This window comes from Myotis lucifugus, unplaced genomic scaffold (assembly GCF_000147115.1).
Source record: "Myotis lucifugus unplaced genomic scaffold, Myoluc2.0 scaffold_58, whole genome shotgun sequence".
Lineage (NCBI taxonomy): Eukaryota > Metazoa > Chordata > Mammalia > Chiroptera > Vespertilionidae > Myotis > Myotis lucifugus.
This window is the reverse complement of record NW_005871106.1, coordinates 4,113,289-4,185,377: the sequence shown is the minus strand read 5'-3', so window position 1 is coordinate 4,185,377 and position 72,089 is coordinate 4,113,289. Positions and strand designations below refer to the sequence as shown.

General features: G+C 43.3%; 1 protein-coding gene and 1 pseudogene across 3 annotated transcripts; one reads left to right on the top strand and one right to left on the bottom strand.

The window, feature by feature from the left end:
* Positions 1–18,319: 18,319 nt before the first annotated feature.
* RAB12 (RAB12, member RAS oncogene family) lies at positions 18,320–46,342 on the bottom strand. 3 transcript variants are annotated; one of them, XM_006089273.3, is made up of 6 exons: positions 45,841–46,342; positions 30,232–30,292; positions 22,176–22,314; positions 21,133–21,222; positions 20,388–20,492; positions 18,320–19,460 (listed from the first exon to the last, which is right to left on the bottom strand). In XM_006089273.3, the coding sequence occupies exons 1-6, from the start codon at positions 46,061–46,063 to the stop codon at positions 19,347–19,349; spliced, it is 732 nt and encodes a 243-aa protein (XP_006089335.3). In that variant the 5' UTR covers positions 46,064–46,342; the 3' UTR covers positions 18,320–19,346. The 3 variants fall into 3 exon arrangements, 2 of the variants coding, with proteins under 2 accessions (XP_006089335.3, XP_023610007.1); XR_002829415.1 differs by having other exon boundaries at positions 19,416–19,460; positions 20,388–20,590; positions 45,841–46,101; XM_023754239.1 differs by lacking the exon at positions 18,320–19,460 and adding an exon at positions 19,500–20,070 and having other exon boundaries at positions 45,841–46,101.
* A 17,655-nt stretch (positions 46,343–63,997) lies between these two features.
* LOC102437279 overlaps positions 63,998–72,089 on the top strand; it is a 45,450-nt pseudogene continuing 37,358 nt past the window's right edge.

The following is a 72,089-nucleotide window of genomic DNA, read 5'->3' as shown; positions in this document are numbered from 1 at the left end:
TAGGGCATCGGGTAGAGGTAGATCCCCTGGAGAGGGAATCTTCAGGTCTGGGAGCTCAGGACACCAGGAAATCATCACACACCTCTCCTTTTTCACACTCCAGAGAAGTGCCAACCATTTGTCAAAGGTTTTTGTTTTGTTTTGTTTTTTTCTCAGAAAAGGTGGCAAATATTGTGGATGTGTAAAGTTGTACCTTGATCTCAAGGGTCTAAACCATATTGTTAACTGTGATCCAAATGCTTGATTGTATGTGTGCACTTAATCCACCTATGTGTTATTTTGTGCCAATTTATGGGGTGGGGGGGCGTGTGGAAACACTTGTAATCCCAGCAGAGACAATGGCTTTTATGAATTAGCATGAAGGGTTTAAAGAGGCATGGCGCTGACTTCAGTCCCTGCTTGGCAGGTTCACTTCAGGGAGATGCTTTCCTTTTCTGTGCATCCCTCTGCTCCCCTCCCCTTCTTTCTTCTTCTTTTGTTTGTGAACTTAAATTTTATCAATATTTTTAGGGCTTTCTGTTAACACAAGTCATGTTTTTATTGGTAGCATTTTGACCCATCGTAACATTATAATTGGAAACATCATTGATGTTTCTATCTCTCTCAAACTCTCTTCCTCTCTGAAATCAATAAAAAAAATATTTTTAAGAAATGCAAGTACTTTGAAGTTAAAATGAATCAGGCTGCCTGTTCCCACAGAGCCTGCCCTCTGCCATGGTAAACAGACCCCTGAGGCCAGAGATAGACTGAGGACAGGAACTTTCAGGGTGTTGTCATCCCCCAACATTGCCTTACCCAAGACACGCAGTGAGGGGCTGCAAGTGCACACAGTGGGACAAGAATGTCCTGTGTGACATTTTGGTGTGGCACTGAATCCCCATGTAACATTTTGACCCATGTTACGATGGGGTGTAATGTATAGCACGGTGACTATGTATTGCATATTTTAAAGCTACTAAGAGAGTAAATCTTAAAAGTTCTCATCACGGGAAGGGAGTGGAACTGGTAGTGCCTTCAAAGTCCTAAAATTCGAGATGGTGGGTTTGGCATTTATAGATTGAATTCTGCCACTGTGGGAGCCTCTGCAGAGACCAGGAAGACAAGGAGACCCCTGGCTAGGACTATGTTGTGGGCCTGGATGATGAGGAGGACAAAGATGAGGAAGAGTATGATAGGTGCCCAGCTGGTGTGGCTCAGTGGTTGAGCATCAACCCATGAACCAAGAGGTCACCAGTTTGATTCCTGGTCAGGGCACATGGCCGGGTTGTAGGTTTAATTCCCAGTGGGGTGTGTGCAGAAGGCAGCTGATTGATGTTTCTCTCTCATGAATGTTTCTCTCTCTCTTCCCCTCTCCCTTCCTCTCTCTCTAAAAAAAATCAATAAAAACATATATTTGTTTAAAGAAGAGTATGATGAGGATGCTCAGGTAGCAGAAGACCAGGAGGATGAGGACAAGGAGGAGGAAGATGAAGAGGAGGATGTAAGTGGAGAGGAAGAGGAGGATGAAGAAGGTTATAACCTTCTTCTAGGGAAGTAGACTATGAGGAAGATGAAGGGTCAGAAGCGAAAATGAGGACCTGAAGGTGAGGAAGAAGATGATAAGATGATGACTAAGTGGAGAACCTATTTTGAAAATTCCGATTATGATTTGACTGTTTTTACCCATACTACCCCCCACCCCCAAATCCCAGCCTCTGAAACTTATTTTTTTCTGATTGTAATGTTGCTTGGGAATGAGGGGAAAAGTGTACTGGGAATTGAGAGGGCGCTAGGAGGGAGGGAGAGTAATAAAATACTATTTTTACTGCAAAAAAATTTATCACAAGAAAAAAATCTGTAACTATGATATTGGATGTTAACTAGACTGATTGTGGTGATCATTTTGCAATATATGCAAATATTGAATCATTATGTTGTCCACCTGGTACTAAGAGAATGTTATATGTCAATTATACCTCAATAAAAATTAAATTAAAAGTTTTAGAATAAAAAAATCAATAACAAGTATATGTGTGTATATATATATAATTCATATATATATATATAACTTTTAAAGCCTCTCTTTAGACAAGCAAGTGTCTTTTCACTTGTATTCCGACTGTCCACACGGGCTGGGGCTGCCCTTGGCCTTGCGCACAGTGGGGCTGTCATCAGGAGGGAACAACAGAGGACCGGGAGTGCCAGGGGCAGAGGGTGCATTTCTTCCTTCAGGTCCGCTAGACACCCTGGGACGGAGAGTTCACCCCAGCTGTGCTGCGTTAAAGCCAGACGGGCCGGTGGCAGCCGGGCTCAGGCACCTGCGGTCCAGATCCCCGCCCCCACCAACCCCCCTTCTGGGTTGAACCTGTCACCCTGGCTGCTGAGTCCAGGGCGGGGCGCTGAGGGTGGAGGAGCCAGCTGCGCCCTCCGCTGGCCACCACTGCTCTGGGTCCGGACAAACCCTGACACTTGTGCACCTGCGGGTTCCCAGGTCTACGATCAGGACACAAACAGTACCCACCCCGTAGGCTGTTGTAAGAATAAAGGGATTTCCTGCCTACGAAGAGCTTTTCTAGCTCCTGGCCTGGTAGCTAAAGGAGTTACCTGTCGTTATTAGGTAAGAGAGAGGGCGCGGGAGTCCAGGAAACTAGTGCTGGAGAAATAATGCGCTCAGCGCCCCCCCTGGGTACCCGCACTTTGCATACAGCTGGGACTCGGTTTCTCCCCAGAAGTCGCTGAGCCAACTGGTACACAATGGGGCAGAGAAAGGAGCCGCTGTTGCCAAAGGCACAGAATAAAGACTTACCCTGCTGACAAAAGCGGCGGGAACCCCATTGTCCAAGCACACTCTCGCCCCCGCCCTTTAAGAAATTAACATAGCTCACTGGGAATCCCAAGTCTTTGTCTTCATCTGGTCCAGTCTCCAGTTCCATGCTAATCTGTAGGCTCTCTGGGAATCGGTGAAAGGAAAGGTGGCCCAAGTTAGAAACCACAGGCCCTGAACAGTTACAAGCCAGAGATTGCATTATTATTACTTTTAAATCACTTTAAAAACAAACATACTTTGCAGCCTCCTCTAAACAGGAAGAAATGGGCGTGTTAAACAGTTTAAACAAGCTCCCTCTGAGGCAGGTCCCCGGCACCCTCCTTCCCCAGCCAGATCGGATTAGCTTTCCGTCCTCAGTCCTCAGGAGAGGTCACCCAGAGCCCAGCTGCAAATGCTAATTTGTAGGGAGAAAGGGCACTGTCTCCAATCTCCACCAGCCAGATGAGAACCAGTTTCCTAGGTGACAGCCGGTGCCATTTTCCTGGGTAAAATCACAGAGAGAAGGAAGTAAAAATAAAAATGAGCCTGAGTAATGAGCTAACCCTCTTAACTAGTAAAGGCTGACCTCCGGCAGTCACTGAGAACTGCAGACCGTATTCTAATCTGTTCTACCTCCCTAATCCTCCCTCCAGTCAATATCACCCATGGCAAGTTGTGTTATTCCCCACTTATTATTCAATTTGTATTAATAGGCAAAAAGAAGCACCCAACAGTGCAATTTGTGTTTTCACAACTGAGTTACATTTGCTTTTTGTGTAGCATTTAATGCTAAAGTCTCAAGTTACAATATGATAATGAAGTTTGAACGGTTGTAAAGACTTCTCTTTATCTCAGAATTATAAAGAAATAGGAATCTTCAATAACTTGTGAATTTGTGGTTTAAAGATAATCTATGTATTCTTCCATACACCTACACAGGAACACACCGGTATACACAAGCACATCGTGTGAAAGAAAAAAACCACAGATTGACAAATCACTTAAAGCCAATTAGACCTTCAAATTTACTAGTGACCTGCCCTAGCTGGTTTGGCTCAGTGGGTAGAGCGTCAGCCTGTAGACTGAAGGGTTCTGGTTTGATTCTGGTCAAGGGCACATGCCAGGGTTGCAGGCTCGCAGTAGGGTGCTTGCAGGAGGCAGGCGATCGATGATTCTTTCTCATCCTTGATGTTTCCATCTCTCTCTCCTTCTCCCTTCCTCTCTGAAATCAATAAAAATATATTTTAAAAAAATTTACTAGTAACCTGGTAGTGACTCATTTTGCAAAGGGAGGGAATTACCATCACTTTGTAATGACCCTGATTAACCAACTTTATTTGGTTTGGATTTCACGTGTGGATTTTTCTTAGCGTTCACAGGTCTCACAATATCTAAGAGAATCCTCCAGGAAGCCATATAGAATCTGCGATGCCAGAAGGCCAAGCTCAGAGGCCCACCTGAGTATATACAGTTCCCATCAGGCATTTGGTAGGAAAGTCTTTCCCTGCAGGGCTTCTCTTTCCAGAAGTCGCTCCTGACTGTCTCTGCAAGCAGGTAAAGCTCCAGGAGTGGGGAGCTCACCAGTCTCCAGAGCTGATAGAAACGAAGCCAGTCCTGCAAAAGTCCAACAGCAGGATACCTTGTGCGTCCATTTGTAGGCTATGCAAAACTGCGAAGCTGGTCTGCATTGGCAGAAGGCAGGCAGTGTCTCTGGGAGGGAAGAGCTGTGCAGAGTGGACCGAGAAAAATGCTTTCAGAGGAGCGCTAAGTACTGAAACCAGCCTTGGGGTGGGAAATAGGAAGTGAGATGAAGGAAGGAGGGAAGCATTGCAGATGTTCCTTTGAGCTGGGACTCAAAGAAACACAGGAGTCTGGGCCTTGGTCACCACAGGGGCCCTGGGCATGAGTGTCCTCCTCTGAGAAGTGGGCGGTGACACCTATCCCAAGGCTCTCCGGAGGACTCGGTGACAGGAGGGTGGCCGAGGACAGGAGGCCCTGAGAGCATTCACAGCTGTGCTCAAGGAGGCTCCAATTCCAGCTCCAGCAAAGTCACATATGGTTCCTCTCTGGCACTTCAGCATCATCTTCAAAGAGCTTCCACGTGGCCAATAATCAATCCTTGAAAGCCAAGGGCAACCCCAGTTTCTCCCTGAGGAGAGGGGGCAGCACCTGAGGAGGGAGGGGGAAGTGCTGAAGAGTCAGAAGACATGGGGTGGCAGGAAAAGGGCTTGTAGGGCAGCTGGACAGCAAGAATCAAACCTGGTTTCTGCGAGTTTGCCTGGCTCTCGGGAAATAGGCCTTTATTATTATTATTATTGTTATTATTATTATTATTATTATTATTAGGCACCAAATGAGAGAAATTTGAACACTCTAGCCAGTGTTTATCTCAGACCTTTATATATATGTTCTTATCCTCCTCAGATTCTCATTTTCTAAATGAAAGAACATTGAAGCTAAAGAAAATCCAATGAATTTTCCAAATTCACAGTAAGTAAGTCGCAGACTGAAATCTGAAATTGAAATCTGTTGGAGCTCAGGGCCTCCTCCTGGTCGCAGTCAGCAGATGTCATGGGCTGAGCTGGCTTTACGCGTCCCCAGGCAGACGAGCTGCGTCACAGCCACCCATCTCCAGTGGCTACTTCTTCCATTTGCAGCCTGTGAGGACATTGGGTTTCCATTTGAGCATGGCTATTAATATCAGCATCATTAGCAGCAAACTCACACAGGCAAAGAATAAGCCCTTTTTTACTTCATGCGTGTGAGTGCTCAGCCAACCGCCGATCAATAGGGTTTTCTCTTTAATGTCAGACTGCCGGCTGCTTCTGCAGCTGAGGTCACACGCAGGACCAGCACAGGGGTGGCAGCTCAGACAGCCAGTCTCCCCTCCCCAACCCCCGCCTCCTCCCTGCCCCTGCCTGGGGGAGTTGGCTCTCCAGGAGACTCGGCCAGAGATCTTTTGTGACAAGGTGGTTTATAAATGATTGTGGATTCCTCCATGTTGTGTTCAAGCTAGTTTATAGAGAAGCATCCAGGAGAGAAATTCCACAGGGCTGTCATAGGAACCCTTCCCTACTCATAGCTGAAGAATGGCAAGATGTTAAAAACACAATAAAAACTGCCTCTGCAAATGAGATACAAAATCTCTCCGTTTTTCCCCCCTCCAGTTTCTCAGTCCTTTTCTCTTCCCTGCTCCAAGCCACCAAGACCAAGTGGGGATGGTCATTTCGGCTTAAGACATTCATTCTTGATTTTCAGTATTGAATTTTTTAAAATTGATTTTTGGAGAGAGAGAGAGAGAGAGAGAGAGAGAGAGAGAGAGAGAGAGATCCACTGGTTGCCTCCAGCACATGTCCCGCCTGGGGATAGAACCCTCAATCTGTGTATGTGCCTGACCAGGAATTGAACTGGCCACTTTCTGCTGCTATACGGGTTGACATTCCAACCAGCTGAACCACACTGGCCAGGGTCATTCTTGTTTTTCAAATAAACCTATTCTGAGAACAGAATGAGGACTGATTTCCTTGCAGAGAAAATATTTAATTTTCTGTGGACCCTCAGCAGCCACAAACTTCCTAAGTTACTGCCAAGACAGGTGACAACAGAGAGCTAGGTGGTCAGTAACTGTTGGGACTCGGAGGGTACCTTAGAGTTGTTTCTGTAATGCTGAGGGAGGGTCTGCTGGCTGGGGCAGAGCCCAGCCCATAGCAAGCATACCCTGCACTAGCTAACTCAACAGGTTGCTAGTTGCCATGGCAACAGGACAGTTCCCTCCCCCCCTGTGGAGTTCTAAGAGATGGAAGGCCAGGGGCAGCTGTTAAACTTGCTTGTAGGGCCTTGGTGGGTTCATCAATTTGGGAAAGAGCTTCAAGTATATGTAAGACTTATAGCATTCCCCCAAACCCCTCCCCCACAATAAATGAAAAAAATCATAAAATGGTGATGATGAAAAAAATGGCATAGTTGCAAATTGGAAAATTGTGGAAAAGGAAAGATAACAGTAAAGACCTGAAAGGGACCTGTTGCTGGACATTAAAGATTAAGGTGTGGGCTAGTGAGAAAACCGTATCATGGTGGAGTTGAAAACCCTGTGCAGGGAGAAAAGGCCAAGGGGAAAGGAACAACCTGAACCTTTTGTGCCAAGAGAGAAACGACATGAGAGTATGAGGTCCTCCCTCAGCCTGCAGCCTGGGACAGTGAGTGACCAGGGAGGGGCAGGGAATGACCTTGGCAATGACAAAGCCAGGCTTTTGTTGGACATGCAATTGCTGCAGCCGCCCTCAGCATCCAGGAGCAAACCAACAGTTTTATTTCAGGGCTGGTTATGGCTAGAGGTTTTGCACAGCCGTGAATTTAAAGTATTTCTTCCTATAAAATCACACATTTCTTGTAAGATGAAACTGGATTTAATTTAAGTGGCAATTTCATCCACTTAAATTATGCCAGGCAAAAAAAAAAATGTCAGGCTTGTTTTGAGCAGGCATGATTTATGGTTAGTTAGGCCAAAGCAGCAGGTGTTCACAGTTCTTATCAAATCTGTTCTCCAAGTGACCACCCTTATCCATCTGGTGAGAGATAAGATACCCCAGTGGGCCAGTCTGGCTCTTACTCGGCTCTTCCTGTTGAAGTAGGAGGACTCCTGGAACATCCCGCCAGGACTTGCTGATACAGGCATTATAACCTGTCCCCAGCCTTCCTATTGAAGGTGCGGATGAAACGGTGAGGCCTGCATGGAGGGCCTTCCAAACTCAAAGACAAAAAGCAACCACATAGGATGGCCAGAACATAAAAATTCCTACGTAAAAGTGAGTCATGGCAGGTAGTCACGTCCTGGGCCAGACTAGACAAAGGTCATCTTTACCTAAGTGAGCCTGTCTATTGTCTTTTGCATCTAAGACAGCGGTTCTCAACCTCTGGGTCACAAACAATGAAAATACATCCTGCATATCAGATATTTACATTACGATTCATAACAGTAGCAAAATTACAGTTATGAAGTAGCAACGAAAATAATTTTATGGTTGGGGGGTCACCACAACATGAGGAACTGTATTAAAGGGTCGCGGCATTAGGAAGGTTGAGAACCACTGACTAAGATAACATACCTTTTAAATGTCAGAGGAATCTTCTTTTCCAGAGCCCTCCTGGCACACCTACTGTACCAGAGCACAAAACCACAGAACCACTCATTGTTATATTGTTCCCTGAATTCACCTCTGTGTGCCATTAATGTTAATTATTATCTTAAAAAAATACATAGGATACAGTAAGAATGCCAAGGGCAGGCATGGGGAGGGTAGGTGAACACAAAGGTTAGGCATGGGGAGGGAAATATCCTCTTTTTTTTTTTTTTAAGAATAGTTTATAGATGTTTAGAGAGAGAGGAGGGAGAAAGAGAGAGATAGATGACCAGCTGTCTCCTATACACCCCCTATCAGGGATTGAGCTCGAAACCTGGACATGTGCTCTGACCCGGAATTGAACCAGCAACCTTTCTGGGCACAGGATGACCCCAACCAACCAACTGAGCCACACTGACCAGGGCCATTTTTTTTTTCATCTTGAAAAAACCATTTACTTTATTCCAAATAGTATTCCAAATATGTGTTTTACAAACAATGTAAAATAAATATGTATCTTGTTTTACTTTTTATCCAATCCCAGGTATTTCCCTACTTTTCTTTCTCCCAAATCCTTAATCTACCACTGTTAGAAGTAAGGCGAGCCCCCAAAATCAGGGGTCCTGGTAGAACACAAAGCATACTCGGGAGCCAGACAGCAAGGCAACTGTCTTTACTCCTGCAGAAGGGTGCATACCAACAGAGTCTGGCAGCGCGTCACTGAGCGGGCAGTCTGCTCAGGGTTTTATGCCTGACCAATGCCATCTGTCCCTCACTCTTGATTGGTCAGAGCTTAGGCTCACACTCTTGTGCAATTGGCTAATTTAAAGGAAAAAGGGAGGGGTTGACCTTTGCCCTTTCAAAATGGTGGCGTCCAGGGGAGCTGCAAGTCACGTGAGCCAAAATGGCAGTTTGTCTAAACTTCCTTTTTTGACAGAAAAGAGTACTGGTTTATTGTCACACCACCAATGGATTTCATGTAATGTTCCCTATGTCTCCTCCTTTTAAGCTAATGTGTAAACCAAGGTGCAAAACTGCCGTCCTCTGGAGCGTTTTCTCAATCTGTTGAGATTTTGCTTCCTGGAAATGGTTATCAGTTTGGCTCAAATAAACTCATAAAACTTCTTTACAGGTTTTCCCTAGTCGGTGTGGCTCGGTTGGTTGGGCGTCATCCCATGCACCATAAGGCTGCCGGTTTGATCCCGGTCAGGGCCCGTGCCCCAGTGTCAGGCTCCATCCCCAATGGGAGGCGTGCAGGAGGCAGCCATTGCTGTTTCACTCCACATCGACGTTTCCCTCTCTCTCCCTCTCCCTTCCCCTCTCTCTCAAATTCAATTAAAAATATTTTTAGAAATTCTCTACAGGTTTGGATAATTCTTATGTTGACAAAGGGGCATGGAGTTTGCGTCTTTGGGATTTTGGTTACTTTAGACTGGCTAATTTTATGAAAGGTCAGACTTGGGAGCAGCTCTGAAAAACCAGTAGAAGCCACAATTTCTAGAGAACATTTACATTTGTAAGGGAATCTCCATTGTGAGAATGCCTCCCTATGTACCAGGCCTGCCTTTACAGCAACAGAGAAGGCGGGGTCTTAGGTCTGCATAACAATCTTACCCTTGTTTGCTGTGCTTCTCCTGGGAGCCTCTAGTACCTGACTCTCCACCCTCAGCATCTCTTTTGTCTTCAGCTGAAAGTGGTATTTAAGAGGATGTCTTGATGTCTTCTAACATGTTGGCAAGTCACTCAATGTTCCAGGAGGCATACATGTTATTAAACTTTAATTTGTTTTCTTCTGCTAATCTGTCTCCTGTTATTATTGGTTATTGGTTCTTCCAGCTAGAAGAACCTTGATGGGTAGGTAAAATTTTTTTCCTCCCGGACACTATCTCTCAGAGACTAACCTGAAAAGAAAGCCCTAACCCTGAGTGACAATGGCCAATGCATAATTTATAAATTCATCTGAATTTATAAATCACGGAATTTACAAAGTTATTAGCCACATATAGACCTTTCTTGCTCTGCCAATAAATCATGGAGACCACAATTTGAATGAATGCCTCATTCCAGAACTTGCTCTCAAATACTTTGTGACTTTCTAAAAAAAAAAAGATGAGGCAAAAAAGTTGTCCAGTAAAACACAAACTCATATATTCTCTGGTTTCTTTTTTCCTTTTTTGCAAATGCTTTGTAAACCACAAAGCTCTTCATAAATAACAGGTTTTATTATTGAAAGATAAAAGCAACAATCCCGCTAATATACCTGTTAGAACTTTTTATACTGTGACAGAGAACCTAATTCAAATTGGCTTAAACAACAGGGGGACGGTTTGACTTAGAGAATTGAAAAGAGCTATTATTGCCCTGGCCCCTATGGCACAGTGGGTTGGAGTGTTGTCCTGTGTACCGAAAGGTTGCAGGTTTGGCAACAGATTGATGTTCTCACACATTGATGTTTCTCTCTTCTCTCTCTCTTCTCTCTCTCTCTCTCCCCATTGATGTTTCTCTCTTCTCTCTCTCTTCTCTCTCTCTCTCTCCCCCCATTCCCTCCCTCCCTTCCTCCCTCCCTTCCTCCCTCTTTCTAAAATCAGTAAAAACATATCCTTCAGTGAGGATGAAAAATAAACAACTATTATTGCACTCTGTTTACTTCTTTCACTTCTTTATGCTTAAAAGTCTTCAGCCTTCTGTTTAGAAAAATTCCGAGTTCAAACTGAATTCATTAGGTCTGTTCAAATTACTGTTAAAATGTAGGGCATAATTTTAAAGATTTATATTACTCTTCTAAATTATACCATATGTAGATATCGAACGATACATTTGAATTATATATGCCTTTTATGCATAATAGAAAGCATAGAAATTGCACAATTTGTAAATACGTTAACCTGCAGTTTTTATCATTAGTGCTCTGGCTCCTCCTAATGGGCAGTTTGAATTATTGCAGAAGCACTTTGGCGATTATTCCAGGACCACTAAAATATTTCATTGTACTGTAGTCAGATAATTTCTCAAAGGAATTGAGTAAAAAATAAATAAGTAGGAATTTAGGCTTACAATTTAAGCCCTTACTAAAGGTAATAATGGATTCCACAAGAGTTTTCCTAAGGTCGTTCTGTGTTAGTTGAAGGCATGACATCAAAGTACTGTGAAAACAATTCCAAGAAGTCAAGACCATGGGTTTCTTTTTTCTTTTTTTAAAAAACATATTTTCATTGACTTTAGAGAGGAAAGGAGAGGGAGAGATAGAAACATCAATGATGAGAGAGAATCATTGATCAGCTGCCTCCTGCACACCCCACACTGGGGATTGAGCCTGGCATGTGCCCTCAACTGTAATGAACACAGGACCCTTCAGTCCGCAGGCCGAGCTCTACCTACTGAGCCAAACCAACTGGGGCAAGACCATGGGTTTCTTTCTCCAGCTCTCCTATGAGCTATCCTGACCTGGGGAACAATACTAAAGAAAGGAACAGAGTGTGACTTTTGAACTCCGCACCCCAGAATTTTTGATAAAGTTGAGCAGCAGATATTTGAAGCTTGTGTTCAATTTAACAGCTTGGAGTGTGGGTAATTTGTGTAGTGGATTAAGAACAACCCATATGTTTTACAAGTGCCAAGCAGATGGTTGGGCTGCCTTCATTTTTGTGAAAAATAAAAAGGTTATGAAAACGTTAGACTGAATGAATGGTCACCCAGGCTGTTCCATCCAGCATCATTCTTGGTATTCAGTTTATGCACAATCACTTAACACTCCTATTGGCTTTCTAATGGGGTAAGTTAATTTGGGATTAGTCATGGGGAAGATGGAGAAGAGAAGTGACAAAGGAACCAATATTTAAAGAGCCAAGGGTCAGGTCATCCAGTTTCTCATTAAGTTTGACCATGTGAGAAACGACTGCTGCGCAGAAGTGGAAGACAGCCACACAACCATCGGCCGGCCTCCTGGGAAGAGATGCTGCACCGAGAAGAAAAACAGCAGCGACATGTTCCTATCAGTGGTGATGAATGAGGGAGGGGTTGTTACATGCAGAGTAAGAAGTAAGTGCTGTGAAGTTTCCTACAAATGAAACCAATACATTAAAAAAACAAATCACCTCAAATAAACTTGAAGGTAATCTTGAAGAAGAAAATAAAGACTGTGGCCACAGGCTCATCCCCAATCAGCAGCAAATGGATGCAATTATCACGGCGGGTGTATCCACCCATGGTCGCAGAGGCGCAGCCTGTCATGAAGCACATGGCCATTCCCTACCTCATAAAACTGAAAGAAGCGAGGAGATGAATGGGATAGAAGCCAAGAGGTCTGCCCCTGCCCGGGGAGCATAACACCTAAAAGACAAGCAGAGGAAGAGATGCTTACAAATATTCTGAGGACACTGACATTAGGGGCCACAGAAGCCGAAAGGAAGGAGAGATTCAAGAAAGAGAAAGTGATTGTTATTAATTTATTATTTTAATTTCATTTTATTTATTTATTTTTTAGGGTGGGGGTAAGGGGGAGAGATGAACCAAAGGACTTGTATGCATGCATATAAGCCTAACCAATGGACACAGACACCAGGGGAGTGAGGGCATGAGTGGGGGTTGGTGGGCAATGGGGGGATAAAGACACATATGTAATACCTTAATCAATTACATCTATATCTATATCTATATCTAGATATAGATATGAAGTTGATTTCAGAGAGGAAGGGAGAGGGAGAGAGAGAGAAACATTAATGAGAGTCATTGATCGGCTGCCTCCTGCACGCCCCCTATTTGGGGATCAAGCCTGCAACCTGGGCATGTGCCCTTGACTGGAATTGAACCCAGGACCCTTCAGTCCGCAGGCCAACACTCTATCCACTGAGCCAAACTGGCTAGGGCTTATTTTATTTTTTTAAGTTACAGTTTATATTCAATATTATCTTGTATTAATTTCAGGTGTACAGCATGGTGGTTAGACAATCATATAAAGTATTTTACAAAGTGTTCTCCTGGTATTTCCAATACCCACCAGGCACCACACATTGTTATTACAGTATTATTGACTATATTCCCTATGCTGTACTTTAGATCACCATGACTATTTTGTAACTACCAATCTGTACTTCTCAATCCCTTCAGTCCCCCAGCCCCCCACCCCTCTGGTAACTAAGAACATAATCATTAAGAAAAAAAATTAACTGGTGAAATTAGAATAAGGTCTACACCTTAGTTAATAGTGTTGTACTAATGTCAATTTCCTGATTTTGATAATTTTACTATAGTTATATAAGATGGTATCATTAGGGAAACTAGGGAAAGAGTACATGGTGATGACTAATTTTGCAATTTCCTGTCAATCTAAAATTAATTAAAAATATAATGTTTAAAAATTTACCACAGTAATACTTAATTACTGAGTACTAGCTATGTGCCAGAATTGTTACAGGAAGTATACAGATACTCCTGTAATCCTCACAGCAACCCTATGAAGAAGTTACCATCCAGTATTATCCCCACTTCTCAAATAAAGACACCTACCAAGTGAGCACAGAGCTGGGAAACGGTCAGGCCAGGATTTGAAGTGGTACAACTTGGCTTTAAGGACCACATTCCTGACCACTACTGAGACAATCCGTACTGTTGCCCATGAGACAGTCTCATTTTTAAGGGCCAGCTAAACACTGAGGGTTATTTCAGGGGTCCCTGGGCCCCAAAGGCTCTCTGGGTGCTCGGCGCTGTGGAGACATCAAGCATGCTGATGCTCACCCATCCACTGGGCTTTAGCACAATGGGCTGTTGGTGACTGGAGAGCAGAGTCCTTGCGGAGCTGTGGTTGGGAGCCAGGCGGCAGTGAACTGGGAAGTCAGCCTGAGGGGTGCGAGCGGAGATAGCAAGTGTGAAAGGATCCTTCAAAAAGAGGAGCTGCAGAGGAGAGGGTGGGCTCCAGCGGGGGTCAGAGGAGAGCTTTCCCAACATGTGGAAATCCGAGCTGACTTAGGTCCAGGGAACAGGCGAGTCTAAGCTAAGGGGCCAGCTTGAATATATAGGAGAGGAAGGAATTGGGTGGATCATGTCTGGGGTGACAAGCAGGGACTTCCATCCAGGGCACACTTAGGGCAGACATCCCCCTGGGTGCCTGATGCTGTGTGTGGCGGAGGCGGCATCTGAGTGAGGAGCAGCAGCTGGACCTTGAGGAGACGGCCTGTTGTGTGAGTGTCTCATAGTTCTGTCCCAGCCTGGCGGAAGACAGACAGATCCAAATGGAGGTTGGCCCAGTTAGCTTTGGCTTCATTTTCCTTCTAAACCATTTTCCTACCTTATTTTCATGATTGCCCTTCAGGTACCCAATGCCCTCCTCCTCCCAGCTCTCTCCTGCTCTATCCAAGACAAGACCTAACACCCAGTTATTTGTGAATGACTGATTATAAATTGATGGGAACCCAAACTAACAAGTTACTTATACTGAAACCTGTTGCTTTGAATTATGGAATGAAAAGCTGTTTTCTGAGTTAAATTTTAACAAGTTGGTTGGAGATCATTATTGGGCTGCGGAGCCCCTGAGGTAACCATGGGCTTAACTAGCTGACCCTAAAGGGTAAAGCTGATGACCTCTAAGGACAGACAGGTCTGAGGCGCAGAGACCATAATCTTCCTCAGAGCCTCAGAACTAGAGTCGGCTGAGGGGTAGCATTCTTTGTCTTTAAAAAAACCTACGTTCTTTAATATAATGGAATGCACCCTAGTTTAATCACAAGCATTTGTTGAACTGTATTTGGAGTGGCATCATAAAGGTCTACAATTTTTTTTTTTTTTAAAGAAAGAGATCTGGTAAAATTAGGGTTTTTATTGTTAAGCCCATGGAACAGAGCTAACTGGTTCATAAGTAGACCACTCATCTGTTCACCCTTGCTAAAAATACAAAGGCAGGTTTCTAGACCCCTTTTCAGTGATAATGCATTGAAATGAGACATGTTTTAGGTTTGTGTGTGTGTGCAGGCAATTCAACATTTCCAGTAATTGCCTGTCACTATCAGACATTTACAAGAGGCAGCCAAGGGTTTAGGAAGCCATAACCGATTGGGGCAGCTGGCAATGCATGCTTCACTATGTACAGTCCCCGCCTATCAGACGGTCCCTTTTGGCTTTTGGATACACTGTTCCTCAGGTCTGCCTTGCCACTAGTGAACAGCCTACTCATTCCTGGAGGCCAAGGAAGAAGATGCCTCCACTTTCCAGCTTCCCCAACTGGCCTTGGCTCTACCTCATCTGCTCCTCAGGAGTGAGCATCATCCGTTCTTTCATGACAGAAGCTGTCTCATTCTCTTGGGCCTGTTTATGGCACCTGTTGAACTTCTTTAAAAATATATATATTTTTTTATTCATTTCAGAGAGGAAGGGAGAGGGAAAGATAGAAACATCAATGATGAGAGAGAATAATTGATCAGCTGCCTCCTGCATACCCCACATTGGGGATTGAGCCTGCAACCTGGGCATGTGCCCTTGACCGGAAAATCATACCTAGGACCCTTCAGTCCGCAGGCCAATGCTCTATCCACTGAGCCAAACCGGCTAGGGCTTGATGAACTTCTTAAGGGCAGTGACGGAAGTATTTATCTTGGTTGTATCCCCTATAGCACCTAAGCACAGAGCCTTGAATAGAGCAACCATGCAATACATTTCATGGTTCCTGCTGACTACAGTATTGGAACCTAAAGAACAGGCTGAATGTCATGTCCTGTCCGAATGTATTTGCAGTCTGTGGGCCTAGTTGTAACTTCCAGGCAATAAATAATCTATCTGACAAGCATTTTTTCTCTCCCTGGTAATGTAAGTCACTCATGAAGAAACAAAAAAAAACACAACCAACTAATTTTAGGCAGTTTGCTTTATAGCTAGAAACAAACAAGACTAATTTCTTTGCTTTGCTGTCATCAACTAATATTCACTCAATTTCAAAATGCAAAACCTCAAAACCATTAAACTGCCTACCAACTTGAAATAGTACTTTAAGATCCAGAAGGTGAAAAAGAGAAGGGAGATTTGTACATACAGAATAACCCTGTTATATCCCTACTATATTCAAAGTCATTGAATCCACTATTAATTCTCCATGAAGGTGAATTTCAACTAAGTTTATTATCAAGTTCACAGACCGAAAATATGATTTTTAGCTATAACAAAATCTACAGAACTTGGAGTCTTCAGGGGTTTTTATTTGTACTTTCTTGGATTTTGTTCCTCTCCTTCTACATGGATAATCAACATTCATTTTACACCTATATCTACTCATCTCGGTTTTTTGAGAATCAGATGAAACACTAAGACAATGAGCTATAAAAACATAATGTATATTTACAACTGTTTAATAGAGTTCCCTTTAAAACTCAAGAGAGAAGAAATTGAGTTTCAGCTTATCACACAATGGCTATTTAGGGTCATGATATAGGCAAGACAGGCCACCAGTCATGAGAAGCATACACAAAATGGATATTGAATAACCAGCCCCTAAAAAATTGTAGAGGACAATAGTATAGAAACTAAAAGTCCTAATCCTATTGTCACAAAATCCTAACTAGAGAAAAAACATACAACTATACTGGAAAGCCAGAGAACAAAAATGTAATCAAACTCAAGAACCATATAAACCACACTAATACTTCTTGCAAAGTCCTACCTTTAATCCCAAGATCACTCTACTGAACAAGATGGTACTTTTGTTAACACCACAGCTGACAGGCACAAATGCAGGAGCTAAGATTGAGTCTAAATATGAACCAGACCACAGATTACTGAACTAGCCATAAATGCCCATGGCAAACATTTTTCTTTTTAAACTCATCTTTGAGGATGTTTCCTGAGACCACTCTTGATAGCAAGTACTCTAGCAGTCAGGAAAAGGCATCATTAAACAGAGGGATTTGATACAGAGAACTAGCCACAGAGTTGTTAAAATGCTAAACCGACAAAGAAAATACTGAGGTAACTCAGTGATCAACAACTAAAGGAAGCAACTGATACTCCCGGGGCTGGGGGACAAACAGGGAGGAGTGTTGCCAAAACGTAGGAGCTAAGGAGGATCCTGCAGGCTGGCCTAAGCTCTGAGGAGGGGTGTGGCATGGCAGGTGCTCAGATCTTGAGCAGGAGCAGGACCTGGAAGGGACATGGACTGAAATGAGCTAACAGGTGCTGGCATGGCCCGGATATGTGGCAGATAACACGCTGACTAGCCCCATTGCTCTGGTATGTCCAGTGGGGTGCAGTGACGCTGAAGCTAGGGGGTCTGTAGGAAGCTAGAGCCAGCTGTAGGGTGTTACCACAGGGGCTGATGGGAAGGAAAAATGGCAAGCAAATCCCTTCTTTTTCTCCTCCCCAGTCCTTGGTTTCTCCAATCAGGTCTTACAGGAAGAGCAGGAGGGCCTGGAAAATCTGAGTCCCAGCTCTGAAAGCAGACAGCAGAGCTTAGCAGTGGTTCTCAACCTTCCTAATGCCGAGACCCTTTAATACAGTTCCTCATGTTGTGGTGACCCCCAATTTCATTGTTACAAATTGAACATAATTAAAGCATAGTGATTAATCACAAAAACAATATGTAATTATATATGTGTTTTCCGATGGTCTTAGGCGCGACCCCTGTGAAAGGGTCGCGACCCACAGGTTGAGAACCGCTGGCCTAGAGGGTAGGCATGGAGGTGAGATAACAGGTAAACAATCAGCACAACCCATGGCTAACTGTTAGATGATGAAAGGTACATACATTAGAAATTCTGTGCTCACTTTGGTGGCATATACACTAAAAAAATTTTTTTTCTTGAGGACATTATATATGTTTGACCATTTAAAAATGTACAATTCAGTGTCATTAAGTACATTCACATTATTGTGCAACCATCACCATCATCCAGCTCCAGAAGTTTTTAATCTTTTTAAAAATTTTTTTATTATTACATATGTGTCCTTATCCCCACGTTACCCCCTATCCCACCACTCATGCCCTCACCCCCGTTGTCCGTGTCCATTGGTTAGGCCTATATGCTTGCATAGAAGTCCTTTGGTTGATCTCTCCCCCTTATCCCCACCCTCCCGTCTTCCCAAACGAAATCTATCCCAATTAATCACTAATCCCTCACCACCTTTTAGCTATTATGAATAATGCTGTTATGAACACAGGTGTATAAGTATGTTTGTGTTACTGCTTTCAATTTTGGGGGGGAATATACCCAGAAGCAGAATTGCTGGGTCATACTCTATCCTGTTAAGTATTTTGAGAAACTACCAAATAATTTTTTTCACAGTGAAGGACACTGTATTTGTCTTATCTAAAATACTCAAATGATTAAGAAGTGGAGTATATGCAGAATATTATCAGATATTCAAATTTCAATTACACACACACACACACACACACACACACAGTAATAATTACACAATAAATGTGGCAACTCAACCGTCATTCATAAATACAAAATTTTATTAGTGTAGAAAGACCACAATGCTTTTCATATCACAACACTCAAGACACGCCAAGTTATTCAAATACATAATTACTTATCTTGACTAAACAAAACAGTGCAGTTTAATAAAAGATATACCAAAGATAGAGTTCACAAATTCATTATCAGACTGAAAAAAAAAAAAAAGAACACAGTCTAGGATTAACAGGAATAAGCTTCATCATAAGGGGGAGAAGTTTCATCATTATAAAGGTATAGAATGTTTAGGCAAATACAAGTACGTTCTTTGATATAGTAAAATGTATCTCTTTAAAATTCCTTTAAACAGGATTTGTTTAGGACAGTAGCGTTTTCTTTCTATTGAATCTTCGTAGTTCTTAAAAGCATAAGGGATATCAATTCAGAAACTATGAGAGCGACTCTGCGGCCTCAGAGTCAAATCCTACCCTCTAACTAGTAATATTCTACCATTATATCACATTAATAAATAACCTTCAATGACGGCTATGAATGGAACTTTGCTTTGTGCTAGAAACACTCCCAATACTTCAAAAATGCTACAGCTAGGGAAATGTCCTGTAAATAAAGAAAAAGCACGTAAGATAGCTTTTTTTTTTCTTCAAAAAATCTCTGGTTTTACAAATTTTCTTTAAATCAGTAAGCAAAGCACCATGTTCTTTCTTCTTATCAGAGTATCTTCTGTCCCCATAATATAATTAACAAGGACAATCAAGAAACACTATAACTTTCATTTCTCCCATTCTTCATATTAGAAGTACTACATTTCCCAGTGTATACGCACTAGACACTGGGATAATGAATGAAATATAATAATTTGGAGGGATATATGTAATTTATAACCAAAACTTATCCAGGATTGCATATTTGCATATTTACAAGTTAGTGTATAGCTCTGACTTGAATTACAAAGTGCGAAAGGAAATTTTCAGAATGATTGTAGTGCAGAATAGAACGTTTTCCCCTTTCTAGGAATCATTCCCACTTTGTCTCCAAAGTAGCAAATCAACAGCATCTGATGTGTGGTCTTGGTGGAGGCAATTCTGGTGGAATCTCAGGTTCTGGTTGTAAGGAGAGGATACTATTGGACAGCTCATTCCTTAAAATATCCAGAGGCATCTTCAGGATAAACAGAAGACAAAAACACACTTTAACTACACAACGTATAAGGTAAGTGCTCTGCAAATCGTACAATTATATAAGAGCAAAGTGTTTTTATATAAAACTCTCTAATCCTCAAAGTTTAACTAGACATTCAAATACTAAGACAAAAAACAAAACAGGTTCAGGATGCATCATGTCCCTTTATACCCGAGGAAGAAGAGACAAGATGGACCTCATAAACATGTCTTTTTCATGGCCCAGTATAATGGGAACTCAGTGCATTAATACATAAAAAAGCGGTTCTGCATTCTCAGGGGGTACAGCATTACTGAAGAAAGAAATAACCTTTCTAATAAAGCAGCCATTTTATTAGATGCTTCTGAATTATGTTTGAACTGAGCAGATAACACGTAATAATAACGAAATTCTTACTAAAAAATCTTTGAATGTAAGCCTAAAGATGCCTGAAGAAATTGCTGCTGCTCAGTGAAGCTGCCTAGCAATTCTCCTGGCGCTCAGCATCACCAAAAGGCTTTGATGATAGAATAGGGGAGGCAAGGACCAGGGCCTCTCAGCTCAGATCCCTGCACATTTGCTGTCTCCTCCATCTGTATGTAACTTAGTCCTTGTGGGAAAACAGGAACAGAAGAAAAGCAAATGTCAGACAAACAGGCACACTGTCGTGCCAGCGCCAGTCACTCCACCAAACTGTATTTGAGGCTAAGCAAATACACCGGACATTAATACCAAGGATACTGAAAACCACCAGATGGAAGGGCTGCTGCTATAGCAGGCTGGATGCCTCTGGCCGAGTTAACAACTTCACCTGCTCCTTAAGACTGAGAAAAACTACTGTACTTTCCTTTCGAAATAATAAATCCTCAACCAAAAAATAATAAACAGTATGTTTCAGATGAAAAACATTCATGCAGATTTTTTTACCTTTTTCAGAATGTCATCAACAAGTTTCAGAAATATTTCATCCACATTGAAGTTATCCTTGGCACTTGCTTCACAGAACCGCATCCCGGTTATCTGCTGTGCGAACTAAGGAAACAAGTTATTTTTCCTCTCTGTGGGGTGCAATGTTGTCTAATGTATGAATATGAGGCCAACGATGGGGAATCATACCTTCTGGGCTTCCGCTATATGGGAGGGGTGGACTAAAGGTTTGTTAAGGCCAGTGTATGCTTAACTTAAAGTTCCTCAGTGCAGAAAATTCTTACATAAGTAAATAACAAAGCAAAACCCAGTGATAAAATGACCTTCAAGTCAAATTATGTAACCAAATTTCTAAAATTGTAATGTATCTGACATTTAAAATGTGAATACCACTGATTCTCCAAGGAAGATTAACATATACTAGTATTAGAGTGAGAGACAATCATGAAAGCAATTTTATGCTTTAAAAAAATATTTCTCTGTATATAGTGTCAGGTTAGATAATAATGCAGCATATACTAATGTGGGTTTTTTCCTTCAATTTCAAAATGAATTTAAGGCAGCAAGATTGCTAAAAAAAAAAAAAAAAAAGCAAACATATGAGAAGGATGTGACTGAGTGATACTGTATAACTATTTCATAATTTAAAAAAATAAGTACTTTGTTAAAAGGTAAAGCGTATCAACTGCTAACATACAAAGTGTGGGAACTGACTTCTCTCTCCTGCCCCCCAGGTTTCTCTCACCTTTTCACCCTGCTGTCTGGTGATTTCTCTGTCAGTTTCACAGTCCAACTTATTTCCAACTAAGAGAAGTTCTGCATCTTCGGAAGCATACTGTGGAATTTTAAAAGAAGCTGCATTTCAAAAATGGGCATTGTCATATACTGACAGGAAATGTAAAACAATTCAGTATTTTTCACTCATTTGTTCATTCACTCTATAAATCTTTGAGCATCTTCTCTGTCCCAGGCAGACCTGGTTACTGTGGAAGACAGCTCACAGCGTTTTAGAAAGAAACGTGGTTCTAGGTATATGAACCACAATGTTCTTAGCCTCTGACCAGTAATTCCTTAGAATCTATCCTAAGGAAATGATTCAAAATAAAGGCAAGGCTTTGTACTTAAAAATGATCATCAATAAAAAAATGTAAAAATCCAACAAAATAGACCGAGAATGAAATAAGGTAAGGTATACAAAAGAATGCAGCCATTAAAAACAATAATACATGGCCCAACCAGTGTGGCTCAATGGTTGAGCGTCGACCTATGAACTAGGAGGCCAAAGTTTGATTCCTGGTCAGGGCACATGCCTGGGCTTTGGCTTGATCCCTGATAGGGGGCGTGCAGGAGGCAGCCGATCAATGATCCTCATCATTGGTGTTTCTATCTCTCTTTCCCTCTTCCTTCTTCTCTGAAATCAATAATATATATACATATATATATATATATATATATTTTTTTTTTTTTAAACATGCTTTGGAAGAACAGTTAATGACATAGGAAGGCCATTAGTGAAATAAGCAGGCTTTAACACTGAATAAAGTATAAATCCAATTTGGTTTTTCAGGATGGCAGAACTATAGATTTGGGCTTTGAGTTCAAACAGCCCAGGATACCAGAATAAAAATCCCGGTTTTATTACTTATAATAATAAAACTTTGATTATTGCAATATGGATTAAAGACCTTTATAATGTAAAAGCATGCTTCATAAATATGTTTTCTTTTATAAGGATTAACACCCATGAGCAAAGAGTTCATATCTGGAAAAAAAAAATGCAACACTTACCTTATCAATCATCTTCATCCATTTTGGCAAATCATCAAATGTCTCCTTCTTAGTAATATCATATACTAATATGATCCCCTTGGCACTTCTGTAATAAGCTGAGGTAATGCTGTTGAATCTCTCTTGACCTGCTGTGTCCCTAAGAAATAGCAGCAAAAAAATCAGTTCCCAAACCAGAACCATAGTAAGCAACTCCACATTCCAATGCACACAGGGAGAGTGGTGGCCCCACCGGGCTGGTTCCTTCTAGTCACCAGGCCACTCCTCATGTGCACACTCACTATTAGTGGGGATAGCTTTTCTGAGCTAGTTTCATTCAAACAAAAACATAAAGGAGTCCCAATTTCCTTCAAACCAAGCTTTTGAAAATAGAAAAAAAAAAAAAGAGAGCATTTTTATGGCAAAAGTCATAATAAAAAGAGGGAGAGAGAAGGCAGATCCCACATAATTTAACTAAAGATACTAAAATCCTATACATAGCAAAATCTTAATTATAAAAAACTTTCCAATGTGAAAGCTCATGCAAAAATAGCATCCTATACAATAAAAGGCTAATATGCAAATAGACTGAACTGTGGAACAACCGAACAACCGGTTGCTATGATGTGCACTGACTACCAGGGGACGCGTGCAGAACATGGTGGACGTTGGCCAAGGCGGATGGTGGAGCAGGTGAGCGGGTGCACTAGACCAAGGCGGGGCACCGGTCACTGTCATCAAGGCAAGCCTCTAATGGTTACTGAAAATTCTTTGCTCTTGTGCGCTGTGGTCCCACCTGGCGCTCACACCCACTGCGGTGCCCGGCAGCTGCCAGCCCCGATCGCCCCTCAGGGCTTCTCCACCTCGCCCTGCTCCTGAGGGGCAATCAGGGCCAGCAGCCACCTCTTGCACCCGCTGCCAGCGACAGCCTCACTTGCATATGCTGCTGGTACTAGAGCTGCCACTCACACCCATTGCTGGCGCCAGCCCCAATCACACCACAGCTGGTGCCGGAGTCACCGCCCAGCGCCGGTCCCAATAACTCAGCACCGTCAGTGGGTGCAAGTGGTGGCTGCCAGCCCCAATTGCCCCTGAGGGCTTCTCCACCTATCCCTGCTCCTGAGAGGCAATCAGGGCAGCAGCCGCCACTCACACCTGCTGTCGGCGCCTGCCCCAACTGCCCTGCGCCGTCAGCGGTGTGAGCGGGGCCGGTGCCGTCAGTGTGTGGGAGTGGCAGTGGTGGGAACAAGGCTACTGGCAGACAGGGGACCAGGGGCCATGGCAGGAGGGGCTGGGCAGGGGTGCAGAGGATGGGCCGAGACCTGCCCCTGTGCCCACCGCACCCTTGTGGCCCACATTTCCTTTCAAGGTACACGAATTAGTGTACTGGGCCCCTAGTTAAATATAAAAGTCTTTTCTGATTTCTTAACTCATACTCAAGTGACTCATTTAAGCTAACATTAGCTTCGGAATGAATTTTTTGACATTCATGAATAAAATTATGAAATCATGAGGTAACTTAATACTACAAATTACATAAGTACACTTGACCACACTTTTCTCCCCCACAAAGTCATAAACTTTGCTCTAGAAGGTTCTAAATTTTTAATCGACTACACTGTGAGGAAAATTGTTGTGGAGGGAATAAGAGAAATAGCAAAAATGAACAAGGAGTTAGGTGGTGGGCGATATTCAACTTTTATTTTGTAGTCATAAAGTATTATGGTCAAGTCAGCTTTTCTAGGTATTTTACCTCTATCAATTGGTGTATTAACAGGTATAAATGCTGTTATTCCCCCAATTTCCTCAAAGTCTGTCTAGGGTGGATAGGAGCTGTTCTGGAAAGCTCTGCTCCAGCAGGCAGGCCCCGGGCAGTCACTGTGGGTGCCAGGTACCTGGGCTCCAGTCTTGCTTCTTTAGAGAACTCAGCCTTTCTGAAATGAGCTCAGTAGTTTTTCTAACATGTAAAATGGTAGGAAGATAACACCCTCTAGGGAAGGCAGTCATCAACAAGGAGAAATGAGGGATAATTTAAACTATTTAAGTCTACAACCCTCCTTTAACCAATCTCAATGGCTAATATCTGATTTTGTTGATAAGAATCATCCACTAATGAAAAATGCTACAGAATCCTTTTAAACAGAGTAAGTGGTCAAAGGGAAAGAGAGGGGAGTTACCAAATAGGTTTACAATTACAGTAACGTTCATTATTCTCTGACTGCTACTTTGAAACCTAAGAACTATTTATTCTCCTGAAGTTTGGCACTTCAACGTGAGGAAGGACATAAGCACGCTAGTAGTGTATAGAAGCTGGCTGTGAGATAGTTTTTCCATCTAAGAAGCCAAGAAACTGCTTGAGACAAATGTGGCTCAGCAGAGCAGGGCTTCTGATCGGGGAAACAATGTCTCTAAAGATGATCTATAATTTAGCTTTCCCCAAAGCCTAACTGCTGGCATACGCCCAGGGGCCACAGGGGAGTAAGCTGGGCAATAGAGTAACAATAAGGTTCCTCACTGTAAAGCTATTCAAAGCTTGTAGCATGACAGTGCGTGTCTTAGTGGGAGAGTGTGTGCAACGTTTTCCTGGTCGAGGTGAAACTTGTGGGGACTGTGTCCCTAAAACACCCCTTGGCAATGTCTATAATTTAGGGCTTCATTCAGATTGAACTCACCACAGATTAGTTCACATTTCTGATGTTGTGCCAAGCAAAGAAAACTCGCTGGCAAATTCATTTCACATAAAAAACAAAGCCATGTGCTTTGTTCCAGAGGACAAAAGAATCCCATGCTGTCCTTGACTGAAGGCCCACGAGGGGTAGGGCTGGTCTGTTTCTGTCCACCAGGGTCCAGTAGGGTGCTTGACCCAGAGCGGCTGTCAATAAACATGTGCTGACCAAAACATTACATGTTTAAAATGTAGAAAGTTTAATTCAGTTCAAGTATTTAAGTACCTACTATGTACCAGCAACAAAAAAACCTACACAAGTCTCCCTTTTCAAAAATTAGATAAGATAACCAATCTGATCATGCTTTTATCTTTCTATAAAGATGCAGAATCCTAGTATTTCCCCCTCTTTATCACCATGAACCCGAATTTTTGCTGTAATGACAAAGAACTGATTAGTAGAGATTTGCAAATTATTAATGCCAGCCAAATCATCATTTACTATAGTTAGCACGTGATCTTACTATTATTTCTCTCTCTGCTTTTGGTGTAAATTAAAAAAATTCCTAAATTCTGTTTCCCCAAATTGGTAATACAATGATGTTTTAAAAATTCAAAAATTCTCATCTGTAATATTTAATATATCCAGTAAAATGACACAATTACTAATTTGAAAAGCAGGAACCAATTTCAGTATGTGAAATGCTCTTCCTCTTCCAAGCACAGAACGAAAGGAAAGGAGTTTGGCGTTAATAGAAGAACGCTGGTGAGCACCAAACTCCCCAACAGTGGAGACTGGCACAAATGAGGGGCCCCTACACAAAGCATTTTAATTCTGTGTTTGCCTAAAGTAGGAGACAAATACCATGATCAAGTCCATTTCAACACAATGACTCTAAGTCACCATGTTTAACTTCCAGGATAGCATTTGGATGTAAATGCATGAAACTATACTCTAGCAGAAACATTTTCATTTTAGTTATACTTTAAGCTCCTATCTATCTATCTATCTATCTATCAATCAATCAATCAATCATCTATCTATCTAAAAGCCCAGCGACCGTTACGGTGGAGTGATCAGAACTGCCGGAACGACCAGTGACTATGATGTGCACTGTGGCAGCCAACCAGCCTGATCCTTCAGGCCCCAATCGGACATGCCCCGTCCTGGCTGGCCCGGCCCCTGATCAGCCCCGAACATCTTTGCTGTGAGCCTTTTTGTGAGCCAAATTAATAAATTCCCACTGATTTGATTAGTTAGTCAACATTCAGGTTGAGTCACCTACTGACTCAGTAAACTTGGCCGAGTAAGTGGGGAAGGAGGAAGGTGATGGAAGGAGGAAGGGACAGGGGAAGGAGGCAGTAACCAACACAGCAGCTCAAAAACAGGAGCCCTAAACATCTGAGTGAGGTTACCACGCCCAAATCAAAAGCACACAAATGAAGTCAAGAAGTGATGGGAAAACCCAGGTTCAGTCTCAGAAAGTAGAGGTCAAATTAAGAGAATCACACCAACCACAGAGGGAGCTGCCCTCCCTCCAGCTAGCCCCAACCCTAATCGGACCCCCCACCCTGATCGGGGGTGGGCCATCCGGCCAACCTCCCATGGCTCCCCCCCACCATCCTGGCCTGATGGGCCCCCATCAAGACAGGCCAGCCGGACTCCACCTGTGCACGAATTCGTGCACCAGGTCTCGTGTGTGTGTGTGTGTGTGTGTGTGTGTGTGTGTGTGTGTGTGTGGCTAATATGCTAAGTGTCCGACCATCTGACTGGTCGCTATGATGTGCACTGACCACCAGGGAACAGACGCTCAATACAGGAACTGCCAAGGTGCAGTGACTTGGCAGCGGTGGTTCTCAGGTTATGCACCCTGAAACCAGAGAGGAGGGAGCCAATTCCTCGCAGGGCCATGCGAGTCCACCTTCGGCCATGGGTTATGTTGTTGCTGGTTTACTGCACACTTGTGTTTGCGTTCCACACCCTGTACGACAGCAACTTTACAGAGTGCCCTCTCACACTCCGTGACCCCTCGGGGGATGTCTAAGAGCCGGAGGGACTCCGCTCACTCCGCAGATGCCAAGGAGGGACTGCGGGAGGTTGGCTCCAGGGCATGTCTGGCCCATTTCACCTAGTCCCGCCCCACTGGCCACCTTCTAATTAACTTCCTTTCAATGTGCACGAATCCGTGCACCGGGTCACTAGTATACATATATGTAGAAACACTAAGTACAGAGATGTGAAAAACAGTTTGTTGATTTTCTAACCCTAGATAAATCAAGGAACTGAAAAATGTGACCTAAAAATGTAACAATGACATCTGTAGCTTTGGGTACTTTAAACCTTCAAGAATCTACAGTAAATAACATTTTCTTAGATGGACTATATCCAGACATCATCAAGAAAAAAATGCACTTCTTCTGACAACACCTCTCTGTGAAGGCCGACTGGCAGTGCTTGCAGGGACTGACAGTGTACAAAATTGGAGCAGGGCTATTATTAGCAGCCTCTCTGAAGAGCTCCTTCCAACCATACCAGATCCTCCTATGCCCACAACCTGTGACAGTAAAGTGACGACAACATGTCCTTGACAAAGCAGATTACAGCAGCAACAGCACAAGGACTGCTGCCGACACCAAAATAAGCCACATGTTCCTTTAAGTAATGAACCAGGACTCCATTGCTTCCTTTCTACCTACTGGATAACAATAATGTCTCTTCCTTCAGGAAAAGATAAGTCCTACTTCCTAACTGAATTACTGGGGTATTCCCCATAGAAAACTTGCAATCATCCTTTCAATAGATTCAGTGAATCTTGCTTTTCCTCTGTTACATTCTTCACCAATGTGATACAGTTCTGAAAATTTTGAGAACTAAGTCTGAGGAGTGAAGAGCGAAGGAGAAGCAGAGGAGTTATTTGGGGAAATGCTTTTACACCCAAGAGAGAAGTGCTTTTGGGGTGCCCTGTGCATTTCTTGGAACTGTACTATCACACCTTTCCCCATGGACTGGGACTCATAAGGCAGGGCCCACCTACATTAGGTACAAAGCCACTGGAGTGAGATCCAGAAGTATCCAATGTCACCAGCACAGGCTCAGTGAGCAGAGCTCCAGGGGGCACAGGGCATTTGGACACACTCCAAAACAGATTACTACTCGACTATGCCAGAGTTAGGTTCCTTCTCAAACCCTACTCGCTACACTAACTTTTGGGAACTTAGTCCAAGTTCTACCTTTATCCTCTGCTCACTAGTTACAGGTGTTGGGTCTGAGCCCCTCCGCCTAGCGACTAGACCAGCCGTGGGCAAACTACGGCCCGTTTGAAATGAATAAAACAAACAAAAAAAAAAGACCGTACCCTTTTATGTAATGATGTTTACTTTGAATTTATATTAGTTCACACAAACACTCCATCCATGCTTTTGTTCCGGCCCTCCGGTCCAGTTTAAGAACCCATTGTGGCCCTCGAGTCAAAAAGTTTGCCCACCCCTGGATTAGACCTTCTTGGACGCCGGGTCTTAGATGGAGAAGCCATGAGAAATTGTGGGTATATAAGGAGGAGTTGTTATTGCAGAAGTCAGTGGCCACATAGCCTTCAGACAAAACAGTTCTTTAAGCAGTCCATAAAACAGGCGGCCGTACATACACCTAGATACATCTTCCCACACATCAGCAGTATTAGCCTGTGTCTGCAGCAGCTTCCGAGCAACCGCAAGCTGCCTCTAGACCTATAGCTTTACATAGCAATAGTACCCGAGCTCCCTGCCTCAGCAGCTTCTCCCAGCCACCCTGGTCTCTCCCCTCTCTCCAGCACACTCCTCTGCCCAGCACACTGGCTGGTTAACATGGGAGCTATATCTGAGGTCTCTATAAGCTCTTAGCCTTACATTGTAGCAGTACCAGCTCTCAGCTCCGTCTCTCCCTTTCCTCTCTCCAGCTCACATAATATAACATGTATATTACTCCAGAGACAAAGAAGTATTTTAATATATATTACTTCATGCCAATAGTTACACCAATCATATTTTGGCTACAGAAGGGCATGCATGTGCAGTATACCGTGGGATTATTGTGTGTGTGTCCTTGCACCTGCTTATGGTATCTTAGCCTAGGCACAGAGTGGCCTTGGACAATCCGTGTACTGACAACAAGACCTCTGTGCTTTCACTGGCCTTGACTATCAGGCGTCTCTGGCATGGTTCCCATAGGTGGACATATTCCAAATACTTTCAAAGATGGTCTTTACCTTAAAGAGCTTATAAAATTAAAAATAGCAGCTCATGTGAAAGATATTTTGTTGCCATTTCCACAGTTCAAAAAAATAGGCAACAAGACACAAAACAGTTTGCTGCCTTTCTGATCATGGGCCAATCTAGTAAGAAATATGCATTATTTGGGGTATCAAGTATTTAGGCAAGACTGTTAATGTTTCATAATTAAGTTAAAACATCTTCAAGTGGATTATATAGCCACAGATGGCCAAATAAAGATATTACCTCAGACACCTCCGATGAGCAAGCAATGCTGGTTCGGCTGCAGCTGTATCCCAGACAGGGACACGGATGAAGAATGAAGGCATGGCACTAACATTCAAGCATTAGGTGACCGATGATGCCACAGATGAGGCAGCAATTAACGCAGATGAAAGCAAACACACACATGGTGGACAAACACTCAGAGCTGAGGTTGACCTGCCGAGAGGAGTTAGTAAGCTGAGTACACTGCAGCTGTGTCGTTAAAACAAAAGGGCATTCTCAGAACAGCTCAGCGGTGACTTTTAAACCAACACCAGACCTGATCCTCTCTCCACAGATCGGTTTCCTAATGCTCCCTGTGGGCTGCTGAGAGCCAGCAGAGAGCTCTTAGAGCTGAACACAGTGGTAGCACAGCTGGTTTGGTCTCTCATACGACTATATTGTGAGAAAGGGGCTGTGGATTCATTTCCAGTTGACATTAATGAGGGCTTACTTCATGTAGCATCAGCTATATGGCCAGAGGAGTGTGTGTGTCCCGCAGTGATATTCACACTGTGCCACCAAGAAGAGTCCCTGAACTCTAGAGGTTATCTGGCTTGAAACTGCGCAAATCTGGTCAGAAACATACTGAACTGTCTTTGAATACTATCAAACAAAATAACTTTAAAAACATGAAGACAAGCATTTCAGCAATCATTTTAGTGATGAGTTTTGTCAAATGATTTGAAAATAGAGACAACGGCATAACTGCCCATGTGCAAATAGGATATGAAATAAGCAGACTCTTCTAAATTCTCTCTTACTGTTCATTTTATTTAAACATGAGCAAAGGAGAGGAAAAGTAGGAGAACAAACCAGCTCAAATGGTTAATTGTATTAGACAAGCGTATGGACTGTTAAACATGAATGGCAATTACTGGGTACAGATTCTCCACTTACCAGATCTGTAGTCTAATTTTCTTTCCTCTTAGCTCTACAGTTTTTATTTTAAAATCAACACCTGTAAATAAAACAAATTAAAAAAAAAAGATGTAATTTGTCAAAAAAAAAATAATCCCACTTACACATTTTAATATATCATTATTAGAAAAACAAAAAACAAAACTGATATTAGCAACTCTCAAAAGGGAAAAGCAGAAGCGTGCCAGTATCTGTAAGCACCCAGTAATTCCACACTTCAATACACAAGTGTAAGTCAACCTATGCTATGTTTTACCCTAAATAGTTATGTAGCATTTACTATTCATAATATAACTTAAAAACTTTTTAATTTCTAATTACTATAATTTATTACTACCATAAGTTTAGTATAAAAATCATTTAAAATTATATTTAATGATTATATTAATAACTGGATTTAAAAGAATGTTACCTGGGTGAAAATTCTTATATAGAACACTGGAAACAATCTTGATTTCAAACAGCCTTACTCTGAACTTACAAATTATTGTATTAAATTCTTTTAGCATTTGCAGAAAATTTAGTTACTATATAAACAGCACTTCTTTATTATATGGTCAATAGTATGGAAGAGGAATTATTTTTTTAAATTTACACATAAAAATTAACAATTTTTATTTATTTTAATATTAACAAGCAAACCATCATGTATCACTGTCCCTTTCCAATTCAAATGATTTTTTACACCAAATTTTTATTTGTGTAGGTTACCATCTCAGTTATAGAAAACTTAAATATTTCAGACAGTATTTTTCACACAATTTTCAAAACTAAAAAAAGTAAACCAAAGGAATGCTGGCTAAATTTGAGAACTAGAAACATATTCTTTACAGGAACTGCCTCCTGACTTCCAAAAAGCAGGGGGAACACATCTATCCAGGAGTGCCATGTGGCCATGGAGAACAGGGTCTCCATTTCAGGGAACTGATGCAGCACTTCAATGTCAGATGATGTTCTTGAGGTGAAGGGAAAGGCATATGACTGACTTTTATAATTAGTAACACCCTGTGGACACCAATGCAATACCAAAAAACATGTTTACAACCCTGGGCAGAGGTGGGGCAGTAGCCCTCATCTGTACAAGACAGAGAAGTTGCATGAATATAAAATGTCACAAGAAAACAAAGCTATTTGTAATCTCTTACACCAGATATAATTTCAAATGTCACCGAGTGAAACCTGGTTAATTCAATTTCACGTTCAGTTCTGGAATAAATTTGCTTTCCAGAGCCAAATGACACTGAAACCACCTTAAAACACGAAGCATGTTTGTTCATCAACAGTATCCTCAGGGTTCCTTAATGGCTCAACCACAGGGGAAGAGTGTAGCTTAAAGTGATATTCTACAAGGCACAAAAAACAGCCTGGAGATATCTGCTATGTTCTGATTTTAAACAGACCAAATAGTCTTCCTTACATTAGCATCAAGTTGGGACCTCACTATGTTACTCTGTGATGGCAGTTTACAAATCAAATTCATATTTGTTACGACTACTATCGTTTTACTTTTATTTCCAGTTATTTTTATTTTTTAAGTTTTAGTTAAGGGAACTGTAACTTTTATAATACATATCACAGTGGCTACTACTTTATTGCACTTGTGAGCTCTGCTTCAAATCAACTAAAAGAATGCTTTTAAACAAATAGCTAGTGCAAATAATTTTTGTTTTGAGTAGGCTGTATTCTCTGCGAAGAATTGCTCTGAGCCTGAACATGTCAGACACTCTTTTTCAGCCAACTTGAAAATTTATCAACTTTAGCAGTCCTACACTAGGACTATTTTGTAACCACAAAGTTCAATAAATAAAATAAAAGGAAAATGTACAAATATTCAAAATCAAAAAGTGGTAATGTTATCATAATTTTAACACGAAAACAAAGTAAAGATGACAGTGAACAGGGTTCATTATCTGTTTAGCCAAAATGAAAACTGTCTAGTTTTAGTGAATAGATTAACGACAAAGGAACTAACAACAACAGAAAAATACCCAGGGCTAAATCTAAAACTCCATAAGAGGAACAGCTGATTAAAATGGTCCTCTCTCTTAGATGAAATATCCTTTACATCTAACAGACACTAGGTGGCTTGCAAAGATTGGGAATTCCAATTTAAGGCTTAGAAACACATCCTTGTATCAAAGCATACAACTAAACATTCTTAAAAACCTTCTTATATGAAGTCAAAGTATCTCTTAATGCTGTCTATTTGTAATATCCGCATGCTATAGAAATGGTAAAGATCCCTAATAAAAGGCAGCAAGTCATTAAAGCCTTGAATATTCATATTAGTTTGGAAGAAGCCAGCACAGAGAAGTTTCTCCTCACTGAGGAGGAATGCCTACAAACAACGCTTATAAACAAACAGGGACAAAAAGGGGGGCACCTTCATTTCCATCCACAGCACTTGCTGAAAACCCAGTTTTCTATAGGCCTCTTGACTGATAGGAAGCGATCAGTCCTACTACTCCATCAGTTGATGAGGACAGTCCCTGCCCTCAAAAGGCTAAGTCATACTGTCCTAATCAATAAACACCCCATGTACTTGGCAAAGAAATGCTTTTCTCTGCTGTCCTCTCTTAGAGAGCCTCCTTGTCTGCCCAGAATGTAAGTCCTTAGTGATTCCTGTCTGAACCCTTATGATGGCCCCACCCCTTACCCTCAATTCCTCATGTGTTCCCAGTTCTTGGGCCTGAACTCTTTTCTAGCCCTACCACCTGCTCTTTCTTTGTTGTTGGTGTCCCCTCTGAGGACAAAGTCTTTGACTCCTGAAAGCCTAGGATAATGCCTGGCAACTCAATAAATCTGATGAATAGACCCCCTCCCGTAATCAAATGCTGGATATGTAAGGAGGAATGATGCTATTTGGGGAAAAATCAGGGAAGTTCAGGACTTAGGATTTTAAAGCCCAAACAAAACACTTAAGTAGTAAAAAGAAAGGGCAACTGTCCTGAGTGTGTCTGGTAGGCAGAGCAGTGGGATTCCTACAATTCCTATGATTGATGTAAATCCTTAGAGCAGCGGTTCTCAACCTGTGGGTCGAGACCCCTTCGGGGGTCGAACGACCCTTTCACAGGGGTCACCTAAGACCATCGGAAAACACATATATAATTACATATTGTTTTTGTGATTAATCACTATGCTTTAATTATGTTCAATTTGTAACAATGAAAATACATCCTGCATATCAGATATTTACATTACGATTTATAACAGTAGCAAAGTTACAGTTATGAAGTAGCAACGAAAATAATTTTATGGTTGGGGGTCACCATAACATGAGGAACTGTATTAAAGGGTCGCGGCATTAGGGAGGTTGAGAACCACTGCCTTAGAGGATGGGGCAGTCTTAATATACTCATGTCCTCTCCCTACATACAGCCATCCCAGGAATTATGGTAACCATTTATTCAGCTGCTTAGATGGGAAGTGGTCCACTAAGTGGATTATTCTGACAACAGGAGCTTACCTTTCTTTCTTTTTTTAAACCCTCACTCGAGAATATGCTTTTATTAAATTTAGAGAGAGAGGAAGGAGAGAGAGAGAGAAGCAGTGATGTGAGAGAGACACATCGATTGGTTGCTTCCCACATGCACCCTGACCAGGGCTGGAGATCAAACTTGCAACCCAGGTAAGTACATGCCCTTGACTGGGAATTGAACCTGAGACCCTTTGGTCCATAGGTTGGTGCTCTAACCACTGAACTACTGACCAGGCTGTCTTCTTTTTTTTAAATCTCAATGACCTTTAATAGCAACAATAGTGGGCATTTGTCAAACATGCTGTGCCTGACATCCAACACATGGAATCCTGCAGCAGCCCAACGAGGAATAAATTATTACCCTCATTTTGCAGAGGAAAACAGAATGGAGAGAAGAAAAGGTGATTTGCATTAAGGTCATAGCACATGCTAGTTCAGTGGCAGATATCTGATTCAAATTTGTAACACTGCCCACAAATGAAAGTCAAATGCTTGAAAAAAGGAGTGTGAAATGTTCTGTAAATGACCCAGAATCACCACATCAAGCTGTTAAAGAACAGAGCTTAACTTTGAAATTTGCATTTTTCTTTGTGTTCATCTTTCATAAACCTTAGCAATAGCATCAAGAATTTGTACTAGTATACTTAGTGCTGATAAAATTTCTAAGTTCCCCTCCCTTAAGGCAAAACATTTCCAAAACATTAGTGTATTTCTTTTTGCTGGGCCACAGAAGTTACAAAAGTGAAAATAAAAAAATAAACAGAAGCTTCTTTCTGTACATTCCTTTCCAGCAAAAGCTAAAAAAATAAAAAGCAAAAATAACACCATGGTCCATGCCTATAATTACAGCTGAACAGACATCCTCTCCTTTTCCTTCTCTGCCCAACCCCACCACCAAAGATCTGATTTTATCTTACTTAACACTTTCAGGAAGTTGAAGGATTTCAGACTTTGAAATGTGTCTCAGTTCAAATAATGGTTGCAATTTAAATGCCACTTTATAGTAACTATCTTAAATCTGTATAGCTTTTCTTCCAAGTTATCCTATATAATAAAAGGGTAATATGCAAATTGACCCTAACAGCAGAATGACTGGGAATGACTGGTCACTATGACACACACTGACCACCAGGGGGCAGATGCTCATTGCAGGAGATTCCCCCTGGTGGTCTGTGGGTTCCCACAGGGGGAGCTCTGCTCAGCCACAGCCAGGCTGATGGCTGCCAGTACAGCGGTGGTGGTGGGAGCCTCTCCGCCTGCTCAGCAGCGCTAAGGATGTCCGACTGCAGCTTAGGCCTGCTCCCTGCTGGCAAGTGGACATCCCCCGAGGGCTCCGGGGCTGCCAGAGGGATGTGTGACTGCCAGCTTAGTCCCAATCCCCATGGGAGTGATCCTAAGCCAGCAGGTGGACATCCCCTGAGGGGTCCCAGACTGTGAGAGGGCAGAGGCCGGGCTGAGGGACCCCTCCCCCCAGTGCACAAATTTTTGTGCACCGAGCCTCTAGTATACCTTATAACAGGGGTCCTCAAACTACGGCCCGCGGGCCACATGCAAATACAAATATTGTATTTGTTCCCGTTTTGTTTTTTTACTTAAAAATAAGATATGTGCAGTGTGCATAGGAATTTGTTCATAGTTTTTTTTTCAACTATAGTCTGGCCCTCCAACGGTCTGAGGGACAGTGAACTGGCCCCCTGATTAAAAAGTTTGAGGACCCCTGCCTTATAAAGTGTTGCCCAATTTTGGATGTAATATTTCTACCAAGGGAGAGCATTTCTAGCATTTTCACTGAAAGCTAGAAAATAAATTCAGAAATGCATAAAGGTCACATAAAGTAAATTTATCATTAAAAAAACAAGTCGTGCCCTAGCCAGTTTGGCTCAGCGGATAGAGCGTCTGCCTGTGGACTGAAGGGTCACAGGTTCGATTCTGGTCAAGGGCACATGCCTGGGTTGCAGGCTCGATCCCCAGTAGGGGTGTGCAGGAGGCAGCCAATCAATGATTCTCTCTCATCATTGATGTTTCTCTTTCTCTCTCCCTTTCCCTTCTTCTCTGAAATCAATAAAAATATATTAAAAGAAAAACAAAAAAGCCAAGTAGCATACGGTGAAGCCAGTCTTCTGTCTAAACACAATCTATCAGAGCAGAATACAACAGAAATTCCCAGAGGAAAGCACCACATAAAGGTCAGTAGACCATCTTTCAATTTCTGCACTGAAAGCACTGAACTTGAGAACTCCTATTATTTAATACTAGAGGCCCAGTGCACGAAATTCGTGCATGGGTGGGGTCCCTAGGCCTACCTGGCGATCGAAGCATGAGCGACTGGCATGGAAGGGCAGGTACCAGCTGACCTCTGGGCCCTGGGCAGCACCTGGGCCGCCAGGCCCTCATGTGCCCCCCTCTGCTTGAGTCACGGCACCTGAGTCCCCACGTGGAAATGCGATGAGTGTGGCTGGATGCGGTGGGCCAGGGCGCAGCGTGGGCCTCTGGGCTGCCCAGCACGCCGTACAGAAGCTGGGCGGGCAGCGCGCTCTCTCCCGGCCAGCCTTGCAGACTGGCTCCTGCACGGCGAGTGCCCCCACATTCTGTGCCTGCTGCCCTCCATGGTGTTATCCGAAGCAGCAGCAGGAGCAGCAGCTGTAGCTCTACTCCAAGGAGTGGTGAGCATGAGGCCAGGCAGCCAGAGAGGGGCTGTGGGCGGAAAGCGAGGGACCTGGCATGGCATCCACTCCTACGCTGCATGCACGTTCAGCACTTGGGTGGGGGCCTCGGGGTTGTGGCGGAGGCTGAGCCTGATCAGGGCCGAGACCACTGGGCCCCTGTGGTCCTGGCAGTGGGCTTCCCTGACGCTCAAGCCCTGGCATCCTGGGGGAGATTAGCAGGGGGAGTGAGAGCGAGTTTGACGGACACTCTGCATTCTCACCGCATCTCCGTCCCCATTATCCCCGCCTCCAGGTAGCCCACGAGAGGTCGCAGCCCTCCACCCGGGTGTCGCAGGAGGTTGGTTGCCGCCACCCACCATCAGTTTCCCATCCCAGCTCGGGGCCTGCTGGCCGGGGGGAAGGGCCAACCGCCACTGCGGTGGGCGGGCGGCAGGTCAATCGGGGCCTGCCAGCTGGGGGAGAGACCTGGGAGGTTGGCTGCTGGTCCTGAGGAGAGAGCCAGCCCTTGGCCTCCCTGGGAAAGGGGCTGCGTTGCCGCCACCCACCCCTGGTTCCCTGTCCCAGCCCAGAGCCCGGCCCCAATCGGGTGATGGGGACCTGCTGGCTGAGGGGAGAGACTGCGGGAGGTTGGCTGGCAGGGCCCATCTGGCAATCAGGGCCTGCAGGCTGGGGGCAGCTCCTGCATTGAGCGTCTGCCCCCTGGTGGTCAGCGTGTTTCACAGCGACTGGTCGTTCCTGTCGTTCCACTGTAATGGTTGCTTAGGCTTTACTATAGATAGATAGATTATCTGGCTTTTCCTACTTTCACTATTATGAGTCTTCGATGAAATAGAAACTAAGTACTACAACTAAAATATTCTGATCATTGTCAGAAGTAGGTACCATTAAAATAGTAAAATAATTGCATGTCATTAAAAAATGCTTATCAGGTCTGTGGATATCAAAAGTCTATCCTAAGTTTAAGAACACCTGCCTCTCTTTCATTCCAGGTTGACATGCCTCCACTCCAGCACGTAAAGACTCCCTGTGCCTGCCCTTGACATATGCAGGAGCATAAGGGGACAGCCTTGCACTTGGCTGGATCGAACACACTGTGACACCACAAACTACATCAGGCAGGGACAGAACAGAGAGCTTGAGGTTATCAGAGAAGAGGCTTGGGGAAACAGTATGTGTATCACCCGGGAGCCCATCAGAACAGGCGAGTGGTTCCATTTCCATGAACCATCCTATTTAATAAAAGGCTAATAGGCAAATCGGCCGAAAGGCGGAATGACTGGTTGCTATGATGCGCACTGACCACCAGGAGGCAGACACTGGGCTCACAGCTGGCGAGCGCAGTGGCGGTGGCAGGAGCCTCTCCTGCCTTTGCAGCAGCGCTAAGGATGTCTGACTGACGGCTTAAATATGTATAAGCCGTCAGTCGGACATCCCTTGAGGGCTCCCAGACTGCAAGAAGGCACAATTTGGGCTGAGGGACCCCCCCCCCCCCCGCCCCCAGTGCATGAATTTCGTGCACTGGGCCTCTAGTACATGTATAAAACAATTTCACAGAAAGGGGTTTAATTCCTTTATAATAAAAAGATTAAAAACTATTTTATGGTGTTTACTATGTTTCAGGTACTAGTCTAAAGGCTTTATATTTACTCACTGTACATAATTCACTGCAGTATATCCTCTTAACAATTTGAGGTAGATATTATCACTGTCCCCATTCTACAGGTGAGAAAACACATCAGAGGTTAGTTACTTGCCTAAGGTCACCAAGCTGGTATTAGAGCAGATCTGAACCTGAGCTGAATGGCTTCAGGCTATGCTCCTCCCTGTGCAGCCTCACCTGATGAATGAGGGTATGGCCGCAAGAGAGGTATAAATACGTATTCAATGTTAAAAAAGAATTCTGCATTGTTAGGGAAATATTGCAAAGTAAAAATGAGGGATGCTGACTGGCTTAGACAGACTGCTCCTGTATCTGCAGGCCTTCCTCGGCTCACAGACCCTTATCAGAAAAAGCAGTCATTTTGACCTCTTGATGGGAGGAGGGGAAGAAGAGAGAAGAATCTGGAAAATTAAAAACAAAAACCCAGATATCAAATGGTGGATCAGTAATATTTTCTTCTTATGCAAAAAATATTAACTTTACTACTATTTAGGTTGGGTCCATAAAAATACAAGTAGATTTTGTACCTTACACAGGCCATCTCCTTACATTTTATTTCCTATCCTCCTGTGTATATTTCAGTATGCATCTCTAAAGGATAAGAATTATTTATTGGAGTGTTTCAGAATTTTTGCATCTATAATATAAATTAGAAAGAGAAGGGAACATAACTGGCATTTATAATTGCCTTTTCTAGGCCAGGTACATAAGATATTTTATCTCCACTTACTCCTGTACCAAAAGGTAGGAAAAGAGTGTAAGCCCTATTTTTTCCCCTTCCTTTTATAAATGAGGGAAATGAAATTCAAGTCACACTGATAGCTGTGGTAGAGCTGGGACTTAAATCCAGGACTTTGGGCCCACCTCTGAACTCCACACTCTTCCCACAATATGCCACCTCAGGAGCTCCTGGAATGAGTAAGGGCCAACGAGAAGGCCAAGTGTTTTTCTTTTTAAGTGAAAAATTAAAAGTGAAAATTTGATGGTAGGTGTGTGATTCTTTTTCAGTAAACAAGAGAGCAGAGTTCTGCTGTGTAGCAGGCCTAAAGAGGGAGACAGCATGCAAGAACAACACAGCTCCTCATTTAGAAGGGGCCTGTTCCTTCCCCCGAGAGCTGGTTTAGGGGGTTTGAAGCTTCTGTGTTAAATTAAGCCTGGAAAACCAGAAGAGTTCTATTCATCAGCTATTTCCATCCTAACTCTGCCTGAGGTGGAAATGCAGGTTGTTGTTTTGTAAGCTAAGAAGGCATTATGTAAGCACCAGAAACCAAGCAGTGGAGGCTGTCAGATTTGGTGGGAAAAGGTTTTCTATGGAATCTAGTGTTCTGTTAGGCCCGTGTTTTCTGATTTTAAAGGAAAAGCATTCAAAAAACAAACAAAAGAACCCCACAATCACATTCAATTAAGGGCACTATTTTAGGTCTGTAGTTTTGGTTTTCCAAATATTTTCCAAATGTCAGAGATGTGCAACCACAGAACAAAAGGAGAACAATCAATTTCTTCCTCTGCTGAAGTGCAGCAGCACAGCCCTTCGCCTCTTTTCTGACATTTTATTATGACTATTTCCATGACTCACCCCTTCTGAAAAGGACAAGCCAGGTGAGCAGGTCTTAGCGTTGCATCCAATAAATGGTTAGCAGAGTGGCATCTTGTATAAATATGAACAGCCTCTCAAAAATATCTGCTGACTACTGTACAGAGCTGTTTTCTTTACAAATTCAAACAAAAACTTAATTAGAACAATGTATGTGAAACCCAAGGCTGGAGAATAATTTGAACCTCTCACAAGAACCAACTCGGTCTCCTCAAGCCAGTTCCAAGATCCGCACCAGATTGCTCCTGGCCGACTCCACAGGCTGGAGGGAGAAGCAATCTCTAAGAATCTGGATCTCTGTCATGCATAATGAAACCTTTCTTCTTCAGTGCCAGTGAACAGGGAAAGGCTGAGTGCACTTGAGCCAGGTCTTTAAATAGATTTTCATTCAACCTAAACAACCCCACTGCAATACATTTCCATACTTTCTCTGAAAGATAGCTCCATTACATTAAGTTCATTAAAATAAACCTAACCACACAATGCATAGTATAGGCTGGTATAAAAACCAAATAACCAAGACGCATTGGTTCCTTTCACACTCACATCTCCCTGAGTCATCATGTTACATCACTTTGGCTGGGAGAAGTGTTGGGCTTTTGCAGTGGGAATTCTAGACAACTTTCCCAAATTCTCTTTTAAGTGAAACACTTAGGCAGATCAGCGATGGCTTGGAAGACTACAGATAAATACAGAAGAGCAAACTAAAAGTTTAATATCTGAATCCAGTTGATGTTCATTCTTGGTTTTCTAAAAATCTGTTTCCAGAATAAAGTATGAGTCATCAATGTCCCTTACCAGCGGTTCCACTGCTTCTAGATAAAGTTGACCAGACACTCGTGAACTGCAGTTCATCTATCATGTCTCCTAACGTTCAAGGCCAGACCCACAGAGAGCCATTTCTGCCAGGGAATTGTATTCACCTGTTTCTAGGACCCCTCAATTCGGCTTGCAGTCTGACTGTTGGTCCTGATAACATGCAGCCAGCTGCACCACGAGGTTTCCCCAACCTCAGAGCAGGCACCTTCCTCTCAACACAGGACTCAAGAAAGATGCGTTCATACAGAGAACACAGGGACTACTGCCAGCAACTGAGTGAAACCAGGGCTTCAGTATGGCCCTAAGACCAGCCACTCTCAGGGGCCAGCCTGGGAAGTTTCACGCACTGCTACAAAATTAAAATCATGAAGACAGAGTAGGGAGGGTCTCAGAACTAAATTTAAAAAACTTTTTAATTAGGATATTCTGAATTTCCTAATTTGGGGAGAGACTTCATTTTAAATCTTTTTTTTTAAACTGGCATTTGTTTTTATTTTTATTAAATGTTTTTACTTGGCAAAATAAAAGAACTGGCAATCCCTATGTTGGTCTCCAGCACTTTAGGGGAAATTTTACTGCCCAGGAAAACCAGAATTCTGGTTTTGATGGCCCTACTCCCACTTTCTATTTAAAATGTCGAAATTTTGGAAAATTTTTATAAATATGTAGGCTTAAGATATGTAAATGAATGAATATTTAGGTAAGGAATTCAATTCTTAGAGCATTATTTTAATATCCAGAAAGCAAGTGACAAGTGATGATAGGGGCATACAGAAAGTCAATTTCATGGATGCCAAGATCAATGGCATCACTATCTTCACAGGTTGTGGGAGGACCAAATTACATAAGCAGCAAAGGGATTAATGATTCTGATTTTAATACATCAGAAATGTCACAAAGCAGAGTAAATATAAATCTCAAAGTAAGCTAAGGAACACAGAAAGAACTCTTTGCAGCCCTGCCCCCGACCACTTGCTGACCAGTTGTGCCACAGTGGCTAAGTTTCTCTCTCTGAGACTTTGCTTTCTAATCTGTAAAATGGGGATAACTTTGAGGAATGTTATGAGGATCATAGAGTGTACTTTTGCTGATACATAGTAAATACTCAACAAATTGTAGCTACTACAGAATGAATGTTGTATTTTATATGTAAAGACAACTAAATTACTTATCCAAAGTCACAAGTGGCAAACCCTAAATAAAGAGCCCAGGCTCTTTAATCTTACTCTATTGTTTTTTCTAGATTGCAATGTTCTTGAAGTGGGGGTGGGTGTTGCCTGATAAAACCATTTCAGTTAAAACAAAAACCATTTCAGTCAAAACAAAATTAACAGGTAGCATCGAATAAAATAAAAGTTGACAAATATATAATTTTATGTTTTTTTAATATTAGATAGCTGTGAATTTCTACAGCCAGCTAGTTTTTTTCCCATTTCTCAAACTTTAAAAAGCTGCTCCTGTACTTTTAAAAGTCTGATATGCTAGCTATATCAGACTAAGTAATTCAATTTCATAAATACAAGAGCCTAATATCCTATATAATAAAAGCCTAATATGGAAATTGTCCCCTCGGGCAGTTGTTCAACTGGGAGACCAGGAGTTTGACAGCTCGCTATGATGTGTGCTGACCACCAGGAGGCAGCGTGAAACATGGCGGGCATCAACGACGCACGCTGGCAGTGGATGAAAGTGGAGGCACTGCCGGCCCCAATGACAGCAGGATTGCAGCGGGATGGTGGAGCAGGTGAATGGGCAGCGCCAGGTCAAGGCGGGTGCAAGTGGGGGCCCGACTGCCCTGCCAATGGTGATGGTGACCAGTGGCGGGGGCAGGGCTGCTGCCCAGCTCCCAGGCGCTGAGGGAGCCAGGTCGGGGGGAGGGGGTGGCCCTGACCGATTGCTCCACAGACTGCGACCAGTGACCAGCAGCAGTGGCGGGACTCCCAGGTGGTGAAGGGGCTGGGCGAGGGTCCCGGCCCTGATCGATCGCCCCACAGGCAGGATGGTAGAGCAGGTGAGAGGGCGCCACCAGGCCAAGGTGGGGTGCCAGGAGGGGCTGTGGGGCTGGGGGCAGGAGCTGGGGCCCGATCTCTGCAGGCCACCTCAAGGGACCCCACCCATGTATGAACTTGTGCACCAGGCCTCTAGTTTGAAAAATAATCCTTCACTTAGACAATTTCCATTGAATAGTCAATTATTAAAAACAGCTTTTTAGCTTTTCATACCCTGGTGAATTTTGTGTCTTTAAACCAAGGCAACTTCTGATATGATTTTTAAAAACCAACATTTTGCTCACTTAAAATAGCTTATTTAAAATCCCCAAGGCCTTCCACAATGACCTTTTATAGGAAGTCCAGGGGAACCTGATTCACTTTTAAAAGGCACTTTGGAGGCTGTCTCTTCTAGCCTCTGCATTACACAGGCACCTTGGTCTGTGCACGCTCAGGCTCTTCCCCTGTTGTGGGGTGCACGGTCTTCTCCAGACTCTGCTGTCCCAAGCAGACCACAGCTGCAAGTCTGGACAGGGTGAGGGAAGGTGCTCCGGTGGAAGAGACTCTTTCTCTATGTGGAGCTGACTACATGGAGATGAAAGCCGACAAACTGGCCTCAGAAGGACCTATGAGCTAACTGCTCAGACGGCAGGCATTCAGGTGAGGCAACCACAGTACTACACCACACCCAACGCCATATTTAAATAGCATTTTTCTCAAGGAACTCAAGGAATGAATTTATACTTACAGCATTCCAGTGGGAATGAAACTTCCCCTGACCGGTCCTCATCCTACCACTATGTCCCTCAAATATTCTCTACACATCTCTACCGCTGCCCTTATCAACCCGGATTATCTTATTTCCCAGGACTCTGGGCCACATCTGGATAGACTATGTCCTATTCACTACTCAGTCCCCAGTGGGTAGCATATCACCTGACACACAGTGTAAATGCTCAATAAGTAATTTGATAAATGGAAGGAGAAAGCAACTCAGAAGCGGAGTTTAAAGGGCGATTAATTAGCTCTCTTCAAGTGTCTTCACACTCCGGGTCAGAACAGAAACTATCACCTTTCTCTGAACTTCCCACAATTAATAAACATGTATCAAGCCAAGTACTACAGGCTATGTGTGGAGGAAACAAAAATGAGCAAGACAAGAATCCAAGCACTTAAGGAAGCTCACAGTGGCAGTGGTAGGGGAGGTATGTGCATGTGTAAGTGTATGTATTTATGACTGTTAAGGGAACAGAGGAACAAATTGCCTGGTCTCCTTGCCGGCCACGTTCTTTCTCATTCCCAGGTATCCTATGGAATCCTGCCCAATGAGTTTCACTGTCTTCATGCCAAGACTCCAGTTGCTATAGAATAAGGTCCACCCTCTTCAGCATGGCATCCAGGTCTCAAAGCATTCATTTCTGATGTTCCCTAGTGAGTCTTCCTCAGAATATGGGGGTGCTGCTCCACTATGGCCCCAGCTTAGAAAACCCTTCCTCTCTCCTCTGCCTTCCTCTAAAGTACACCTCTGCTCATCTCCTGTCTCACCTCCATCCACCCAAACCGTTAGCCACCTATTAGTGCCTATGCTGATTTCTTTTCATCACGGAGTATAGCTGTATTATCCCTCATTTATTTAAAATATGTTTTTGTTGATTTCAGAGAGAGGGGGAGAGGGATAGAAACAATTGATGAGAAACATTAATTGGCTGCCTCCTGTATGCCCCCTACTGGGGATGGAGCCAGAATCCTGGGCCTGTGCCCTGATTGGAAACAGAACCGGTGACCTCCTGGTTCCTGGGTCGATGCTCAACCACTGAGCCACACCAGCCGGGCTTATCCCTCATTTTTATATATTTTAGGTGTGGAGCCATAAAAGATTGGTAATTCTGAATTGCTTTTAATTCTATTTCATATGTCAGGTACTACAGTAACAGTATAAACCTTCATTTGATGGTTTAATAAGTCCCTGTACTTTAGATGATCCAAGATTAAATATATGAAACAGGTATAGTGATGCCACTAAATTTTAACAGCATGGTCCCAAGGCCAACATTTAAAAAACACACAGGGTATAGAGAACACAAAAAATGATCTATTCCAAAGAAACACGAAGGGAAACAAATTCTCACAAACAAAACGACAATACAAAATTTGGGAATTACTTTTCTGTTACAGTAATGTAAAACAAACCCATCCCAAATTGTATTGCGTTGGAACTGGCACTGGTTACAATACTAAACATATGTACAAGAATACAGAATACTTTTAATTCTGAATTTCAAATTTAACTACTACTCAATGTTTCTTGGACATCCCCTGGGGAAACCACTCCTCGCCTATCACCGAAGGTGAATACCCTTTATTTTGAAGAACCAGCGCTCTGTGGTTCCTCCAGCTTTGAAGGGGCTTTCCACAGAAATCACTGCTACCCACACCCACGTGAAAGACCTCAACGCCAAGTCCTGTACATCTGACGTCATCAAAAAAATTTCCCTGCACTTTCAATTTTGGGTCCCCAGGGCATTCTGCTTCCTGACCTGGAGTGCCACTGTATTTACTTCATTGTTGCCCTTCACCCACCTGGGTGGTACTGGATAACTTATCTCCTCCACTTCTGTCCCTGGGTTATTCGAGGTCATGAGCTAGTTCAGCCCAAGTCCCTGTGCCCCACATTTACACTTAAAGACATTTAGTGTCGTTTTAGTCTTACTAGTCTCCACAGATCCTCCACAGGAAATCTTAAACTTCATTATTCCTGCATATCGTAAAAGTGAGTTCAAATTTCTAAACTAAGCCTTGGTTCACGGTGGAAAAACTCGCGCGGTACAGCTAAGGCACCAGCATTTGCTATAGTGACCACTCTGGCCTCTGGACGGGGGCGCAGCTTCAACTTCACTCCACGGTCCCCCTGCAGCCCACCTCGCACCACCTCTCCCTCGGGTCGAGAGTTTCCGTGGAGATGCTCGCACTGTGCCCGAGAGCGGGACGGGACCGATGCATCACCCCACCTCATGACCGCCCTTGGGGGTGCGGGAGGGGGCGCTGAGCCGCCTGCGCTCTGTAACCCGCTCCCACCCGGACCTCAGGAGGGCGCGAGGGGTCTGCGCCGCGAGAGGAGGCTGCAAGAGCAAGTCTGCGCGGAGCTACACCGCATCCCTCCGTCCGGCTTTGGGGGTCCTCCGCCTCCCCCCAGATCTCACCGACAGGCCCATCCACCAAGTGCAAGACCATCCAGTGGGAGAGGAAAAGCTCAGAGACGCGCTGAGAAACGAGGCCGACACTGCGAAGGGCACCCGCTGGGGCCCTGGGAGCCGACGGGAGGCAGCGCCGGCGGCAGGAGAGCCCGGCCCCGGCCCCGGTCCGCCCGGCCGCGGAGCCCTTACCCACGGTGGACTTGCAGGCCTCGCAGAAGGTGTCGTCGGTGAAGCGCTCCATCAGGCTGGTCTTGCCCACGCCGCGGGAGCCGATGATGATGACCTGCAGCTTGAAGTCGGCCGGCCTGGGGGGCTGCTTCCTCCGGCGGGCCTGGCCCCCCGACAGCGCCGGGGAGCCCGTGCCCAGGCCGCCGCCCCCTGCCCGCCTCTGCAGCGCGGCGCCCGGATCCATGCACGCATACGGCTCCCGCTCGGCCCGCCGCCCGCCGCCGCCGCCGCCCGCCCCCGGGCCGCGCGCCTCGGGCCCCGGCGACCCCTCGGCCTCCGCCGCGCGCCTGGGGTCGACCCCGGGCTCGACGTCCGCCCGCTCGAGCGCTCCGGGCGGCCCGCGGGCTTTCGCGCGGCAGCTGCGCCGCTGGGTGGCTGCCCGCCCCCGCGCCCAAACCGCTGCCGCCGGCGCTACCGCCGCCCGCCCGTGAGAGGAGGAAGGGAAACGGTTCTTCCGCAGCAGCGGCAGGAGCATCTCGGACCAGGAGGGGCAGGAAGCCGCACGCGCGGGCCGCCGGGTGGGAGGGGGCGCGGCGCCCGCGGCGGGCGGGAGGCCCAGCGCACGCGCGCCCCCTGCTGGCGGGAGGACCGCTCGCCCTGCGCGCCTTGTCCGCCCTTCACCTACTTTGCTTTCTGCTCCCACTGTGTCCAGCTTGCAGCTCTCTCTTCCCTCTCTTTTCTGTCTGTCGTCTGTTTTTATCTTCTCCTTCTCTCCCATCTTCCCCCCTTTCCCTTTCCACTTCTCCTTTCCCTGAGCACAGTCCTAAAACACCATGCCCATGTGTTAGCCATTTCTCCCCCAAACCTGTTACTCTCTAGATGTCTCTCCCAAATCACTGTCGCAACTCATTGTTGTTGCAGGACGCTCGGAAGTCCCCGAGCCAAGCCTCCGCCGTCACCGCTGGCCAACGCGGGCCTCCTGTGCAGACCTGCTCTCGCGCAGACCCCACTCGCTGCTAGAAGCCCTGCGCACCCCGATTGGGAGGTAGACTTCATCTTTTCCCAGCATGTGTGTCTTCCATTTTCCACAGGAAACACAAGAAATCAGTTGTTTTTTATCCCTAATTGCTTCGATCAATTAGGAAGTTTTTATTCCGGTTAACTTTAAAAATAAGTAAGTGGGATGCTCCTTTTGGGGAAAGAGTGAGCTAGCTAGCACTCAAACAGTAGTAAGAAGCTTCAAGATGGAAACTCCACAAACTTAGGAATTATAGACTTGGGTATGTTTTGCCGTTTCTGTTTGAAAGGACTTAAGGACACAGAAAATCACTGCTCTGCTCCCTTGCCAGAGATTTGTTTAGCAAATTCCTCAGCGTAAACTTGAGCACCTCAGAACACAGGGTTCTAAATATGATAGGAGCTGGCATGTTTGCCGAGAATGATCGCGCAACCCACCCAAATTTCAGCTTTATTTAGAACTGGGTTTAGTAGTGCATAGTGGATGTTCATCTACAAATCTGGTTTGTAAAAATTTAGCCTTGCCCACAAAGCAAATTGGAAGTTTGTATTTATAAGATAATTCTTAGCTTTCCAAAAACATCACAGTAGGAATCTTTTCAGTCGTTCTTGAGGTATTTAAAATAAGATTGATCTCATTATTTTAAACACAGCTCCATCGCTTACAATCAGGGAACCATTCTAAGCTGTGGATTTCTCTGCTTTTCTTGCCATTGAGCATTTTAAGGGGGAAGGAAAAAAATCAATCTATGCAAAGTCTGGTGTAAATCATAACTCACTGTGCAAATGTAAGGGATTAAAGAAACTGATTTGTGCATGACTTTTGGAGAATACCATGATTTCACAAAGCAAGACACATCTGCAAAGGTAAGGCCAAGATTTTTAACAAGGTCCATTCTGAATTATAGCACTGCCTGTCCTAATAGGCAGATGGCTGTGGCATGGCTTGTGGGGCTGGAGGCCCTCTTGCCCAGAATAAAATATCTTTCCCATAAAGCAGCTCTCTAGTTTCCTTCACTAGAATCAACGGGTTAAATGGCAGAGGTTTGGGTAATACCTCTTGAGGGCACAGTTAAAAATCAAAGTTAGCCGGGTTGGTTAGATTGTCATCCTGATATGCCAAGGTTGCGGGTTCAATCCAGGTCATATACAAGAATCAACCAATGAATGAATAAATAAGTGAAACAACAAATTGATGTTTCTTTCCCTGCCTTCCCTCCCTCTCTCTTTCAAATCAATAATAATAATAATACAAAATGGAATGTGCTGCTTTACACCAACTATCTGTCACTACCTAGTGTTCCAGCATACAGAACTATACCAGGTATTCAGTACAATCCAGCAAATATTTGTCAAAGAATGAATGGCACTTTCACAGATGGTCATATTGATAAAGTTAGCTGGCTTCTCTCGGGCTCTGTCCTAAATCCAGATTGTGAAATACAGGTGACTCTCGGCCATCCTAATCCCCCCCACCCCCGAATTCCTTCCTACCATTTTGCCAAGCCCCCTTTCCTCATTATCACCTTCACACCACCATCACCACCTATGACAGAGCAGTTGCAACGTTTACAAAAGGCCTGAATTGGGAGAGGATGTAGAATAAAAAACAGAGTCAAGGACAGAATCTGGGGATCACTGATACTAACAGGATAGGCAAAGGAAGAGGGGCTTCCTACAGGGACGTGAGGAAGGAAATCCCGAGATAATGGCGTCACGGGGAAACGGGAGGATTGTGGTTTACAAAGGAATGGCTCACAGGGTCACATATTATATAATGTTATATTTAAAAAGTACAGGCACTCCGCTTTGCTTGGACCATAAGAATGATCAAACTCAAAGACTGCAAAATGACCTTCATAATCAATGGGAAAAATATGATTGTTCTATGACCTTTAAAATTTTTTTGTCAAAACATTGGCAACAGAACTGTAAGGTAATTGTTGGGTTATAAGTGTATAAAGAAATGAAAAAAATAGTTAAACTAGCATTTATTTAGGACATGAACTGAAAACACTGAGAATACAGAAACATTGAGAATGAAAGTGTATTATTTCTTAACAGAAAACATCAAGACTAGCTTGAGCACGCAGTGCTTGTCTTCTTGCCATATGACTTACTGTAAGGAGTGGACATCTCTTCTATGTTGTGGATTGTTACGCTCCTTTCTAAGTCTAGATCAGCTTCCAACATGCATTCTTTGCGCTTTCGATGTTATGAAGCATCTCCACAAGTTCATTGAATGTTAAATGTCTTGCTGGCATCACTACCTCTGGGCATCCTCACTCGTTTCATCACAGCCGCTTTGTTGCTTTGTGTTGATCAGCTGGTCTTCACTGAGTTCCTCGGTCTGCACATCCAAAGCCTCTTGCAAGGCAGCAGGCTCACCAGTCCCATAGCAGCTGCTTCTTCTGCGACTCCATTTACGTAGATTAGAATTTTACTTCCAGCATCGTCACTGTCTGTTTCTTTGCTTTACTTCGCCATTGTTGGCCCGTTTCCTCTTTTGACTATTCATTTTTTTAAAGTAAAATGTCCTGTGAGTTTAGCAATGGGAGACGTGGAGGTGACACAAGGACACACTTTGCTCTCTGTGTGGGAACTGAATAACACAGTGACCAGTCACCCAGAGACTTTGAAAGAAGTGATGTTATAATAAATAATCTGACTTTATTTTTTATGTTCAGGCGCTGACATCTTTTAAGCCCCCGCCTCTCTCATCCTCTGTGTCCCCCATCTGGGCAAGCTGACAGACAAGAAAGCCTGGGTGCTCCCACCTTTGGCACTTTGGGAGAGTCAAACCAAGCAAGCCCCTTCTAGCCTCCTGCAGCAGCTCTCACCCTAGCCCCGCCCTTCAGCACAATGAGCCCCTGAGCTGGTCTCCATCCCTCCTCTCTTAAGCCATTTTGGAACTGGCTTGGGAGGTCCATCCTGTTCTTCCCAGGAAGCTTCAATTATGTATGTAACAAGCACACCCTCTTGACTGGCGCAGGGTGTCATCGGTCTTGACGTTCATCACAGACGTGGCTCTCACTGATTAAGATACACACACACCTGGTATTTATGAAGTGATCTGTGGACTGAAGTCTGTACTTCATGCAATTACTCATAGTTAATATACCATGGTAAGGGGAATGTGAACTGCTGGGGAGCTGGTGTTATTTAACTACACTGTGGTTAATTTGAAATCTCTGCTTATCAGAACCATGCAGAGAGAGGACTGTCTGTGTTGAAAAGCATTCATTACAATGAGGTGGGGAACAGATTGCATTATTCTTCTCTGCTAACAGAACTCCGAGTTTTGTCCACATACTCAGACTGCTCTGTGAATCTTGTGCTTCAGGTAAAGCTCGCCCAAACAGCAGGACCAGGGCGGAGGTGGGGGGTGGGGGACCTTGGTTTGTCTATGTCCTTCACTCAGATTCCAGTCTCCTTGTCAGTAGGTGGCTTTGGAAGTGGCATATAACTACACGCTGGTCAATGAGACATGCAGGGAAATCTTCGGGAGATAGAACTGTGAAGGTCTTAGCTCTTCAAAAAAGGCCAGAGGAAGAGACAGTCCCTTTTCTGCCTCTGACCCTTTGTGTGAGGGGGATAATGCTTCTAGGAGTTGCTGCCATCTTGCATCTAAGAGGAGATTAAAAGACCTGTGCCTTTGATGTGGCCAGGAAGCCACTGAACCAGCCACACCCCCTCGCCCACACCGAGGGACACCTTCCTATGAGGAGAATACATTCTCCTGTTGTGTAAGCATTTGAGTTGGGCGTTTTCATATCTGAAGTGAAAGACTCCTGACAGATATAGGAATACATCCTTAAATATGTGATAGCATGGAGATGAGCTTGAGTCAGCCCTAATCTTTTTTTAAAAGACAGTACATGATTATTTATTGATTGATTGATTGATTTTTCCCATCACCTTTTATCCCTTCTCTGCCCTCTCCTAATCTTTCCTTAAGGAATGAATTTTACGGACTTTGATACTTTATTAATCAGAAACACATTACTTGTGATGTGCCTGGCAACTGATCACACGCACAAGTGTTCCACGGGACTGCAGTTCAGAACTGCGCTGCATACTGGCTATGAAGGGAAGACGACAGATAGGAGTAGCCAGAAAAGAGTGCCAAATTCGACATATTCTGGTGTTGGAAATGCCAAATATTGGAAATCAAAGTAACGTTCTATTGGATATGGAGACTGATATTAAAAAAGCATCATCTATAAACTCAGAGTGGATCCAGATTTTGTGGGGCTTAAAGCTTTTTCAGTTTTTATATCCCTCTTCTAGAAATTTCAAAATTACAAATGCAAAACTATCGAGAACTGTGAAGGGTCTGATATGTTATTTAACTTGCAAGCTAGCAAGTTAGCCTGGCCCAGTTTCATGGATGCTGGCAGAAGACAGAGGATGCTGGATCAGAGGCAAGCAGATCTCAATCTTGTTCCTGCCAAGACACATTTTCCCCAGGTTAATTGGGATATAATTGACATATAACACTCTAGTAGTCCAAGGTGTACAGCATAATGATTTGATATATGCATATATTACAAAATGATTACCACAGTAAATTTAGTTAACGTGAGTTGTCTCACATAGTTCTGATTTTTTTTCTTGTAAAAAGAACGTTTACGATCTACTCTCTTAACAACTTTCAAATATACAACATAGTACTGTTAACTGTACTGTACATTATATCCCCAGGACTTACCTTATAACTGGAAATTTGTGTCTTTTTATAAGTGAGATAATTCAGTACTTGTCTACCTCTGACTATTTCACTTAGTATGCTAGTAATGCCTTCAAGGTCCATCCATGTTGTTGCAAATTGGCAGGATTTCCTTCTTTTAAAAGGCTGAATAGTATTCCAGTGTGTGTGTGTGTGTGTGTGTGTGTGTGTGTGTGTGTATCACATTTTCTTAATTGGTGGCACTTAGGTTGTTCCATGTAATGCTGCAATGAACAAGGGTGCAGATATTTGTTCATGATAGTGATTTAATTTCTTTTGGATAACTATCCAGAAGTGGAATTGCTGTTTGATATAGTTATATTTTTAACATTTTGAAGAACCTCCATACTTCTTTTCTACAGAAGCTGAACCAATTTATATTCCTACCAACAGTGGAACACAAAACACATTTTATTAGTTTATTTTATTACTCTATTACACCACAGTGGGCAACATGAGCTTCATGTTCACCTCAGTTCCTTTTGTCCCCAAGTCCCACAGATGCTGTGGGGCTGCCCCAGGTGGATGCTACACACAATTGGATCGCAGCTAGGGAACTTCAAGCTTGGGGAACCCCAGTCTTCAATGGGGCTGCCAGAAAATTTGCCTAACATTTGGCAGGAGGGAATCCTTGTCTTTATTATACTGGTCAACAGACAAATCTCTCTGCCCTGAAGGAAGATGGGATCTCCATCTCCCAAAGTTGTTTACTATACAAACATTCCTGAAAAGATCATCCTGGCCCTGGCCAGTTTGGCTCAGTGGATAGAGAGTCAGCTTGAGCACTAAAGGGTGCTGGGTTCGATTCCCGTCAAGGACACATACTTCAGTTGGAGGCTTCCAGCCCTGGTAGGGGGCATGCAGGAGGCAACCAGTTGATGTGTTGCTCTCACATTAGTGTTTCTTTCTGTCTCTCCCTCTCCCTTCCACTCTCTCCAAAAATCAATGGAAAAAAATATCCTCAGGTGAGGATTAAAAAAATAAAATAAAATGTGCATGAGTGTTGGTATCCTATATAATAAAACCCTAATATGCAAATTGACTGAACAGCAGAATGACTGGTCGCTATGACACGCACCGACCACCAGGAGGCAGATGCTCAATGCAGGAGCTGCTCCTTGGTGGTCAGTGCGCTCCCACAGGAGGAGCACCGCTCAGCCAGAAGCTGGGCTCACAGCTGGTGAGCGGGAGCCTCTCCTGTCTCCGCAGCAGCACTAAGAAGCAGTGAGCCGAGTGGTAAGGAGCAGCGAGCAGGTGGGCGGTAAGGAGCAAGGGGTCCCGGATGGTGAGAGGGCACAGGCGGGCTGAGGGACCTCTCACCCCCAGTGTACGAATTTCGTGCACCGGGCCTCTAGTGTACATATAATTAAAAAAAAGATGATCCTGAACAAAAGTCAGTGTCCTGTCCATAAGATGTGCAGAAGTATGAGAGGCCCATGGAGAATTGTCTCTCACCAAAAAGTAGGTAGAAAGTGAGTGTTTGTTTCAAATGGTAACCTAAATACAAAATTTGTAAATTTAAAAAAGCTGATAAAAGCTCTGAACATAATTTAAAAACTTGATATTTTTTTTAGTGGCAGGGTGTGGGGAAGGGGCAGCAGGCACCATGTCCGGCCTCGAAGGTGGCATGAAGCAGCCCTGATGCAGGCCAAAGAGATGGACGAGGAAGGTAAGGCATTTGAGCAGAAGCAAAAAGAGGAGCAGAAGGAACTAGAGGAGCTAAAAGCCAAGGCCCCGGGGAAGGGCCCCTGGCCACAGGTGGAATTAAGAAATCTTGCAAAAAGTGAGCTGTTCCTTGTGTCTGGGCAATGGTGATCCTTAATTCCATTCCTGTTTTAACATCTGGATTCCCTGCCATAACTGGCCACCTACAGCTAGAATGAAGAGTTGTCTCAGAGGCTGTTGTACATTTAAGAATAAACTTTTGTAAATAATCATAATCATAATCATAATCATGCAGTGGCTCATCTCTTTAGTTCTTCTAACTCTGCCATTGCGACCTTCGCTGCAAGGCCAGAAGAAACCCAGCCCAGAATCCTGCCAAACTGTGTTCTTCGGTTTTGTTCTGTCCTTAATTCTGTACTACCTGTAATTAAACCAACGCATTTGAAAAAAAATTTTGCATTTATATTAATTAATTGCCTGGATCACTTCTGTAACTTTTTTTTTTTTTACTATATTTGTTGGCTACATACATTTGATTATATGACAATAACTTTGTAACACCATCTTTTACAGAGGAAAGTAAAATGCAGTCTTCCCTTCAGCATGGTTGTTGGAATTTTCAGCGAGGCTTCTCTCTGGTGTCAGTTCCATTGCTTATCTCTCGTTATCACTGTTTCCCAGTTCCAAGAAGAGGAAAAGGCTGTACTCTGCAGCCCCCAGAAAGAAAGAATATAAACATATCTCTTTGTTCTATTGCCAAGTTCCCAGGGAAGGTCCCTGATTGACCTGGCGTGGATCCGTGCTCCATCTTTAGACCGTTGATGAGTGGCAATGAAAGTGGCGTCATCTAAGAGCCTGGCCATTCTCATATAACCAGCGCCATGCACAGGGGCGGCCGACTCCAGGGAAGTGCAGCCAGGCGGTTGGAATGGCATGGCCATGAGCTGGGGAGACAAAATTACAGCTGTCTGCTTCCACTAACACACAAAGAGGGGGAAAGGCCTATAATCACACCATTTAAAAATAATAATTGGGACATTTGAATACCTTTTTTGTTTTTCACTATTAAAAAACACTTTCTATTCACACTTTAAGGTGGAAATAGTGCTAGGATTGTGGTTTTAAGTTTTCTTTTAATATTTTTATGTAATTTCTAAATTCTCATACAAGTCTGCTTTTATTATTTGAAAAAATAACCTATTATTAAAAGGCAATAACAGAGGTATTAGAGGTGACATCATGTTTTTCAAAGTAGTATTTCTGTCTTCTGGACCCTTGTAACCTGTGCATTAAACAGACATGATTCATGGGGTGTCATCATGAAATAATTTTATTGTATCTGTCACTGTTCTTTTAAATTTATTCAGTGGGGCTAGCTTTTCTCTGTATGTATATGCCAACAAAATGGACAAGCTGGATGAAATGGACAATTTCCTAGAAACATGCAGTCTTCCAAAACTCAGGAAACATCAGGAAAACGGAATAGACCAATAGCAACTAATCAAATTGAAGTAGTAATAATAATAATAAAAAACTCCCAGCAAAATAAAGTTTTGGACTGGATGACTTCACAGGTGAACTTTACCAAACATTCAAAGAAAAACTAAAACATATTCTTTTTAAACTATTCCAAAAAATTTAACAGGGGGAAGACTTCCAAACTCTTTTTACGAGGCCAGGATTATCCTAATTCCAAAACCAGATAAAGACCCTACAAAGAAAAAAAATTATCGACCAATATCCCTGATGAACATAGATGCTAAAATCCTCAACAAAATATTAGCAAACTGGATCCAGCAATACATTCACCATGACGAAGTGGGGTTTATTCTAGGGATTCAAGGCTGGTATAATAGCAGCAAATCAATAAGTGTGATACATCACATCAACAAAATGAAGGATAAAAATCATATGATCATATCAATAGATGCAGAAATAGCATTCGATAAAATCCAGCAACCATTTAGGATAAAAACTCAGTGAGGTGGGAATAGAGGGGTCATACCTCAACATAATAAAGGCCATATATGCAAAACCTATATCCAATTTCATATTCAATGGGCAAAAACTAAAAACATTTTCCTTAAGATCAGGAACAAGACAGGGATGTTCACTTTTACCACTCTTATTTAACATAATGCTGGAAGTCCTAGCCACAGAGATCAGACAAGAAGAAGAAATAAAAGGCATTCAAATTTCAAAGGAGGAAGTAAAACTGTTATTATTTGCAGATGACATGATATTGTACATAGAAAACCCTAGACTCCACCAAAAAACTACTAGATTTAATAAATAAATTCAGCAAAGTAGCAGGATACAAAATTAATATCCAGAAATAGGTGACATTTTTATGAACCAATATCTGAAAGAGAAGTGAAGGAAACAGTCCCATTTACTATTGCAACAACAACAAAATAAGGTACCTAGGAATAAACTTAACTGGAGATAAACGACCTGTACTTGGAAAACTATAGGACATTGAAGAAAGAAACAGAAGAAGATACAAACAAGTGGAAGCATATACCATGTTCATGGACTGAATGAATTAACATCATTAAAATGTTCATACTACCCAAAGCATTCTATAGATTCAACACAATTTCTATTAAAATACCAATGGCATATTTCACATATCTAGAACAAGTCTTCTAAAATTGTACATGGAACCAAAAAAGACCCCAAGTAGCCTCAGCAATGTGGAGAAAGAAGAACAAAGTTGGAGGGATCACAATATCTGATATCAAACTATACTACAAAACCACTGTAATCAAAACAGCCTGGTACTGGCACAATAACAAGCATATATATATCAATGGAACAGGACAGAGAGTCCAAAAACCAACTCATGCCTTTATGGTCAATTAATATTTGACAAAAAAGGCAACAGTATACAATGGAGTAAAAACATTTTTTTCAATAAAAAGTGTTGGGAAAATTGGACAGGTACAGGCAAAAAAATGAAACTAGACCACCAACTTATATAATACACAAGAATAAACTCAACATGGATAAAAGGACTTAAATGTGAGTCACAAAACCATAAAAATCCTAGAAGAGAACATAGGCAGTGTAATCGCAGACATTTCTCATAGCAATATGTTTGCTGGTACATCTCCTTGGGCAAGGGAAACAAAGGAAAAAGAAACAAATGGGACTACATCAAACTAAAAAGCTTCTGCACAGCAAAATAAACCATCAACAAAATGAAAAGGAAACCTATCATATTGGAGAACGTATTCGCTAAAGATTCATCTGACAAGTGGTTAATCTCCAAAATATATAAAGAACTAATACAACTCAACACCAGGAAGATAAGCAATCCAATAAAAAAAAAAAGGCCAAAGGGCCTGAACAGACACTTCTCCAAAGAGGACATACATACAAATGGCCAATAGACATATGAAAAAAATGCTTACGGTCACTAAACAGAGAGATGCAAATTCAAACTACAATGAGATTTCACCTCACACCTGTCAGAATGGCTACCATCAATAAATCAATAAACAATCAGTGCTGGAGAGGATGTGGAGAAAAGGGAACCATAGTATACTTCTGGTGGGAATGGAGACTGGTGCAGTATGGAGTTTCCTCAAAAAATTAAAAATGGAACTGCCTTTTGACCCAGTGAACCTACTTCTGGGAATATATCCTAAGAATCCCAAAATACCAATCAGAAAGAATATGTGCACCCTTATGTTCACAGCAGTGTTATTTATAATAGCCAAGATCTGGAAACAGCCCAAGTGCCCATTGGTAGATGAGTGGATAAAAAAGCTGTGGTGCATTTACACAGTGGAATACTACACAACTGTAAAAAAGAAGGAAGTCTTACTCTTTGCAACAGCGGGGATGGACTTGTATATTATTATGCTAAGTGAAATAAACCAGTCTGAGAAAGACAAATAGCATATGATCTCACTTATGTGTGGAATCTAATGAACAAAATAAACTAATGAAAAAAAAACCAGGGGCATGGATATATGGAACAGACTGACAAATGTCAGAGGGGAGGAGGATGTAGAAGACTGGATAAAAGAAGATAAAGGGATCAGCTAAAGAACATATATGAATAGCCCATGGACACAGGTAATAGTGTGGGGATGGCCCAGGGAGGGGGCTGGATGGAGGAGGGCAAAAGAAGGGAATATGGGGGACATGTGCAATAGTGTCAACAATACAAACTTTAAATAAAAAATAATATTTAAATAAGTCTTGATTCATCCCTCAGTGCTGTTTTTTGTTAGAAAATTTAAAAATGGAACCACACTTTCTTCAGTACATCTATTCTTAAGCTCTAGACACATCTTAGGGTTTTACATCACATTCTGCTTTGGAGTTAAAACTGGAAGTGATAATACCTTTAATTTATGTAGCACTTGGAGTTTAAAAAGGAGTGCTTCCAAATTGCTTATTTCTACACTCAGTCTTTCAGAATTCGGAGACATAAAAGGACTCAAAGAACAAAGATGGAGCCATGAATAATGTATCGCTCTGTGTACTTGCTCACTTGCATAAAGGATTGTACAACTTTGGAAGATTTGTACCTCAATTGAGATTACCGTTTTATTGTTGTTTCAAATATTCTGGATTTACTCATTGATGGTTATGCTGCTAAAAAAAATCAGGTTTTTCTGTTCTTCCTCGAAAGGAGACATTCAAACTTGAAGGTTAAACTCAGCGATCCTGTATTTCAATATCGAGCACATTTGCTCGTGTTCATGGAGTGAAGTGACTGCTCTCCAGGCGATGCCGTCCTTCAGGGAGTGTCTCACATGTGCTGCCCAAGCAGGTTGCGTGCAGGAAGGGCAGGGGCCCGAGCCACTGCTTCCCCAGACAGCACACGCTGCTGGTACTGCTGCCTCAATTCCATTTCCAAGTCTAAGGCACTGTTCCCCACTGGGACTAGCCATTTTCTCTGGAATAAAGGTTTGCTAATGAGGGAACTAAGGCTTCTGCGCAGTCACACACGCACACGCACACCACACACCACACACACACACACACACACACACACACAGCCAATTTTAAAAAAATATCTCTCATCTGCTTTAACTTCTCCTTCCTCCTCCCTCCTCCCATTCCTCTCTACAACCGTTCACTCCAACCTCAGCCCAGCTCAAGACGTCTATCTTAGTTTTTGCCTGGTGACTGAGCCTCTATTTTTCCCCCTGTTGAAAAACAGTGTCACAAACCAGATCTGCCTTCTCTTCCAATTCTCCTTCCTCCTGTCCCTGGGCAGGAAACACAGAAAGTCCCCTGCAATCCACTGGCCACTCCAGACGGGGTCCCTCACCACAGGGAGCCACCAGCCTTTTTGAGGAAGCGGGCTAACCTTCATCTTTATCTCCTGGTGACTTCTTCAATTTCTGTTCTGACAACAGATTTAGGAAGTTTGATGAGAGAAAATGGGTTTCTCTATCAGTAATGTGGGGCCTGTCAAACACCTCTCCATCCTGGCAGCCTGAGGGCTGGTGCTGTATTCTTCCGTCTGTGTCAGGACAGACATCACCGTCGCCTGTCACCTCCTCTAACCTGTGCCCAGGTGGACTCAGCAAGCCTGAGTACTTTTCCTTTCAGGGTTGTTAGGTGTGACAGAATCCAACCCTGCCACACATTTGTTGTTGTTGTTAATCCTCATCTGAAGGTTTGTTTTTTTCATTGGTTTTTAGAGGGAGTGGAAAGGTGGGAGGGAAGGAGGGGAAGAAAGACAGAGAAGGGAAGGGGGAGAGAGAGAGAGAGAGAGAGAGAGAGAGAGAGAGAGAGAGAGAGAGACATTAATTGGTTGTCTCCTGCATGTGCCCCCAGTCTGGGGCTAGGGGTCGAACCTGCAACCCAGGTAGCTGCCCTTGACTGGGAATTGAACCTGTGACACTTAGGTGCACAGGCCTACACTCTAGCAAGCTGCTGAGAACACCGGCAGAGTGCCACACCTTTGAATGTGACCTGGATCTTTTCATTCAATGTTGTTTTATCACTTAATTAATTTATTAGCTTATGCAACCAACAGACGTTATGGAGAAGTCTGTCTACCTGCACTCCTGTGCCAGCTGATAAAGGGGGCCTAGAGAAGGGTTCCTGCCTCTAAAGAACTGTCAGTCCAGTAGAGAACAGGTGTCTCTCTCTGTATCTGCCTCCTCGCATGCGAAGAATCCAATGTATTGAATCCTTCTGAGCCACTTCAAGCCTTCCTGCCCCACATCATGTTCCAACTGCAGCTGTAGCCACCTGCACAGTGCAGGCTCTGAACAGCCGGAAGGAGCAACCCGACAGCGTCTTGCATCTTGACAGGCCATGTCAACAGCCTCTCACTTCCTGCCGCAGGTTTCTTGAATGTGGGCTTGGGCCCCGCCGTGGGCACCTGCTTAGCACCTATGCATGTGTAGCCAGGACATACGGGAGTTAACTCTGGTAGGGTACCCTTCACCAAAGGGCAACAGGAGCCTCCCCTTTCATTGCTTGGCCAAGATAGTAAGCCAGAGGCAACACCACATCTTGGGAGATATTACAGCCACTAGCACTGTCGTCAAGGACAAAAGATGTACAGGGTTGGGCCCCATCATATTTTGTTCAATTCTCTGTTTGGTTCCTACACAAGCCAGATATATCATGGCAGAGGCCAGTGGGTGACTGAAAATTACACAAATGGCAGCAAATTGCAATGGCTGTGATAGATAAATAAGTAAATACATAGATGCCTTTACAGAAGCAGATTAGCTCCTCTTTTGGCACTCGGCATGCAGCTATTGACCTGGAAAATCGAATTTCTCTCAATGGCCATCGATAAGAAGAATAAAATGCAACTTACTTTTATAGAGGTATACCAGTACTTTCTTGAGCGCTCCTATTCTTTGCTATAATATAATCCATAGGAACATTGATTATCTTGACATTCCCCAAACCACCATGCTGGCCCACACTATTGATAATATTATGCAAATTAGACCTGATGAGTATACTAGTAAAGTGGCCAGAATTCTAGGTGCCCTAGTAAAATGCAAGTGTGGCCATGGGTGAGAGATAAATGGCATAAAGTTGCAAGAATCTGCCACTTTGGTAAAGATTTAGGGATCTAGTGGTTTGGGGAAAAAGGGGAACCCCTTCTAAGGAAAAGGGGAAGTGGTTGCATCTTGCATCCTAAACCAACCTTTAAAGAAACAAAACATAAAGACAAGGCACTTGGTGAGACGGATTCTGGAGACATAGCACATTCACTTGGCAATACTGCTCTGACCCCCTCATTGGGTGACTCAGAAGGTTACCGGTTTTAAGTGGGTATCAGAGCACGAGAGGGCTCTGAGCAGGTCCAGGCTACCCTGCCATCAGGCCACTTTACCCAACAGAGCTGATGACACTTCTAGTAGAGGTACCCATGGTGAGTGAGGAGGCTGTGTGGGAAGTCCTTGAAGTTCTGAAGTAATGGCATTCTGCAGCAAAGAAATACTCGCCATTTGCTTTTTTAGTTTTAAAAAAATATTTATTTATTAAAGAGGTGCCAATTTAATACAAATGTTATGAAATTCAACAATAATAGCAGTTATTTAGAATAGCAGTGTTCAAATACTTTATTCTCAGGACTTTAATGTACTTTTAAAATATTTCTGAGCTCTAGCCCTGGCTGGTGTGGCTCAGTTGGTTGTGTATCATCTTGTGCACCAAAAAGTTGATTTAATTCATGGTCAGGACACATGCCGGGTTTCGGGCTCAATCCCCGGCAAGGGGTGTGCAGGAGGCAGTAGATCAATGTTTTTCTTTCTCTCTCCCTCTCCCTTCCTCTCTCTCTCTAAAAAAATAAAAAGAAAAATTTCTGAGCTCTTTGATTTTGTTTATATCTATTAATAGTTACCTATTAGAAATTTATATATTTTAAATTAAATTAAATGTCTACCTTAAAATATTTAATTAAATCCACTGCATATTAGCATATATAATATACATTTATAAAAATAATTTTCCAAAACAAAACAAAAGTTAGTGATAAGAGCGATGTCATTTACACTTACACAGTGGAGTCTCATATGTGCTTCTGCATTCAGTTGGTGGCGAGATACTTGCCATTTGAAATACTCCTGGTGTGCTGCCAGGCCCTGTTAGAGACAGACTTCTGAACCAGAGGCATCAGTGCCCATGTGACCAGAGCTGACCATCATGAGCTGGTATTATCAGACCGACCACATTATAAGCAAAGAAGGTAATGCTGCATTCAGGATCAGCCCACACAGGCTTAGAAGACCCATATATTTAATAAGGTGGCCCCAAATCTCATGGTAACAATCTCTGTGACAACAATGCCTCTGCCCCAACTCAAATGTGTGGCTTAGTGGGGTTGGGATGGGAGGAAGGGTTCCTATCACTAGCTGGTGGAGGAGGGAAAAAAATCAGATTTTATTTACTGACTAGAGGCCCAGTGCACGGAATTCATGCGGGGGGGGGGGGATGTCCCTCAGCTCAGCCTGCACCTTCTCCAATCTGGGGCCCCTCTCACAATCCAGGACTGTTGGCTCCCAACTGCTTGCCTGCCTGCCTGCCTGATTGCCCCTAACTGCTTCTGCCTGCCAGCCTGATCACCCCCTAACCACTCCCCTGCCAGCCTGATCGACACCTAACTGCTCTCCTGCCAGCCTGGTTCCCCCCCACTGCCCTCCCCTGCCGGCCTGGTCACCCCCAACTGCCCTCCCCTGCCGGCCATCTTTGACCACATGGGGGCGGCCATCTTGTGTGTTGGAGTGATGGTCAATTTGCATATTACCTCTTTATTTTATAGGATGGTTTATCATGATCATTTGGTGCTATTCATAAATGGATTGGTGCTACACAACAGCCCTGCTTAGGAGTGGCCTCTGGGACTGTGGTGAAAGGCATCTCCCCGGTGGGCAGATCTGCAGGTACTAGTCTTCATGGCTCCCTGGAGTAGAGAAGCCGTCAGAGGTACAGGTATCTGACCACATTAGTTTACAAGGTTTGCAATTCATGTAACTGGACCAGGATTAGGATCCTGGGCTTGAAAGGGCCAAGGGGAGAGTGGGGGGCTGTCAGAGAAACTTAATGAATCCAAACTATGCAGGGAAACTGGAGTTCATTAACATTACTAGTCAAGACCTGCACGAACTCCAAATTATTATATAAAATAAAACTGGTACAGGGATAGTAACTGAACGGGACAGGAAAACAACCCCAGGAGCCTACACATGGACATTTGATTTGTGACAGACGTTCGCCATAGGACAGTGAGAGAAGGACTGTGTTTTACTAGTAAAAAAGCAGACCTAAGACAACTGGGCATTTATATGGCCATACCATGAAACAGATCTCCACCTCAGACCATCCATCAAAATAAATTCCAGGTGGATTTTAAACTTAAATGAAAAGACAAATTACAAATGGCTTTTACAAGTGTGTTTGGGAGAAAATCTTCATTATCGCAGAAAGGAAAGATTTCTTATACAAAACACAAAAAGCTCTGTGCATACAGAAAAATATCGATACATTGACATTTAAAATGAAGAATTTCTCCATCCAGGATATCAATAAGGAAAGGAATACCCACTAGAAAACGGGCAAAAGGCATGAACAAACATTTTACAGAAGAGGTATTCCAAATGCCATGATCTTATGAAAAGTGCTCAACCTCCCCGATAATCAGTAAAATGCAAATTAAAACCACAATAAAATACCACGACACACCATGTCAGACTAAAACTGCAATGCCTTCTCCTTCATAAATTCAAATACACACATCTCTGTTTCTGGGCACTTTATTCTGTTCCAGAGACTCTCTGCTTTACCTGCTAGAGAATAAATCTGTCTCCTGTTGGTGTGGGTGAGGGGGAGTATCTATTGCACAGAATTAGGAAGGGGGTTGGCAGTTTTTTAATTAAACATACAACCAGTTCTCATTTATCCTTCACATATGCTGCAATTCCTGAGTCCTTTGGAGATTCCTCAGGCTACAGTCGGCTCTCCATATCCATGGGGCCTGCATCAGTGGATTTAATCAATCATGGATAAAAGTATTTGAAACAATGATGCTACACTGTTGCTGACATGTACTATGAAGACTGGCCTACAGTGGTTGTGTCTGTACTTCTGTATGGAACAGATTTGGTTTTTCTTGCCATTATTCCCTAAACAATACAATATAACAACTATTTGCATAGCATTTACATTATATGAGGTATTATAAATAATCTAGAAATGATTTAAAGTATATGGGAGGGCCGGCCGGCGTGGCTCAGTGGTTGAGTTCGATTCCCAGTCAGGCCACATGCCCTGGTTGCGGGCTCGATTCCTAGTGTGGGGTGTGCTGGAGGCAGCCGGTCAATGATTCTTTCTCATCATTGAAGTTTCTATTTCTCTTTCCCTCTCTGTTCCTTTCTGAAATCAATATGAATATATTTTTAAGAAACGTTTAAATAAATAAATAAACAAATAAATAGAGTATATGGGAGGATGTGCATAGGTTATATGCTAATACATGCCATTTTATATAGGGGACTTGAGCATGTGGATTTTTATTTGTGTGTGTCGGGGGAGGGTTGCCCTGGAAGTAATCCCCCACTAATATGGAGGGATGACTGTATGTCAGCTTGCTTCTCAGCTTTCTCTGTTGCTGGCTTAAGATTCAATTTCCTTGGGTTTACTGAGTCATTTATCACTCTTCCATCTGCTTCTAACATCCAAAGTTTGTTGTTGTCTCTCTTTTCATCCTTTAGCTTTAAACACACACACACACACACACACACACAACACCCTGTCTTCCTGCTTCTCATCATGGCCAGGGATCAAGGTGAGAAGGAGAGAACCATTCAGGAGCTTCACTTCAGAAAGCTCTGCCTCAGCAACTGTGTGGGTGAGAGTGGAGACAGGCTGACCAGGAGCCAAGGTCCTGGAGCAGCTCACAGGCCCCACCCCCGTGTTCTCCAAGGCCAGATACACCGACAGATCCTTTGGCATCTGGAGAAATGAAAAGATTTTTGTCCACTGAATAGTTTGTGGGGCTGAGGTGAAAAAATCCTGGAGAAAAGTCTAAAGGTATGAGAGTACGAGTTACTAAAAAATAACTTCTCAGACACTGGAAATTTAGGTTTGGGGATCTAGGAATACACATTTGGGCATCAAATATGAGCCAAGCATTGGTATCCAGAACCTGGACTTCTGTGTGGTGCTGGGTAGGCCAGGTTTCAGCCTCACAGACAAGAAATGCAGGGCAGGCTGCATTGGGGCCAAACAGAATCAGCAAAGAGGAGGCCATGTGCTGGTTCTAGCAGAAGGAGGGTGGACTCATCCTTCCTGGCAAATACATTTCTGTTTCTCTCCAAAAGGCTAAAAATATGTTTTCAGCGAAATGGAAATAAAATAAAGCAAAACAATATCCAATCCTTTATTATTGTCTTGGTGAGATTTCAGAAAGAAGAGAATGTTTATATATGTATATTAAATAATTCTCTTTCTCCCTTTTTCTTCCCCTCTCTCTAAAAATGAATAAAAATATTTTTAAAATATTCAGTCTGTGCACTAATCCCAATAGGGGATTTATAAAATCTTGAAGATATTCACAGATTAGTACATTAGACTGAAAGACAGCTTCTTGTTTAAAGCACAGATTTATTTAGATGGGTTAGATCAACAGGTGTTTGATTATTGACTAATTCTTCATTAGTTAGTGAAGAATCATACATATTCTACACTTGTGGAATAAGCCACTTTTCTTCTACTCATCAAAAATTATCAACATACACTGTCTTTGTTAAAACAAGACACATTACTGCCATCTCCTGGAAAACTGTAATCATAATAACATAAGTTGCCCATCTATGAAGTGTCCAAAAATGTAATACTACCCCCCAAACCCATCATAGTCAAGATGTCTCTCGAGTGAACAGCGCTCCCCTTGGATTTGGTGTCCTTCTGCAGAGCACAGCTTGAACAAGTGTACTCTTTGTTACCTTGTGGGTTCAGTCACACGGATTTTTCTGGGTACTTTCCTTGTCAAAGGAGAACTCTGAGGAGGAACTTGACTTTTCTCTCCGGCGATTAGCAGATGGTGAAGGAGAAGCCGGAGGGGGGAGGGGGGTTGGTATTTCCTTCCAGATTTGTACATAGAACATGGACAAACGTTTGTAGAGAGGAAGTAGGCAGATACCTCCCTGTACTTGAGTTACCTATGCATTCCTGCACGTCCTAAAACTGTCCCCTCACCGAGGCTTGCTTTCCAAGAAGAGGTGGTGAGGAGAATAAGGCGGGAGAACCCAATGCCCGCCTTCTCCTCCTTTTCTGTGTCCCTCTTTCGCTTCCCCCTGCCATCCCAGGAGTCCAGAAGAGCAGGGCACTTTCTTATTTCCTCTACTTCATGCATATCTTGTCTCTTCTAACTGCTTTGCCCTAAAGGCTGACAGGGATCCTTCTTTACCCCAAGAGAAGGTCTAGAACAGTGATGGCGAACCTATGACACGCGTGTCAGAGGTGACACACAAACTCATTTTTTTGGTTGATTTTTCTTTGTTAAATGGCATTTAAATATATAAAATAAATATCAAAAATATAAATCTTTGTTTTACTATGGTTGCAAATATCAAAAAATTTCTATATGTGACACGGCACCAGAGTTAAGTTAGGGTTTTTCAAAATGCTGATACGCCAAGCTCAAAAGGTTCGCCATCACTGGTCTAGAACTTGCCACTGAGCCTCTAAGCGAGAGCTAATGGAATCTAGTGATTCTAGAAAGGCCCATGGTGGCCTAGAAGAGGTCAATGGGGGGGGTGCATATGTAATATTTTCAACAATAAAGATTTTAAAGGCAAAAAAATAGAATGACAGCACATTTATAGTAAAAAAGAAGTAAACATTTAGTGTCTATTAAATTTTTTTTAAAGTTATAGTTTTCTGGTGAGCAAATTTGAGTGGCCTGTCATAAAAATTCTTTGTTGTTTTCTTTAAGATTTTTTTTAAGAGAGAGAAGGGAGAGGGAGAGAGAAAGAGAAAGAAAGATCAACGTGAGAGTGAAATATCAATCGGCTGCCTCCTGCACTGACCAGACTGGGGATTGATCAAGCCAGCAATCCAGGCATGTGCCCTGATCAGGAACCGAATTGGCAACCTTTTGGTGCACAGTATGACACCCAACTAACTGAGCTACACTGGCCAGGGCTAGAAATTCTTTTAAATCATATGCTGATTTAAGAGTAAGTCCAGATGGTCTTGATAAGAACTAAAAAGAAATCAGTCTGCTTTTCCCTTTCTAAATCACAGGGCATAATTTGTCATTCTGAAGTCATTAATAGTGGGATGAGTATGCTTGTCATTCATTCATTCATTCATTCATCCATTCAGCAAATATTTACTGAATATTAGGCTCTGGGGATGCAGTGATCAAAATATGAAAAGTATCAGAACTTACGGTACTTCTATTATGAGGGGGAAATACCCATTAAACAAGTGAGTATATAGCATAATTTTGGATGCATAATGCAGAATGAGGGGATAGAGAGTGTTTGTGATGCCTCTTTAGATAAACTGGGCAGGGAAGGCCTCTCTGAGGAGGTGAGGTATGAAGAGAATCCTGAACTAGGTGGAGGCCTGAGCCACGTGGACTGGGGAGCGCTGCAGGCGGAGTGCAGGGAGTGCAGAGGCCACTGCTGGGTGGAGCTGAAGGGTGGAACCAGGCAGTGATGGGGATGGTCAGGGTCTGGAGCTGGGAGGAAACCGGAAACCTGCATATCACCTGCAGGGCCTCCTCCTCAGGGGGAGAACTTTTCATTTGATTTATGGCCCTTGGAAATGGAAGCCTTGGCAGATTAAGGCAGGGGAATAACCTGATCTGATTTACATCCTTACAGAATCCCTGTGACAGTTACTGTATAAGGGAAATGGAAGGCTTTGGGGATCTTAGAAAGGCAGAGTTGGATCTGGGCGCCAGAACAGTGGCTCCACTACTGGGTGACTTTGACGTGTAGCTTAATCTCTTTGAATCCCAGAGTTCTTGTCCATAAATTGGTGGTAATAAAAGCACCACTTACCTCACAGCATTATTAAGCAATTTAACAACTACTTTTTGATCAGCTGTTCTGTGCCAGTCATGCTGTGAGGTGCTGAGTTGCAGTGAGGATTGGATAAGTGGTACTCATGAGGGCCCAGATGTTTCTGACTTGGTGACAAAACTGTAGGATATTTAAAGTGTGCAATGCGATGATTTGATATATGTGTACATTATGAAAGGATTCCCAACATTGAATTAACACATTTATTACCTCACATATTTACCTATTGTTTTGGTAAGAATACTTAAGTTCTACTCTCAGTAAATATCAATTATAAAATACAGTATTGTCAACTGTAGTGACCATGTTTTACATTAGATCCTCAGACCTTATTCCTTTATAATTGAAAGTTTGTATCTTTTACCAATGTCTCCCTATTTCTCCCTCCTTATCCCTCACCCCGGTTCCTAGCAATCTATTTTATTCTGTTTCTAGAGTGTGATTTTTAAAAAAGATTCCACAGATAAGTGATAGCATGCAGTATTTGTCTTTGTCTGGCTTGTTTCACTTAGCAATCCAGTTTCATTCAAGTCACAAATGATAGGATTTCCTTTTATGGCTGAATAATCTTCCAGTGTGTGTGTGTGTGTGTGTGTGTGTGTGTGTGTGTGTGTGTGTGTGTGTGATGGAATATAATTTTTTGAATGCTTTCAAAACCATCCTCTACCTATCTATTATGAGGCTGTCCATTAATGCTCTTAACATCTAACAGATACCGAATGTGGATGTGTAGGAAATCCTCACCACTCTATGCTGGTTTTGTTATGCATAAAAAATAATGCAGATCACACCCTAGCTGGTTTGGATCAGTGGATAGAGCTCCAGCCCTCAGACTGAAGAGTCCCGGGTTCAATTCTGGTCAAGGGGTCAAGGGATGCATCTTGGTTGCAGGCTCGATCCCCGTCTCTGGTCGGGGCCTGGCCCTGGTTGGGGCGCATGTGGGAGGCAACCAATTGATGTGTCTCTCTCACATCGATGTTTCTCTTTCTCTCTGTCTTTCCCCCTCCCTTCCACTCTCTCTAAAAACCAATGAAAAAATATCCTCAGGTGAAGATTAACAACAACAACAAAATGCAGGTCACAATAATTGCTAAGTGTGCTTTGACTCTTTCAGTTACACAAAATCAAGCGTAAATGGTTGATATTCCAGGTTGAAAATGTTGACAGAAGAGAGGAATATTTAAGAGATCTGTTTAGATGTTTTCAACTTGCTTAATGTTAAAATGTGATCTCTGAATAAATTTAAATTGTGCTTATCCCAACCTGTCAGAAATTTCAAAGAAAATGGAAAAATTTTAGCAGAAAATCGCTTTGCTTTGTAGAATCTCCCACTACACTTTAAATGAGGTATAAATAGTTTTCTAATTTAGGAAAAACAATGAGAAGATTTTGCTGCTTGAGACAAGCAGTTTTACCTACTCTTAAAGTAATTGGAATGCCTGATTGAAAACATCATAGTAGGAAAACACACTGCTCAGAGAATTTCTGGAATGCCAAATGAGAGCTACAAATAGAAGACGTGTGCATTGGGCTATACATATCACTGGAAAGAAAAAAAGATGTGATTTCAAAAGTGAAATAGCCCTGCTGGTGTAGCTCAGTTCGTTGGGCATCATCCCTTGCACTGAAAGGTTGCCCGTTTGATTCCCATTCAGGGCACATGCCTAGGTTTCGGGCTTGATCTCCATAAGGGGCATGCAGGAGGCATGTTTTGCTGTCACATTGATGTTTCTCTCTCTCTCCCTTTCCCTTTTTCTCTCTTTAAAAATTAGTTAAAAAATCTTTTTAAAACAGTGAAATAATGTGCAGCTGCTGCAACTGTTTAGGGGCCAAAGAGCAGCATGTGGCTCGTGAGCCACAGTTTGCCGACCACTGGTTTAGGGTAATGTCTGGGGGCCAAATCTCCCTTCTGCTAGGCCCAGCCCTCTGTGGGGGGTAGGGGGGTGCCCACATTGCTCTGAACCCAGGACAACTTCACCAGGGCCCCAGGAGTGTGCACTTTGGCCTTATCCCAGATTAGGCTCTCCCTGAGATGGTGAGGCCAGGTTGGGCCATGTCCATTGGCAACCCTGTAGCTCACCAGCCTGCAAAGAGCAGACCAGCAGAACCCAGTAGCTCTCTCAAGCACAATTTCATTATGTCAAAGCCTTCCCCTTCTTCCTTCTCCTAAGGGACAAATTACCACCAAACTCCTCCCTAGATGTTCCTCCTGGTGGAGCGACTGGACCCGCAGAGCCCTGCCTGTAATTATTGTTTACTCCGATTTCTGTGGCTCACCTCATTATAGTTCATTAACGTCATGAGAGGGTCTCATATGCAACCAGAGACCAGGGGTGGAACAGATTCAGTTTAGACTCTGACTCACTGTGCTTCATTGGGTCCAACTCCAGTTGTGTCTGCTCTTGGCTTACCTCACTTCTGTGGTCACAAGAACACAAACCACTCCACAGTCGCCGGGTACTCTCCCTGCCTTCGCACCCTCTCGGCCACTTCCTCTCCCACCCCCAACTCTGGCCGACCTATATAGTTTTCCCTGAGTCTAAGGAAATTATATAATGCAGTAGATCACCCCCTGCCCTCAGTACTGTTCATTAGCATCTATTCCACATATTTTGGTGCCTTTCTAAATGGTTTTATCCCTCTGAAAAGCAACAGATTTTTAAAATTTCCCTGGTCTCTTCATCTTGTTTCACTTTCTTTGCATAATTTTTTTTTTTACTTATTCCTTATATTATTCTTTATCATAAGAAAAATGTTGTGTTGGACCTGTTAGGAGACCTGTTGTTAAGGTCACTGCCCCAACACCAGGAGGTGCTGTAAGAGGGCCTTCTCCTCTCCTCAGAGTTACTCAGATAAAAAGGCTCGTCATTGGTACTCGCACTCAGATCAGGCTGTGCTCTGCCTGCCTTCACTTCTGCATGTGACCAGCTCCTCCACAGCAGTCTACCACGTTCTGAGCTAGCGAGGGCTCCCAAAGTTTCTCTCTCATATCCATGTTTCTCTTTCTCTCTCTCCCTTCCCTTCTCCCTAAAAAGCAATGAATATGTCCTCTGGTGAGCATTAAAAAAAATGAAATGAGAGTAATTGATTTTTTTTTTCTGAATTAACTTAATCAACCAGCCATTAGGTATCATAGACGTAACCTCTAAATTTACAAAATAAGTTCCACGAAATAAAAGTAGCCAGTCTTTCTACTCAATAGTTACGGAAATCACCCTGAAAAACAAGCGTACTCATTCCACTATTAATGGCTTCAAAGGGGAAGTTATGCCCTGTGATTTGGAAAGGGAAAAGCAGACTGATTTCTTTTTAGTTCTTATTGAGATCATCTGACTTACACTTCAATCATCGTAAGCTTTAAAAGAACTTCTAGCCCTGGCTGGTGTTGCTCAGTTGGTTGGGCACCATACTGTGCACCAAGAGATTGCCAGTTCGATTCCTGGTCAGGGCAAATGCCTGGGTTGCTGGCTCGATCAATCCCCAGTAAGGGCACTGCAGGAGGCTGATTAGTTTCACTCTCACATTGATGGTCTCTCTCTCTCTCTCTCTCTCTCTCTCTCTCTCTCTTCCTCTTTCTCTCTCTCCAAAACAAACAAACAAAAAACACACAAAAAACTTAAGTTCCTGCCTGGTCTGCTCCAGGTTACAACAGGCAATGTTCCAGATTTTTCAAAATAGTACAGATTTCAGCCCCACATTTGAAATTTTAACATTTTAGCTTATAAACACATTTTAGTCACTTCTCACTCAGAGAAAGACCACAAAAAGTTTTGTAGGTCATTGTCCCTCCCCCCAACCCCCAGTGCAGGTCATTGCTCATAGGCTCCAAGAGCAGAGAAGCTGGGAGTGGAGACGCAGTGGAAAGGAGCAGGGCTGGAGGTAAGGGTAACGATGAGAGGCTGCTGCAGCTGGCCAGGCTGGGAAAGAGGGTGGTCTGAACAAGGGGGATGACAGTGGGGACTGAGAAAAAGTAAAAGGCGTGTGAGAGATAGAGGAAGTGGACATGGTGATTGATAGATTGGATGTGGGGAGGGAAAGAGAGTGGAGACTGATGCCTCTGGGTTTTGGCCCTGAGCAGCCAAGTGGATGAAGGTGCCCCTCCCACCAGAGGAGGAGTCAGGAACAAGTAAACAGGCAGGAGATTTCTCAGTTCAGTGCTGGCAGGCCAAACGGTGCATTCCTCCAATCATTTGGCAAATATTTATGAGTGGTTACTACCTGCCAGGCACCGTAGAGAGAGGGCAGTTGGAGAAGTGCGATTCCAAGGCTGGGAAATATGGGAGCAAGCATTGTGTCTGGTGACCCAGGAGTTTAGAACAAATACATTCTTCTGCTTAATAAATAAAATCTAGCTTTAATTGAAGGAAGAGCACTGTGGCCACGTGACAACATTATCACAGCACTGCTTAACAAGCATATCAAGGAAAAAACAAAAGTCTGTCCCATCATAACAGCCTTTGGGAAATGTAGAAAAGTGAAGAAAAATTGATTCTCTACTAACTCTTGAGGCAGTCAGGGGAGCTATTGTGTTCTCCATCGTATAGACAGGAAAATCGAGGATCGGATGAATCCAGGAGGAATCCAATGACACATTCAAAATGGGAAATTTGAGGAGCATACAATAAAGGGACTGTCGTTTTTTTTTAAATCCTCACCCAAGGATATTCTTTCCACTGATTTTTAGAGAGAGTGGAAGAGAGAGAAAGACAGAGAGCAATATTGATGTGAGAGAAACACATCGACTGGTTGCCTCCTGCATTCACCCTGACCAGGGCCCTGCTGGGGAGGAGCCTGTAACAGAGATACGTGCCCTTGACCGGAATTGA

Coding starts and splice junctions, on each gene's coding strand:
- RAB12 (XM_006089273.3), bottom strand. CDS start 46,063: ATGGATCCGGGCGCCGCGCTGCAGAGGCGGGCAGGGGGCGGCGGCCTG. Junction 22,315..30,231: donor AAAATTAGACTACAGATCTG/GTAAGTGGAGAA, acceptor GCTATTTCTTAG/GGACACAGCAGGTCAAGAGA. Junction 19,461..20,387: donor TTGATGACATTCTGAAAAAG/GTAAAAAAATCT, acceptor TTTATCCTGAAG/ATGCCTCTGGATATTTTAAG.